The sequence below is a fragment of the Hippoglossus hippoglossus genome, chromosome 17, assembly GCF_009819705.1.
Source record: "Hippoglossus hippoglossus isolate fHipHip1 chromosome 17, fHipHip1.pri, whole genome shotgun sequence".
Taxonomy (NCBI): Eukaryota; Metazoa; Chordata; class Actinopteri; order Pleuronectiformes; family Pleuronectidae; genus Hippoglossus; species Hippoglossus hippoglossus.
The window spans coordinates 6,768,648-6,836,367 of NC_047167.1; the positions used below are offsets into that span (position 1 = coordinate 6,768,648).

The window sequence follows — 67,720 nt, forward strand, 5'->3', positions numbered from 1 at the left end:
CAATTAGATCACTGATATTTTCAAATACAGCAACAACTATTATGTTACATTGTCAATTATAATTACTATCAGTATTTACACACTAGATGTGGATCTTTCACAGGAGTTGACAGATATATTCATTCAAACAAAAATATCAAAATATTCTATCTGTTTATATTTATTTATCATGTATCTATTAATGTGCCACTTTATATCAACTGCTCAGTGTTTTTTCTATATTGGTAAAGCCATTTGTACTGTGATGTATTAATGGTCCTGGTGATTGTAGCCATTATGATCAGTATATAACTGTGGTGCATTGCTCATTTCCCCCCCTGATTACAGCAATCCCTAGTGGTCATTCAAAGTCACTACACCACATGTGAAGTGATGCTTGTGTCTCAGACAGTGTGTCATGAGAAATGAGACTGACACACATTTGGGATTGCAGGTTTCTTTGGATCCAGGACAAACTCCTACTGAGAATATAGAATTGGTGAGTGTTCAAGTCTTGAATCTGTTTGGCAGAATAGTCCATTTCTGTGCTGATCATCTTTATAGTCAGTGTCTTCCACACATAATACACACTGTTTTAAGCTCCACACAAAAGGCCTCAGCATATTTACAGAAAATGTAGTGTACTGAGCCATATAAGAAGTTATCTATGGACGTTTAGATTAACATCCACTATGATAGTATTACAGGAGGAGGATGTGTGACAGCCCAGCCTAGTAACTGCACTGACCTGATCCCTCACTGGCCTCCCAATGACTCTGGAATAATGTTGTGTTGTTTGTCCCTGAACCACATTGGTGTCTAAATGAATGTATTATTATCTTAACTGAGTTATTATCTTGATGAATGTGATCAAGCTAATATTCTCGATGATTGTATTCCGGACATAAAATGCTGGATGAATCAAAACTTCATATAGCTCCCCCTCTTTGGACCAATCTCCCAGAGGAGATCAGCCTAGCCAACTCCTCATTTTTATAGGTGTGCTTTCTAAAGACTTGGGATCTGAATTCACCTTCAACTTTGTAGCTTTATTTGCTTATTCATTTATTCACTTTTAACCTAGCTCTGATCTTATTGACTGTTTTAATCGTTTTATAATGTTTTACTTTATTTAATTTTTACTCTTTTCTCATCTGTAACATTGTTATTCTCATATTTGTGCTCTAATTTGTGCTATTGTCATTATTATTATTATTATTATTATTATTATTATTATTGGTAGTAGTAGTAGTATTAGTAGTATTGTATTGTTAGTTGTAGTAGTATCTTAACTCCACTGGGCGATGGTTTAGCAGTTGAACTTAATGCATTGTATCGTGGGTGTTAACTGCCCTCTAGTGGCCACAGTGAGAAACTACATAAACTACCTACGGTCATTTATTAATATTTATACGTTCAACTCATTGTTATTATATATATGATTACAGACATTAAAAATATCAACACCGGTAACATGAGTCACTTTCTCTTCATGTTTGAGCATCAGCTGGTTCTGGTGAAGACAGACGTGATGATCTCACTGATTTTTTTCACTAAACTTTATTGAACCTTGAAGCAGGAAGTGTGTCGCGGGAAAAGAGGAGAAAGACTTTACGTCATTCTACATCTGCACCCTTTGATTGGCTGCGAGCCCCAGAATGTTTACATAGCGACACCGATTGGTCGGCAGCGGCGCGCCAAACGTCACGTGGTCTCCTTTTCGCGCGAAAGTGTCCGCTCTGTTGTCAGGACGTGATCGTGTGTCTGAGTTTCCGGAGAGAAGCTGAGCGCCTCTGAGACTTATCGTCACTTTCTGAAACCTTTCTCGCACTTTCACGGGATCTCAACATGGACGTTGCCACAGCGACCGCGGAGAATGCCAGGGAGATGGTGAAAGACGAGTTGGCAGAGAAATGTCAGAAGTTATTCCAGGCTTTCTTAGAGGAGTAAGTTCACCTCTGTACTGCTGCACAGTCGCGGCACGCGAGCTGATCGCACAGACCCACGTTCTTTGTCTGTTCTGTGTCAGTAGCGGTGAGGATCAGGCGCTGTGTGTGTGTGTAGGTTCTCACTGGTTCTCCTGTGCAGGTTTCAGAGCGGGGACGGGGAGGTGAAGTACGTGCGTGAGGCCGAGGAGCTGATCAGGCCCGAGAGGAACACGCTGCTGGTCAGCTTCACAGACCTGGAGGGCTTCAACCAGGAGCTGGCCACCACCGTCCAGGAGGAGTACTACAGGTCAGACCCCCGAGTGTGGAGACAACGTGCTCCCCTGCAGCTTTGTGTGTTGGATCACTGTCTTAGATTTGATATGAACCGAGGCCATTGTGGGCAGAGAGTCCCCCTGCTCACCAAACGTCAGCTCTGCCATTCCTCGCACTTTTGATCAGTCTTCCTCTGAGAGCCTCTTCTGTTTCCTTCCGTCTGCTGCTTTCACAGCCTCCCAGTAAACGCTAGAAACAGCCTGAAAGTGTCAAAATCAGTTTTAAGATCATGAGTGTGAAACAAAGAGATCTGAGTCCTGAGGATATATTCTTCTGAACATGTTCCTACTAGTGAGTTTTTCTCGTTGGGATGTTATGTTTTACCTGCTTGTAAAACTAACTTCCATCCCCTCTGCAGTCTGTCATAGATCGTAGAAAGGTTTTTAAGCTCTTGTTCTTTGTAGCTGATCTTTTTATACACTTTTTAATTTTTTTATTGCCATATTGCTCTATAAGCTCCCTTGTATCTTGCTCCTAAATGGAGGAAGTTGTTTAAATCAAATTGAACAGGTGCTCTAGGTATTTCTGGATAAGAGCCACACTGACTTCACCTGTGCACTAACCTGGGTCTTTCTCTGCCTCCAGAGTTTATCCCTTCCTGTGTCGGGCAGTGCGCAACTTTGCTCGGGATCATGGGAATGTTCCCCTCAACAAAGAGTTCTACGTTGCCATCGAGGATCTTCCCACCAGACACAAGTAAGACACTGAACAAGCTGCTGCTGGGTTTCAGTTCATCTCACTATTCTTAGTTGGCATGTGTACTCTGAATTCACACACAGTTATATAGTAGAGAAATATGTACACACACTCTTATTCTAGTTAATCTAAAGGCTATCTGTCAAATGTGTGATCTAGAATCCGTGAGCTGTCGTCCATGCGTATCGGCACCCTGGTCAGGATCAGTGGTCAGGTGGTGAGGACACACCCAGTACACCCTGAACTGGTAAGACACATTGCACTACACTCACTAGACTCCCAACAGTCCCCTGAAATTGAATCAAGCTGATTAACACTACTTGAATCAAGTTGCCTACATGTTTTGGCTTTTTTTTTTTCATCAAGATCGGTGAATTATTCACTGGAAAAATGTTGAAAATCAAAGAAAGTTCCATCTCAAAATGTTAAAGAAAGTGTTGGGGGGGGGAGAATCCTGGCTCCGCCCACTAATCCACACCAAAAGTTAGTTGTTTCTTCCCTGACCCATTCCACAAGCTTCCACCAGGTTTGGTCAAGTAGTTTTTGTGTAGTCTTGCTTAAAAATCAAGCAAACAACGCAACAAACATGGTCTGGGGTGAAAACATATCCTCCTTGATGGAGGTAATTGCAATCAACAGAACTAACGCTGTAATGCATAAAATACACTGATGATGAGCTTGTGTGGCGTCTCTGTGGTTTCAGGTGAGCGGCACCTTCCTGTGTATGGACTGCCAGGCGGTCATCAAAGACGTCCCTCAGCAGTTCAAATACTCTCCGCCAACCATCTGCAGAAACCCCGTCTGCAACAACCGCGCCCGCTTCCACCTGGACACACACAAATCCAAGTTCATCGACTTCCAGAAGGTGTGTGTGTGTGTGTGTGTGTGTGTGTGTGTGTGTGTGTGTGTGTGTGTGTGTGTGTGTGTGTGTGTGTGTGTGTGTGTGTGTGTGTGTGTGTGTGTGTGTGTGTGTGTGTGTGTGTGTGTAAGAAGAACATGTAGAGACCACAACATAGGCCTGGACGCTGGAGACTGAGTTTAACTGTGTTTTCAGGTGCGTATCCAGGAGACGCAGGCGGAGCTGCCACGTGGTTCCATCCCACGCTCCCTTGAGATCGTGCTGAGGGGGCCGAGGCTGTGGAGACCGCTCAGGCCGGAGACCGCTGTGACTTACAGGGACCCTCATCGTCGTGCCGGACGTGTCTCAGCTCAGCACTCCTGGGTATTGGTTATGACTACACTCTGAACCCACTGATGGACAACAGCACTTAGGAGAAATTGTGTTAATTGTTTTTTTGACACCCTCCCTGATTTGTATGGTTTTCTCCTTCAGGTGTGCGATCAGAGTCCAGCAACCGAGTAGCTGGAGGACCCCAGAACTCAGAGTCTGAGGGTCTGAAGGGGCTGAAAGCTTCTGGGAGGTCAGAGAGCTGTCGTACAGACTGGCCCTTCCTGGCCTGCAACGTGGCTCCAACTAACCCACGGGTAAGAGACACACACACAGTCATGTATTTCCACAAAAGAATGCAAACCCTTTCACAGGAGTCAGTCGCACGTCATCGTTCCACCTGTCTAGATAATAAAGAAACAAGTTATCCCTAAACATGCCAGTACTTTAACTAGAAATTGTGTTGTCTTTTGTTGTAGTTTGGTGAAAGGAGCTGCGGGAGGAGGAGCAGACTGGCAGAGAGCATCAAGAGCCAGATGACTGAGAGGGAGTGGGAGAAAGTGTTTGAGATGAGCCAGGACAAAAACCTGTACCACAACCTGTGCACCAGCCTCTTCCCCACCATCCACGGTCAGTGCTCGAGCACTGAACCTTCAGAGATGCATACAAACTGTGAATTGTCATCTAACTGCTGACGTTGTGATTGACAGGCAATGACGAGGTGAAGCGCGGCATCCTGCTGATGCTGTTCGGAGGCGTTCCTAAGACGACCATGGAGGGAACCTCGCTGAGGGGAGACATCAATGTCTGCATCGTCGGAGACCCGAGTACGGCCAAGAGCCAGTTCCTCAAGTATGTAGCACAAGCTCACAGGTTACTCACGAGTTGCCAGGGCAACCATTATATGAAAGGGTATATCCAGTGTGATTAATACAAATGAACGTGTAGTCTTCTGTCACAACTTGCACTAACAAAGAGAAAATATCAAACTGAATGTATTTATTTGATTAAGCACAGATTCAAATCTTTATCAAATTCAAATACATAGAAACATGTAAAAATAATAATATACAGTGCAGGGGAAGGCAGAAAACCCAGTGAGCTTATTTTAAAGCCTCTACCCAAATATTGTTTAAATTTCACAAAATTAGCAAATACAAAATTGATTTACAGAAAATAATGACTACCTATGACAGTTAGCAAATCAACATTGGTATGTGTAACAAATAAAAATACTAACATCAATAAGTGAGTGTCTGTTGTGTATTTACTCTTGTTTAGAGCTGTTGTAATAGTGAAATTAAATCGTGTGTGTGTGTGTGTTCAGGCATGTGGAGGAATTCAGTCCCCGAGCAGTGTACACCAGCGGCAAAGCCAGCAGTGCCGCGGGTCTGACAGCCGCCGTGGTCCGAGACGAGGAGTCCCATGAGTTTGTCATCGAGGCCGGAGCTCTGATGCTGGCTGACAACGTGAGTGATGGGAGCTATAGAGGGTGAGGAAGGACTTCATTACGTGTCTCATTTATTGGTACTAATGGCTTTATTTTTGTTTTCAGGGTGTGTGTTGCATTGATGAGTTTGACAAGATGGACCTGAAGGACCAGGTGGCCATTCACGAAGCCATGGAGCAGCAGACCATCAGCATCACAAAGGCTGGAGTCAAGGTAACAGAGTCAAATCAACCCGACACTTAATCAAGCCACCACACAGCTCAATTATATTGAAATGTAATTACACACACTTAGAAATTAAAGGCTTTTATATTTACTACTTATTGTAAGTCGCTTTGGATAAAAGCGTCAGCTAAATGTAACGTAATTATATGTTCGAGATCTAGGTTGGTAGGAACCTTCGTGTTAAGACATGCCAGGCGTAAAATACACAACTGAATTCATTAGATTTTTTTTTTACCCATACGGCCTTTCAACCATCTCCAAAGTACAACCTCGTCTCTGTCTCTTCCAGGCCACGCTCAACGCTCGTACATCCATCCTGGCCGCTGCCAACCCCGTCGGTGGTCGCTACGACCGCAGCAAGAGTCTGAAACAGAACGTCAACCTGTCGGCCCCCATCATGAGCCGCTTTGACCTCTTCTTCATCCTGGTGGACGACTGCAACGAGGTGCGAGAGTCTGCATTTGTCCTCTGTTCAGCTGTTTGGTCATTATGTTTATTTCATATCTGATATGTCTTTGATTTCTTCCATCCTGTTTGTAATGCTGACCTGGTTCAATACTGTATGTCCATCTGTATCCTAGGTGACCGACTATGCCATCGCCCGCCGCATCGTGGACCTGCACTCCCGTGTGGCGGAGTCAGTGGACAGACTCTACTCTCTGGACGAGGTCCGCAGATATCTTCTCTTTGCCAGGCAGTTCAAACCTAAGGTGAGTGTGTGTTAAGTTTCTACCTGCGCTCACATTGTTGTTGCAGGTTTTATTATTCTTTGTTATTATTATTATTATTATTATTATTATTACAACTATACCGTACATCCGCAGATCTCAAGCGAATCGGAAGAGTTCATCGTGGAGCAGTACAAGCGTCTCCGTCAGCGTGACGGCTCAGGCGGCGTGACCAAGTCTGCCTGGAGGATCACGGTGCGACAGCTGGAGAGCATGATCCGCCTGTCGGAGTCCATGGCGCGTATGCACTGCTGTGATGAGGTGCGTACAAAAATTCTCTCCTGTTCAGCCAGCAAGGGACTGTGGCACAGATTGTTTGACAGTGAACGTTTAACACACTGACCACAAGTCAAAATTAAGCGCACAAAGTAACACAATACTTCATAAAGCAGCTATAAAACTGCTGCAGTGACAGCAATCTGAAAGTCAGCTAATAAAATCAAAGTATATGTCAAACATTCATAATAGCTTTGCGATTTAAATAAAAAAAAAAAAAAGTTTTCTCCATTCATCAAAGTGAACGCCCAGGCACATAAGGGGTTAAGTCCTGGATGTAGTCAGGAACGTGGCCATTTATTGTGTTAATATTGACTAATGTAACTACTCTAAGTCATATCGCGTGATACATAATTGTGACCATTGTCCTTTATCCTTATTTCTCCAGGTGCAGCCCAAACATGTGAAGGAAGCGTTCCGTCTCCTGAACAAGTCCATCATCCGAGTGGAGACGCCCGACATCAACCTGGAGCAGGACGAGGAGCTGGAGGAAGAGGAGCAGCAGGAGGAAGGTACGGCCCCACAGTAAACACACTTTCCTGGAGACGAACACACACACATGCATGAACTCTGGCAAATGTCCGCAATGTGGCCCCTCTGGATAATTACAGGAGACTATCCAGAGTTCAGTGTATGTCTGAAAGCAGCTTAAGGTTTTGTATCTAGTGAAAACAAATCATCTAATACAAATTTGTCTCTGCAGGAAACATCCCCAACGGAGTGAACGGTCACGGGGATGGTATTAACGGCCATGCTGATGGTGTCAATGGCCACGCCAAGGGTGTGAACGGCCACGCTGAGACGGGCAGCCAGGCCAAACCGTCCCTCCGCCTGTCTTTCCCCGAGTACAGACGCATCTCCAACCTGCTCGTCCTGCATTTGCGCAGAGCAGAGGAGGGTAAGGAGTCTTCCCTTTCCTTACTGTCTCCATCTGTTTCAATAGAATATATTTTTTTTAAATCTCACATTTTCCCTGTTCTCTGCAGCTGAGGAAGAGGAGGAGCTGAAGAAGAGTGCTGTGGTGAACTGGTATCTGAAGGAGATCGAGTCAGAGATCGACTCTGAGGAGGAGCTGGTCAATCGGAAGGGGTTGATCGAGAAGGTCATTCACAGGCTGGTGCACTATGTGAGTTCAACCAACAGTTCAACAACACAATCACTTTCTAAAGCAGCACGCAAAACATGATATTTTTAGCGCGTGTGTGGACATAACTGACGATGTGCACGTGTCTCCCCAGGATCACATCCTGATCGAGCTGTCTCAGGCCGGGCTGAAGGGCTCAGAGTCTGAGAGCTCAGAGGAAGAAGGTGTTCTGGTCGTCAACCCCAACTACAACCTGGAGGATTAAACTGTTTTGCTTCCATGACTTCTGTTATTAAATCTTAACAATAACAAAGTGATGTTCGAGGTGTTGAATATGAACGCTCATATGTAACACGTACATAATAGTAGCACTGGAGATGCTATTAGACTTGTTTTTGAGTTTATCATCTCTACTGTAAAAAGATACGTTTCTGGGGCTCTTAAAGAAAAAGTGTGACTTGTGTAAATATGCTGCTGGTTCCTCCCGTCGCTCTCTGGCTCCTGTTGGTCTGACTCCAAGTTGAAGGACCTTCCCTGAATTGTGTTATTGCTGTTTGTTATGGTAACTGTATATTAAGGGCGTACGCTGCCCTCTGTGGTTTCATGTTATGTGTTTTTGTAAAATGATGATATGGATTGAAATGTTGGTTAAATAAATAAAATGTTGACTTAAACTGGTCTTTTTTTTTTTTTTTTCTCAACCATTTCTTAATTGAAAATAGAACAACAGAACATGAGGGCTCATATAGGTAAACGGGTAGACTGTACAATAATGAATAGTATGTACAGTTGTAATAGTAGTTATACCCTAAATTACCATATCATAGCAATTATTCTCTCAAACAAGTATTGATAGTTATTATACTACAGACCTCATCGTTGCACTTAAATTAAAATACATAATTAGCAATTTCCCTCACCAAACTATACATAGTATGTTTCATTCATTTATCTCTGCATCTGTTTGTTCTTGTTTGTCTGACGGAGTCATTTCTTTATTTGTTTTTTATGTTGTCACTTTCAGTCCTGATGCTTCTCGACTTTCCTTCATTTCCTGCAGCGCACAGAGTGCAGCACTAATAACGTCCAGTAGGTGGCAGCAGTCTGGGGTTTAAAGAGAACCGCACTGCGCATGTCCGAAACTTCCATCAAACAAACATGGCGGCCGGTTACGTGAGAGCTCTCAGGTCAACAGTGAAAGGTAAAAGATAAACTCGTTAATGTCGGACTTTAATTTAGGTTTCACTAAAGTAACGATGTGGACACAGGCTTGTGGAAATAACGTCATGCTCGTAACATGTTTAAAAGGTACAGGTTCTTGTCACGTGAAGTAAACTCCTCACATGAGCCTGAAGTCTCTGACAGATAAAATGTCTCCTCCTCTCAGGTTTACACCTGGATCCCGGCCGGCGGCTCCTCACACACAGCCGCCAGACCCCGGTGTTGTTGTGTCCGTGTGCCCGGCCGCCTGCTGCTCCGTGTCGGCTTCTCCACGTCTCCCCTGCCGCCTCCCTGAGCTCCAGTTCCAGGACGGAGCCGCAGAGGAGCAGCCCCACAGAGGGCAGGAGAGCCGGGGAGGAGGAAGAGGAGGAGGGTCCTGAGGACATCCCGCACAGAAGGGCGAAGAACCCCATGGTGAACATTGGATACGCCTGGTGAGCCTCTTTAACAGCCCCAGAGCTCACATGAGAACTGTGTAACTGATCAACAGAGACAACACCACTAAACAACACAAGAGGAAATTGTGTTGAAGTTGTAATTATTGCACTAGTTGTTGTTGTTGTAGCACAAACAGGTGTAATTGTGTCAGCATCAGCAATGAACCGTATACGTTATGTTTATTAATATTATTGATTGTGTCATGTATAAAACAAAACTCTAAATATCTAAATATCTCTCCCCTCTGCCCAGGATGATCGGCCTCCCTACAGGCATCATCAGCTTCATCCTCGCCAAGAGACAGGTGGACAAGAACCGCCTGAAGCAGCTGAAGGTTCGACAGAGGATGAGAACGTCCAATGATGGAGAATATGAAGGCAGTCGCTACCACCGTCACTCAGAGAGGGTTAACGTGGACCAGTAACGTTTACGGGTGGCTGTGAGGATTTGCACCATGGCCTGAATGTTGCTACTCCAGATGGTGATTCCTGCACCGCTCTCTAAGACTGATCACAGAGGAGATGTGGACTGTATGAGCTTAACTTCAAAACACCTAAAAGCTCGGAGACATTCAGGACTGAATATTTCTTCTGGTGTTGATGCAGGAAGTCTGTGAAGGGACATGTCCGTGTCAAAGCCTGAAATCTGAACATTTTCTTCCTTATTCAAGTACAGAGATGGCGCATGATGTTAAGTGTGGACCACTTTATTGAATTTGAAAAAATCACCATGTATTTATTTGTCATCTCACTGATGTTCTGTAAGAAAAAGTGGAAAATAAATGAAAATGTATATTTGTGAATGACTTCTTCTATAAATGTGAGTTTTAACTGCTATAGCTGCAAATGAACCACATCATAACTCAAATAAAACAGTTTTATTTAATACGAAAAAGCAAACAGATTTTCTTTAGCACTGATGTGACATATTTACAAACCCAGCCACACACTCAAAATGTTTCCCTTGTTAATTTAGAGTCGAGGGTTATATTTAACATTAGCTAGTGGTGTGTGGGTGTGTGTGGAGGACCAGCTGGTTGGAGCGGATCATGTCAGAGATAGTGGACATGGTGCCAATTTAGCTGGAACGCCCAAAACATCATTAGTGTTCCGGTAATTCAACACTATGGCAATGATTGATCTTTCCAGTGGAAAGACCCGCCCTGCTGACTCAGCGTCTGACCAAAATCTGACTAATACATGAAGAGGCACATACAGTAGGGAACAATACTATTAAAGCTTATTGAATATAACCCTGCACTTCTTAAAGTAAAACAAAAGTAATACCCTGAAACGTTGTCGTGGTGAAGGCACTAGTGATGTTGTATGTAAATGTAACATTAGAACAAGTGTGTCATTACTGAGCTGTACTTCAGGGGTGGGCATGTTAAGCTCCAAAGTATTGATACAACCAATAGGAAGTGTTTGCTTATCATTTGGAGTCAGTAGGATCAATACCAAACATAACATTGGTTCTGTTTGAGTTGTCAAAGAGTTCACATTTAACATTGATTTATCACCCAATTTTGCCTTTTAACATGTATATAATTAACACTTTTTGAGAAACATGCTAATTTTGTGAAGATGACACAACTTGCAGTTAGCTTAGTATAGAATGATGGTTGGAAGAGAGGGAGACCATGAGCCTGGCTCTCTCCCAAGGAAAAGAAATCCACCTACCAGCCTCTGACACTAATATACACATCATGAATTACACAAACAAACTTCAGAGACGCTGGTGGAAAGACCTTGTATATGTTGGTGTAAAAATATACATTTGTATTTTCAGGAGGTCATATGCCGAACTCCTGAAACCTGTTATAGTCAGACATAACCCCCCCCACACACACACAGTTTATATACAGATTTAACTAAAGATGTGTCACATTAGTTCTTGAGCATTAGAGCTGCAGGTAGATTGATTTTTTTCTAATCATCGGACTGAGCCAGGCTAACTGTTTCCCTCTATTTACGTTTTTTATGCTAAGCCAAGCTAAATGTCTACTGGCTGCAGAAGGTTTCCTCCCAACATGCTGAACTATCCCTTTAAATTACAGAGAGTCAGTATAAACTATTAACATTTGGCACATTATCCCATGGTTAGTGAAACATATGCAGCCTATTAATTATAAATTCATGTCACAAATCAGGGCACATGTCTACATTTGTTACTTTTAATAATTAATATGAATAATTCAAAGTCTGTATGGATATAACAATCCTGGCCCTGTTACTTGGTTTAGAAAAGAAGCAGTTTTTTGGATAATGCCCCTCCCCTGCTGTACATCCGCCTGTAAGACAGAGACAGCCTCGAAGTTGGCAAATCTGACTGAAAATTAGAACAAACCTCTCAACATTTTATACAGAATAGATAACAGCTTATAAGGAGTAGTACGTGTTCATGGAGAGAAAAATGTCACCGATCGAATTAACTGAAGTCCAGCAAGGATAAATAAACGTTGCAGCTTCCAATGTCAACAGGTAATTATACTGTAGTATTAATATTATTGGCTAACCACTAGTAAGTTGTTTATGCAGATTCAGACAAATACCGATTTCAGAAAAAAAAGTGCATTTTTTTGTGCATATGATGAACCTACACTATGACAAACTCTAAAATTCAACCTTTCCTGTTCCCTGAAGTGCACCATGACTTCATACATGTGTTCTGATTCTGAGTGAAAACAAGCAGAGGTTTGAAAAAGCATGGAATGGTTTTGCAGCTGGATGCTTGTTTACACGGTGACGCCCTCGTGGACTTATTTGGTCGAAGCGCCAATAATCTGCAGCAGAAAGAGGAAGATCTGGACAATGTCGACGTAGAGAGAGAGAGCAGCGAACACGTATTCCTCTGGACTGATGGAGTGTTTTCTGTTGCCGATCAGCAGCTGTGTGTGGTAAGCTAGGAACTACAAGCACAAAAAAATAAATCATAAAAACATGCTTTGTAAAATAATAGTAGAAGATAGTAATAGATCAACTTCAAATGGAGGTGTGACAAATAGTAGAAACTGCTTACACAGCTTCTAAGTAAAATACTCACCATAGTGAGGGCTAATGCTAATACTAGGATTATTACTGGATCAGTAAAACGTAACCACGTAACACTGATTCTAGCCTCGCTGCATTGGCTTCCTGTGTTTTCGCAGAGATTTTAAGATTTTATTGATGACTCCATATGAGCCTGCATGCATCTTAGATCAGCTGATCGTCTTCTGCAAGTTCCCAGATCCTGATTTGTGATTAAAGGCCATTGGGCTTTTGCAGTACAGGCCCCCAAACTCTGGAAAGACTTGGCAGCTGAGATCAGAAATGCTTCATCTGTAGCTGATTTTCTTTTCTCTTCAAACTAAATAATAAATAAATACATTTATGTTGGTTTACTTTTATTCAATTTGAATTCTATATAATGTATCCTCTTTTGAAGCTCTTTGTAACTTTGTTAAGAAAAGTGTTATACAAATAAAGGTTATTACTTATTACGTTCAATACTCACCAAAGTGAAGGCTATGGCTCCGAAAGCTGCATAAAGCATGTGAAGCCATGGAATCTGCAACAACAAACAGTTATTACAATAATGACATCTTGAATATGTTTTGTAAAGAACAGTGTTGTGTTGTACACATTAGCTTTATCTCACGTATTTGAAGGACAGCACGATGGTTGTGATGATGCCGGTGACAAATACTACGATCCCCAGGACACAGAAGAGACCCTGACACTTGGTGAAGTCGACCTTTGAGAAAGAGAAACAACCAACAGCCATGTTGATACTTACAAAAGATGCTGCCATTTAAAGATGAAAAGTGCTCTCTCTTTCACACACACACTCATACACTCTCTCTTACACTGTCACACACATCCTCACACGCACAGACACTCACTCACACCTTACCTTTGTCTGGAAGCAGAATATGGTCACGGCAATGCAGACAACAGCGGTGATCCCCATTGCGAGAAACACTACTTTTGTGTTATAGTAACTAAAAAGAAAAAGAGCACCATGCAGTTAATACAGAAGGAAACTGTCTGGACGTTTTCATACTATCTGAACTGTTCAAGTTAATTTTTACCTGGATATGGTTCCAGTCAAGTAGGACAAAGCTAGCGTCTGTTAAAAAATAAGCACAGGTGAAGGTTTAATAGCAACAAACCTACTAATCCAACCAAAATACAGTTCATTTACGAAAAGGAAAAAACTCTGTAACTGACTTCGATATCTATGATCAAAAGATCCAAATAAAAGTGCCCACAAATAAATACTCTTAACTAGATCATGCAAATATAGAATAATGTGGTAAAACAAAATCCCTCAGACTAAAATAAAACATAGACTGAAATAGTTTAAGTCTAGTTTCACTCTCAAGATTTGGCTGGTGTCTCTCCCTGGAATAAAAAAAGTGCTGGGGGGTGGGGCTGAGACACGCCTCCCTGCCCCCCTACCTGTGTGTCTATGTGGGTGTCAGATCCCAAACACTACGTATGCATTGGCCATGAAAGGTCCAAGATGGTTTAAAACAGTACTTAGCTCATAAATGTAGATTAAAAAAAAAAATTGGTCAGACATATTAAATAGATATTAAATCCAGCACTAATGTGTTTCATTAAAGTTGTATAATTTAGTTTACAGCTCAAAAAACACATTTAAGAGTCCAAACAATTGCAATGGATCCAGCATAGTGGAACATGTAGAAGTGAGTCAGCAGTATGTGTAATAACAAAGCTGAATAACATCAGTCCACCTCTACTGACTAAACTGAGCCATGAAGTAACACACGGAGCCATTTTGCTCTTAGAGCTGATAAAATGGAAACAACATATGAAAAGCATTATGCAAACAGGCTGAGTCAAGTGTGGTGATATCAAAGTCAAACTTCTATCTCCAGGACAACACTAACAGAGACTAATGGAAATTTTCTTTCAGGGAAAGGTTACATATTTCAGTCTGAGAATAGACTTGATCCAAGTCCAGAAAAGCGTGAGTAATTGTGTGAGTATAACTCCTGGTTCATAAATCTGATGATCACTTACAAAGATGAGCAGCAGGATGACGTTCCATGGGAACTTCCTCCTACAAAGAGAGTGGGATTAGAAAATTCACAGCAGGGGTTTTCTATAAATATTATTTCTATTTCTAATGTATACAATTATTCTTTGTAAAACTGAGCAATCACTCACCTGGGGCCTTTACAGCAGACCAGTACAAGGTGGACGACGATATATATACCGCTGCAAGAAATAATATCAACATTCAAAAACGTTCATTTGCATACATCACTGAAAAGAAACCGGTGTTACCACTGAGAAGGACTCACTATGCTGTCCAGTAGAGAGCTTGGTTTTGCTGTATGAACAATTTGACAGAGTCACTGTGGGAAACACAACAAGGTTAAAGCATGATACACCCAGACACAAACACAAACAGCCACTGAGACACACACTCTACTCACACAAAGGTGAATATAGCCACGATGGCTGTGGTGACGAGGAGCTGAGCCGCCAAAACCAAATACACCTAAAAAACACAAATAAGCGGGACATTACACACTGGAGTTTTTTTGACTGAGCAGTTTGTCTGTGAAATTATTAATTGAATTTGTCAGAATGGTGTAGATACCGTGCACCTATATCAAGACTAGTCAGAATTAAAGTGTAGATATCGGAGCCTGGAATAATAGATAGTAATAATCCAACTGAATTGTAGATATCTATGAGAAACCTTTATTACAATAAATGGTTTAAAAGTAGTTTGAATCAAATCAATCAAATCAATCAAAATAGTCAAAATATGCCTCTGTGTGACAGAGAGCTATGTGTGTGATTGGATGTGTCTCTGTCACTCACAGCAGACAAGCTGACTGGGGCTAAAGTCATGTCTTTATGTACACGAAAACTTTAGAACATAACCGCTGTGAAACAATCAGTAAAAGGTTAAAACCCTTTTTTATATCGACAAAATCAGGCGTTTAGAAGAGTCTGTGGAATGAATGAATTTATCGTTCAGTACATCACACGCTTTGCTCTGACTCAACCAGTAAAGGTTTGCATAGCCACAATACTTTACCTTTCTGATGAAGGCATGCCGAATAGTCAGACTGTCCCAGTCGCTGTCGCGCGCTGCAAAACCATCACCTGTGACATCACCAGAACAGACAGAGTATGAGCACTGACCAAATAGAGCACTTTTGTTACTACATTTACCAATTTTACAGACCCCCTAAGCGACTTTCTGCAAAAACAACTTAGCAAAAATAAACTTTTCAGGGAAGTCTTGGTTACTTTATGTAGCATATCTTAATGCTATGGCAGGGTAACACAGCACAGTACGAGGTACCCAGGCCGCCATTGCTAAATAAACGTTGCAAAAACCCGACAGTTTGTGAATGCAACACACATTGGGGAAAGTATTAACCGAATTCCCCGACATGAGCAAGATTAAGTTAGTTTTTCTGTCCACTTGTCAGTAGGTCACTAGTCCTACACCCATGCAGCAAGAAATCTGCTTCCAAAGCTGAAATGCTAAAAACTGACAGTAAAATGACATATGTGTTCCTTCACTTTTGCTCAGTTAAAGTTGGCGTGGTCTAATACAAAAGGTGCAATGTCCCAAGTTGTTACACTCAGACCTGGTATTCAAATGCGTTTCGTAACCACATTGTATCTAAATATGATTTTGACCTGATTACATTTAAACTTGGTATCAATATGTGTCCACAGTGAGATTTGATTGAGCATTGTGGTTATAATTTCTGCACAGTGCACACATGTGGTATGTGGACTGACAACACAGTTGTATTTACTTTTGTGTTAAATGTAGTCACATGCATCACTGACCACCTCCTGCAGGGTTTTGTCCAATCAGATCCCATTTTCTTCTCAATGTGTCATAGGTACATTTAAACATGCGGTCGAGCTCTATTTGATTGCAATCCTATTACCCAAAATGCATTTTAATGACAGGTGTAAATGGGGTAATAGATGCTGTTTTTGTCTGATTGATTAAATAATGCATTGTAATTATTTTAATATGCCAGGATACAGTACAAATATGCATAATCTTTTGAAATGTTGTCAAAAAGAAGAGAGTACTGTCAACGTATTTCACTTTTGCTTTAAAAAAAGGGATAGCTCCATTATAAAACACACTGGCATGCTTGGTACCCTGCTCTTACCAGAGCTCAGGACATCTGATGGCATGGTAGGTGGCATAATAGGGGGCATGGGAGGTGGCCTGGGGTAGCCTGCCCCTGGAGGCCCAGCGTGGTGAGGTTGTCCCGGGTATGGGCCAGGAGGGTAGCCTGCTGGCTGGCCTGGGTACATAGGAGCGTTTGGTCCAGCGGGGTAGGGAGCAGACGGCTGGCCTGGCTGGAAACCACCATAAGCTGGAAAGCCATAGGCAGGGGGAGGTGGGTAAGGCCCGTCCTGAGGTGTGTACAGCGGGCCACGAGAGTCATCATACCCTGGAGGGTAGTCTGACCTGGACATGATGTCTGTAAGGAGGGAAGCATGAGAAAATGCAGGTCATATCTGTTTCACACTTTTATGTACAAAAAGCGACGATGGTGTGTGTGATAAGCAGAGAACAAACAACGAGAACCATTCATAGCCACGGCCAATATTATCCGCAGACCTTAATCGAAACACATCCATTTGTAGACAGGCTTTTAACGTGTATCTAATTAATATTTATGCATTGCAAAATGGAGGAAATGACTAAATGTATGTATAAAAAAAAGGGTAGTAGTGACAAAGTGTGTTTTTCAGCAGCTTTCAGTGAAATAGAAACAACACTGTTAGCTGGCATGTTAGTCCCATGTGTCTGAGCCTGTGGCCATGTGAGAAAAACACAAGAAATTAAAGCTGGCTTAATTAACAACAAATCGTGGTTCAGAAATGAGAAAGCAAATCTGAGCTGATGTAGAAACAGTGTCCCATTACATAGAGAACTGGGAGATGGAAATATGAATTTAGTGTTCCATGGGTGTGGGTAACTTTCAATCCTCACGTTGACTGACAACCAAAGATATATGAGATAAAGACGTTTTATCCAACACTTGGATTTAACTGCCTGGGTGACAATCATACTTGAACTAAACTAATTAGATACATGTGGGGTTGTATCAAGGATTCACATGGATCTCTGAGGGAAATATCTAATAATAAACCACAGACACACAACATGCACACACTCACAATGTGAAGTTACATATAGCCAGATAATTCCATGTTCCTGTATGAGGATAAAAACATCTGTGGTACTTTTACAGGATCATTTAAGTGTTTCAACAGAAAAACTAAAAATCAAACCACATTTACAATGCGACTCATTGAGAATAATCCAGAATGGATTTACACTCATAACATTATGCAGATTATTGTGTCATTGTTCTCCTCATTATAATACAATATAAACTAAGCCATTGCGTTATTATTTGTCTCACTGGCATACTCAGTTTGTTCATTTACTTAGTTCCCATTTCACTGGGAATATACACACAGTAAAGGAATTCAAGAGCTGGCTCCACCTTGTGCTGCCGTTACATCACCCGAGCGCCAAGCAACAAGAAAGAAAACACTTAATGGAAAAAAGTGCCTCAGAGTATCTGCAGTATAACAGAAACATGCACAGAGGAGCCGGACCAAATTCATTTTGGGTCGCAGCTAGAAAATGACAGGATTTAAGTAGTTTCGCCGGGTGTAACTCTGCTCTAGACAAGTTATGTCAGACAGGCCTAGTTGTAGTAGGTATACACCCTGTCAACATCGGAATAGTTACCCTCCACAACATCGTATAACGCAAACTATGATTCCTCAAATAGAGAATCTGTTTACAGGTCACTTAGATGTACTTATGAAGTCTAGTGTCTGGGTGGACAAAATAACAAAGACTTTACAAGACACTCAGTAACAACAGGTTTGGCAAAGATAATGTTTCCGTTTTCGTTGAGACTGTTGTTGAGTAAATACAAGTCTTTTATTAAATGTCAGGGACTTCCCTCACCACTTCTCTCACCACTGAAGTCTTCCTGTGTTTGTACTTAGTCATCATGACTTTTTTCTGTCATTCTCAAGTGTTCACAACCTGACAATGACCATTATGCTTAAAAACTGTGAAAAAATACACATTTTTTAAATCGAATTAACCGTATTTTATAATTACAGTACTATTGCAGAACATTGCTGCGTTCATCCCCAGAAGAGTTAGACAGTGGGTGAAATTTAAATTATTAGCAGAGAAGGGGAATCAGAAAATGTTGAGGGCATTATATTTCTTTTCATATTTGTGTATTTGATTTCATTTATGATATATTATATATATTTGATTTCATATAGGTAATATCTAAGAGCTACAACAGTAGTCAGTAATTTGGTTGACAGAACATTTCTGATTTAACAACTGATCGATCAACTCTGGAAAAAGCGCCAAAAAACGTAAAGGTACCAGTTTCTAAAATTTTAAACTATGATTAACTGAATATCTCTGGGCTGTGGATGGTTGATCGAACAAAACAAGACATTTGAAGGAGAAATGATTTGCTCATCCCTGACAACAGAGTAGTTCACATGTGGGGAGACAGATGCACCAATTATTACATTAATGATTCTATAATGTGATCATGGACCATATGACGGTGGATTGCGAATCAGAGATCGTGGATAAAAACGTTTTTCTCGAATCAATGTTGTAAATACTGGTATTTTGTTGATGTTCTCAGTTACCCGCAGCACCTGTTCTTTTCTGTCCGTCCTGGGAGAGGGATCCCTCACACGTGTCTCTCTCTGAGGTGTCTGTTTGTCCCCTGTTAATAGTTTTTTGGGGTATTTCCCCCCCCCCCTCACTCTTGTTTAGAATTAAAGACAGAGGATGAAGCCGCTTGTTAAGCCCTATGAGACCAATTGTGACTTGTGAATATGTGCTACAAAAATAAAATTCGATTGGTTTTTAACTCCCTTTAGGTTCCAGGATAACGACCGGATGGATGCGAACTCTCACCATGTTGTTATTGACTTCACGCGACAGCTGTCAAAATGTCTACTCTGGGTTGAAGGGTGTTGAGAACAAGATAATAAGTCAAAGTTTCACCCAGAGGGGTCACTTCGCAGGGTTGCGCCCAGCAGAGCAACACAAGGCCGGGCACTGAGGCTCCAGCCGCCCGCTCCACCCTGTCCACCAGCAGCGGAGCTCAGCTAACAAGCAGCCCATTCAGGTGACTCACGATAAACAGCCATGAATAACACCCAGTCACAAATATCCCAGTCTCCATGGTGGGGGAGTTGGCGCCACGGCACCACGAGCACATCACATTAACAGCAGTCTGGTTTTAAACGTGTTTCCGCGTCTTTACATCGTTACAAACATGTTGAAAAGTAGCTCCACTTACCGAGAGTGAGGTGTGAACGCAACAAGCACTTTCGTCGCTCTGTTTCGCAAAATGTCAGAGCTTCCTGTCGTCAGCCACAGCCACGCCCTTCGGCTTCCAAAAACTACAAACTCCACCAAACACGGAGAGACGCGGACAACACTGTCAGCGTGTCCAGCAGCTGTCCTCTGTCCTCACGCCTGTCCCCGTGTGTGTGGGTGTGTGTGAAGCTGCAGCTAGAGATAACCAGAACATTTCCTGGAAGAGTGAGAACCAGGGTGGAGTCCAGCTGAAGTGTGTGTGTGTGTGTGTGTTTACAGGGCATGTCAGTCTCAGCTGACTCACGTTGTACGGGCACGTCTCACGTTACTGAATAAAAAGGAGCATAGCAACCAGAAGTGGGAAGTAACGAAGTTACATTTATTTCGTTACCTTACTTCAGTACATTTTTCATGTATCTGTCCTTTTCCCTTTTACTATGTATCAGCAAATAGTTATTTTCTTATTCTCCATTACGAGTTTCCAATGCAATGCTTTACATTTGTTTTATCTTTATATTTTTTAAAGTAATCAATAACTAGAGTGGAATTGATCCACTGATCCAATCAGAGCAGACAGGTAACATTAAACCCCGCCTCCTGCAGCAGCCACACTGGTAAAGAAGGAAAAGCTGAAATGAATCCAGAGGAGACTCACCCATTATGATGTAATTGGATACACTCTGCAAATACTTTAAGTATATTTATTAGCAAGTACTTACTTTAACTCAAGTAGAAAAGTTCACAGGGTACTTCTCGATCATATTTTTGTGTTTTTATTTGAACTTTTTAAGTAAAATGTTTCAGTACTTCCTCCACCGATTCAAAGTATAACACAAGTAAATTATGACAGCAGCGGCTGTAATGTGAAATACACAAATGGTGAAAAAAAATAAAAGGTGAGTTCATTACTATAATTACACACAACTCTGCAACAGTGGCTTTGTAAACTGTTGCTGTGCTCTATAATCAATCAAATCAATAAAACTTCATTTGTAGAACTCATATTCCCAATTTTGCCTCATAGGGCTTAACAATCTATACAAGGCAGACAAACACAGAAACGTTAGGAAGAGTCACAAGTGAGGGATCCCTCTCCCGGGATGGACAGAAGTGCAATACAGTATGTGTTGCTTGTACATCAACAAAAAAAGGATTTTTAAAACATTCAATGTACATTTACTAATGTAGTTTTGGCAAAAGTTGACAATAAAACCTCTTCCCACATTGTGACTTTATGTTACAAAAATTACTTTTCTACAGAAAGACTTCAGTAAGCATTTTAATTTGCCACAGTGATTTATTCTCTCTAGATATCAGCTTCTTAGGATAACAAAAAAGATTTAAATTCATCTACCATCTGTATAGTACAGAGACCATTAACATACAAACACCCCCAAAAAAGAGACACACATACACGGATGAGGGAATCTGGCACATCCGCAGAATTGCACTTGGTTGCGGTCAGCTCACACAAATTTGAGGACAAGCTTCCTGGTCAGAGTGTATTTGGGCTCCGGCATCTGTTTGTGGTTCATATAGTCTTTTTTGCTGACGTCCCTGTTCACACGTGTCAGAACAGTGAGTATGTCATCGTCCGCTCGGCTGCACAGAAACACAAAGACAAACACATGACAAATTATAGGTCTTACAATTTATTACTGGTACCCAAACATTTTATTATTAAAAGTGCATGGCAAAAAGCTACAGCGCAACAATGCTTTGACGACTCTATAACTACTCTAGACATAAAAAGTAATTTCAAAGAGTCTAAGATAAAGTCTTACTAAAAATGCCTTATAACGCTCGAAAGTCATCTGTCGCATGTGCTTATATAGCTCATGCATCTGCCCATGCTCGTCTAGTGGGAGGGAATCAGGACAGAGCGCCTCCATCCCCACAATGTAAATGTTTAACCTCCACGGGTTGAGACTCAACGACAAACTATCTTTCTAGTGATCCCACCTAATAAAGCTTTAAAGACAGACTGACTAAATCCACATCCACATAAAGATGTTTCAGTTTTAAAAAAGCATTTGATGGGAGTGTCTTCTGCATTCGCTTCCTGATTGGCTCTTAGCAGTCATGACACTTATTGCCAGTTACATTTTCTGCTCCTACTTTAAATCACTGTCGTTTCTGGTTTGTAATATTTTCCGCAACTGAGCAACCGACTGCAGAGAGGACAATCTGCTTCCTGTTAACTACGGTATGCACATGCCCATGATTGCTCTCATGAAATGCATTTTCATGTGTTTTATTATGGATTGGCATTAAAACTGATACAGAGCTAAAAATGTTCATATATTACATATATAAATACTGTTTTAAAATAAACATGTATTAGTATGGAAGTCAAAGCTCAACCAAAACCCTTCATCCTTTACTTTGTGTGGAGGACTCTCTCACCTTTCTGCTGATCGGATCAGCTGCCTGCACAGCTCCTGGATGTAGATGGAGCCTTTGCTAGTGTGTCGAAACGATTTGCACTCAGGCACGGTGGCCATGCCTAGCAGGAAGTCAGCGCCCCAAGGCACCGTCTCGCCACGGATGGGGCCTGCGTCTTCCTCCAGGCGACTCTCTTTGACCTCCTCTTCCTGTGTCGGTGTCGGGGGACACGGCAGGGATCCTCCCTGATAGCCACCTCCCTGGCACGCCTGTATAAAGAACAGTTTGGGCTTCCCTACCAGGGTATGGGCTCTCCTGCTCGTGAAGGGCTCTGTCAGTTCATGCAGTGACACCTTCTGCTCATCAACCCCAAAGACACATCCCTTTTCTCCGTGGGAGAGCACACAAACCACCTGAGAGCACAGGTAAACATGTCTTTAAAGTTTGCAGTATGGCAGTATGGCTCCATTGAACTTTGGATTTTAGAGATGTTTCAGGATGATACATAAGAAAACTTAGCTGGGGTTCAAATATGAGATCATTTTATATGCAAGGAATTACAATAAATACAGAAACATGCTTTAAAGAAAAATGTCTTTTCGACTATCTTTATTCAAGATTTCAGGGTGAGAGCAGGAGTTTTTGATTTCATGTTCTACTTTTATTAATGCTCTCACCCCTGTGTTCTACCCCTCTTATGCTCGACCTCCTGGCTTTCCAGTAATTGGGGAATTTTGACAAACTTGTGGCACAAACAAATCCAAGCGCAGGAAAAAAAAAAATCTAAGAGCAGACATTTCACATGTGCAGCAGTAGCGTGAGTTTTAGACAAAAGGAGAAAACTGTTCGTCTGTCTGTTTACAGAGATGCAGCAATTTTTAAGTTCACTAGTTAAGATTTTATAGTTGCAGTGACACAGGAGGTTAAGTGCCAGACCATTTCAGCCTACTGGCTGGATATAACTTCATATTTACTGCAAAGATATGAAAGTGTTATTGATGTCACCTGTCTCTCTCCAATAAAGCAAAAAGGGCCTTTCTACACCATGGCCTTACAGTATGAATAATTAAGTATTAACAGTAGGCTTTCTTGAAGAAAATTGTACTTTCTTGATTCTTGTTGTTCTGGGTTTTGTACCCTCATGGTTGAATGCACTTATTGTAAGTCGCTTTGGATAAAAGCATCAGCTAAATGAAATGTAATGTAAAGTAGGCACTGATGATAATGAGTGTGTGCTATTACTCACCAAGGCATCATGATCAGTAAAGTTTGTTTTGCCCAGCTCCTTTAGCTCCTGTCGCATGGCGCCGGCAGTCATGTCATTCAGAATCACAAACGTGAAGCCAAGGCGGACGAACACTGAACGCAGAGCCTCTGAATCACAAAGAAATGAGACAAACTGAAGAATACCAGCAGGTTTGTGTTTTCATTGTATCACACATGATAAGTATTAGGTATCAAGAACTAAACAACAGTACATACATAATTCCTGTTCAAATACAAAAATACGTACTTTCATCCTCCTGAGTTCCAGTTCTATTTCCCAGCTGTTGTCCCGGGAAGTTCTCATTGTTGATGACCACACACAAACCACGAGGGTTATGTGTCAGAGCGTAGTAATCAGCCTACAGGGCACAAGCACGACCACACAGACGAATCATAATCGCTAATGTTTCACTAAATAAGAGGACTGAATGATGAGAGGGATTTGTGCTCGTGTGTATGGTTACCTCGTCAGGAAGAGAGGACGGCTGTTCATTTGATTCTGCATCAGAGTGAATTCTGTCTCCATCATCTGAAGAATAAAAACAGTTAAAAAATGACACCTCTTGAGTGTGTCTGATAAAAATAATAGAGGTGGTGGACAGTTCTGAAGCTGGAGCAATTAGAGGTCATTGTTCAGTGGCTGTGTATGAATGAATGGGAAGTTTGTGAGTAATTCATTCTTACAACTGGCCTGAGACTCAGATATGGACAGTTGTGGTTGTAAAGACCTGTTGTTGACCCTCTGTGGACAAAAAGAGTCACAGCGTTCAGTAAACTGACTCACTGGAGGATTGACTGTTAAATAAACCCCACATTTACACACACACACACACACACACACCTCGTAATCCATACTGACATGAGGCTGTACTCTCGTCTGATTCTGTTGGTTTATCTCTGCAAAAAGAATAATCGTTTGATGAATTACAACATGAACATTAAAATGCACATATGCTTGTGTGTGTGTGAGTGGGTGGGTCTCATACGGTCTATGTATTGCTGTACAGTCGAGGCCAGTTGTTGATCCAACTTCTGCAGTGGTCCGAGCAGCTCGTGAAGATTTGTATTTGACAGTATACCGGTATTTTCCATTTTAATGAATAAATCCAGGGCTGTCTGCGAATTAGGAAAAGAAAACTCTTGTATCTGTGTGTATAGAGGCTGGTGCAGTGATAGAAGGCGGTAGAGGAGGTAAAGATGTCTGCATAAGAACAATCGATCAATTTTTTAAAAAAATAATGACATAAGAAACAACGTGGCAAAGAAATTGAGGCAAAATGGCTGCAGGTCACAACGGTAATAAATTATGTACAGCTTTGAAATCATCCTAGCAAATCAAATGATGTTCATATTCGATTAACATCCATAAAATAACATCTAATTAGAATTTGATATGTAACTGTTACACTATATGTTAAGACATACGATGGCTCCATACAACATATGAATATAATAATTCTCTTTGGCATATTGGAAACTACCCTTGGCAGCTCATGACTAAATATGTTGTATGCAAAGATACGTTTAACAGTATTTACTATGATGAAACGTACAAAACTGTATAAAATGCACAAGATTGGCAAAAACCTTTTAGTTTTAACTTTACTGAGCAGAGTTAAAAAAGTTTACACGGATAATATGTTGTTGACTGATAAAAACAAAAAGACGAAACGAGATTTCACTTAAATTGCAGTTTACAATGCACTTTGGAATAATGACGTCATACATTATGTACTTTATGTATGTTCATGTGAGGTGCAATCATGATGACATGCATATTACCGTCGAGAGAATTTAACTATAAGTTTAGTTCCTAATCTTGTGGAGAGGATTTTTCATTCCGAAGCACAAAGTGAAATCAGCATGTAATCATTTCTTATGCAACAGTGGGTGCGGCAGTGGTGGTGGGTGTGTTCTCACATCGCTGGCCTCTGTTTGTCTTCTGCATAGCTTGTCTCTCAACAGAAACTTCATCTTCTCAAGATTCTCCTTAGTCATGTCGTCATATATGTTGTACAGCATCACCCTGACAGAAAGAAACGATGAATGAAAAAGAGGGAAGAGACAGACAACAAAACACTCAAGATCTTGGGACTAATACCGACTGAAGTGTAATGGAGCCATATCCTCACCTCTTCCAGTGGTTGTAAAATTCGTACTGCTTTTACCTGTAAGCCGACAGGGTGGGACTTGCATCCGTTTCCTCTGGTCGCCTGCTGTCTGTCTCCAGGTAGCTGAGGAGATCTGTTCGACGGATAGTTCGGAGCAGCTGAGAAAGGAAAAAACTGTTTTCCAGCACACCCCTTTCTTCTAGTCTCGAGAACAGGTCTCTTGCATCCTTGATCTGTATAAGATCAAACCGAGAATCAGACAAAACAACAGTTAACAACATTTTGAGAGGATCAACATTGAAGTGGGACAGGGTGCAAAACCAATCAATGTTAACAAATGAGAGAAAGTCTGTCTACTAAAAGAGTCACCAAAAAAAAAATAGATTATTAAGACAGATAGATGTTAAAAGAAAATGGGAAAAATAAAACAATATTTTGGAGGATGTAAGTAAAATGTCTCTATGGTAACAATCTGACTTTTTAGAAAAAGCACTGTAGCAGTCAGTGGAGGTGGGGGTCTCACCTCCTGGTTGGCAAGTTGTCTTCAAAGTAAAAGCACAAGATTAATTTTGTTGCTGCAATGCTTCAGATCGAGCTGAATTACAGAGCTTTTATTGTGAACATTTAACTAACTAACCTCTGAAATAGCTGACATGCAATGTATGAAAAAACAACAGCAGTTCAGTAAATCCATCAAACTTGTATATAAACTGCACACGTGTAACACAAAGTTCACTCTGCACCATAGACTGTTTATAAAAAGCTCTCCAAACAACATCCAGCACACAAACAATAAAAAAAACCACATAAAAGAACTGTTTGAGGGCGGCTAACTCATGACAAGGAATAATAATAGAGTAGGCTCCGGAGCATTACCACAGGCCATTTTTATAAATAAAAATACTAATAGTAAATACATTAAATAAAAGAAAACACAAATATGTACAACTTCAATTAAGAAAATAAACATAATTTTGGATTTTCCAATATAAACATGTATGTACATCTATTCTGCACTGTTTATTCTGTACAATGATAGTTTTTCCTATCGCATAGTGGCAAACATGAACACTGACGCTTATTCGTCTGTGAAAGGCTCATATTGCCTGATTTCTAGGTAGGTCGGCCATCCAATCATGTCATCCAAGACAAATGTGACTTTTATGACTTTTTCTTTTTCATTGTGTTGTTAGAGCTTTATATTTAATCATTACTATCAGGATGTAAAGAGGATTAAAACAAAAACTGGTTCTGATATAGATTCCCTACCCTGTCCTTCAGACAAGTGCAAAGGCAACAGTATGAGATGTGTGGTGCTCACCCCCTCCAGGCGTTTCTTGTTGACAACATCAAGACACAGGAAGCAGAGTGCTGCCACCTCAGAGGAGTCCAGGTCCTCGTCTATGCGGAACAGCTTCAGTCTATCCATCACAGGCCCACTCCCACCCACACAGGACCGGTGCTCTGCTCAAAGGTCAGTGCTGTCGGGAAGACAGAAGAAAATAAGCAAGAGGTTGGTTGGTTGGCTGACAGGTTGGTTAATGACAGACGGGTACGTTGACCAACCATTTCATTCTTGGTCGTGTTTATTACAGTCCTGTGGTGCCACAGGCTCTGGCTTTTTTTCTGTTTATTTTCTCAGACGATTTTATTGATTGATGGCTATTGGGACGTGAAGACGATTTCAACAAATAAGATAAAAAGATAAAAACACCACCTTTAAGATGTGACAGTCAGTCAATTACACAATTCTTACAGGCGATCGTACCCGCTCACCAAAAATACATGGTGCAGCAACAGGTGTTCAGGGTGAGGAGGAGGAATGAAAAAGGCTCCATTCTCCCTAATCCAAGTCAGTGTAACATCAAACTAATTTAGAAGCTTCTATTTTAAGGTTTAAAAGTTGCATAGTGTCGCTTTAATAAAGTAAATATACCAACGGATATAAGAATAACATTCAAATAACACTAAATAGCACCTCTACAGTGGACTAGTCAGGCAGAAAACTGTTGGATGTTGTCATAGCATGACACAATAGTTGACTGAGCGTTTTAATTTATATGATACTGTAGTGCATAGGGCACAAATAGGCGGTCCGGACCCAGACCCATTATTAGATTTTGACGGAGAGTTTCTATTTTACTTTATTTTAAGATGCCTTTTTCAAAAGCTCTTTATACTGTTTTTAAATGCAAACCTTATTTTACTTGAAACGAAAAATAACATTTGTTTTATTATCAGAGTACCCTCCAGTTCAATGTGAAAATTTATAATAAAGATTGTTGACATACTATTGAATTGTACTTTCTTTATTTTAGTTTTAGTTTTTGACTTCATACAGACATTGATACAACTACCAGGCTACTTCAAAATATATGGCACTGAATCATGACGCATGTTAGACATTATGATGTTTCAGACCTTTGCTTGAGGAAATTCTCTCTCACTGGACCTCTTTGGATTTTAATTGAATACCCCTGAGTAGGGATACATTTGCATCTTTTAAATATCAGGTATTATTTTAATTATGGCATTATTATTTATGTACATCCGTCTGTATTTCCAACATTTGTTTCTTAATGTGAAGCACTTTGTACTGCTATATAAATGAAATTATTATAATTCTCCATTTTCACATTTTTCTTCTCACATTTTGATCTCAACAGTTTTTATATATATTCTTATGAATATTACGAAACTAACCTGCACTAGTTTTATATAACAACTCTTCAGGATCATGGTGGTCTTCTTCTGATCACCAGTGACGTCACGTAAAGCTGAATCAACGTGTCACACGGGTGTGACGTCCGATCTCACGACATGGAAACTTTTTAAAAGTCTAAAGTTGTTTTGTTTGTCTGTCTCGAGCCTGGGCGGCGGAATAGTGAGGGTGTTGTTGCATTAAACCAGTTGAGCTTCCTCAGCGCTGCACAGGCAACAGTGTAACTTTGAATTAACTTCTCAAACTACAGGCAAAGTCAACAAACAGTTCGGGGACTTACGAAGTTGAAACGTATTCGCTGAGGCCTCGTCTGTCTCCGTCACTTCACCTTCACAGAGAGAAACACTTCGTCTTCTGCAGTTCGACAAAAGTCAACTTTTCACTAAAGTTTTACTTGGAGTTTCCCGGCGCGTTCCTTCTAGATGTTTTCTGGGGTTTCACTTTCAGCGGAAGTAGAATTCTCCTGTTACTGTCAGTCGTTTCCCGCTTTCCTTCAAAATAAACGCCTTGTTTACGGGAAATGAATATTCAGAGGCATTTCAAATACAAAACTCAAATTGTATCAACAAGCGTTTATCTCCCAGTCACAGTTGGAATTAGCACAGTGGAAATGACTGGCCTACAACTCCAGTTTGACACATGTGGAGAAGGTTATAGCACAACTGTCTTATGTAACAAACATTCACATTTTGTGCGTTTATTTTCTAAGCAGACTGACTTTGCCCTGACTTTACAAGTAATGTAACTTTACTTGAACAGACAGTTTGAGGGGACTTTGCTCTAGCCTGAAAAAAAGGTAACACCCCCCCACCCTCGTTGCCAGTGTAAGTTAACACATAAGTGCAGATAGGCTATATATAGTATATATATAGTTTGCTGTAAACTAGTTTAAGCAGTAAGATGATTTGGCACCTTGAGCTTAGCACTGTCATCTATCCGATTGCGAACCACAATATTCAAATTTGAAAATAAACCTCTTAAAATGAAAATATAGAGTCTAAGTCAGAACACGTGCGTCAGTTTGGACAGTGTCACATGATTAGGGGCAGGGGGCATCAATCTGCATCATTATCTTGAATCTTTTATGACTGGATGATATTGCTATCTAATTTGGTCGAACTAGCAACTATTTGGCTATTCATATTCATGCAGCTACAATAATGATAAAACATTTCTTCAATGTGGCAACTAAAGTCTAACTTTATCCCTCTGCAATGCACGTCCATGAGAAAAACCAAACTACAGACACTTTGAAACAAACCCACTTTATTCATAATTAATTTTAATTCAATTTTCTTTCTTTTTTTGAAGTCTCATGTTTAAAAGGTAATTGTTCATTTCAACCATATTTCCTTTATAACCACCTAGACGTCGATCACTCTGAAGAAAAGAAAAAGCAAAAGTGATAAATTAACAGCAAGTTATGAAATACAGTTTTGATCTTGTGAGCCCTTGAGTGTGCCTTCAGGACGATGAGGCTTTCAGGTTTGAGTCTGGAGGTTGCTGGGAAGCGAACGGGAGGAAGTAGTCTTTGGCAAATCGGAAGACGTCATCTGGTTTCCTCAGCAACAAAAGCTGCAGGAAGTCAGATATGATAGCACGGATCTCTGGGTGCTTTCTAAGGTACGAGCCGTGGTCCGCCTTCAGTTCCTCCTGCCACAGGGAGACATTCACACACATTCACATTCTGTTTTATTGAATAGGAGGAGATGTGTGAGAGACCTGATTATTCAGCTACTGTCTAAGTACATTTAAATCCACTCTCACCTTTCTGTCCAGGAACTTAGACCACATCTCCATGTCTTCTTCCCAAACAAGGGGGATTTTCTCAAAACCTAAAAATAAAAAAAAAAACACACACACACACGATCAGTCACTGAGTGGGGGTCCGAGGAACAGTTAGTCATTATCAGTGTGAGGAAGAGAACAGACGGAGACATCAGACACTTTCTCTGGATAAGCAATTAAGATAAAAAGGAGAAAAAAGAAAAAGTCGACAAGGAGGCCATTTCCTTCTCCCTTTTTTCGCTTCCTCGGTCCCTTCAAATGTGTGTGTGCGTATGTGTGGATAATGGACGTATGTGTTAGTCACCACTAGTTTCTTCAGCACAGCATCACAGACTCATTTCATCCACTTACGCAACAATATCAGTGTTTTTTATATAAACCATTACCAAGGGTTGCAATCCTTCCCAGCAACACTAACAGCTCACACTGTTCCCTTTGATGAATACAAAATGATAACCCTAACCTAAACCTGAAACTAAATCATCACTGACTTTCATTAGAGAATCAGTAATTACCTTTTTCTGGCTGTGATGGCAGATGCAGAAGCCTTACAGTGACGGGTGATCCCACGTGCACTCTACTGGCCAAGTGCCTGATCAGAAAAAAATGAATTCATCAAGTAGCATTTACAGTTTCTTTTTTTTTTTTAATGCATGCATCGTCATTTAAAAAATCAGGTAACAAAATGTTTCCATTAGTTATCATGTGGGCCTAATCAGCGGTTGACTTGCAAACACTAAAAGAATTGAAATAGTGTCAAATCAACAGTCGTAGCCTACTTGATCCACTGTGTTGAGCAGTGAGACAGTGGGTGGGCACTGTGGTGGGCCGTGTCTACGAAGTTTAAGAACCTTAAGAGGCTGTCATTGAACCTACCCGTCCTCCAGGAAGTAGCACTGCCAGGTGGCGGGGCTTTCCTCCACAGAGTGAATAGTCCTCTCCATCCCAAACACCTCCACTGTCTCACCCCCGATGTCCAGCTGCTTCACACCCAGCTCACTCTAAACACAGACACACGTATAATCAGAGTTCACTTTTCGTAGGAGTCATTGACAAGAACAAGAAAATCTTATAAACACTTACAAGGGTGATGTGGAACATGTGTAAATCTTGGTTCAAGGAGATGAAGGTCATGTTCTGGGGCACCGTCTTCCTCAGAGCGATCAGGCGCATCAGCAGCAGGGTGGAGCCCTCAGTTACCAGCCCTCTTAGGACAGATGTGGGATAAGAGACACTCTCCCTCGTCACCTCCTGTACGCACGTTCACACACAAAAAGGATGGATGGTAGAGTAGTATTGAGAGAAACAAGAGTCAAATCGCAACAATATCGGAGTTATTGTTGTTTTAAACAGTCATTCGATCGCAGTTTTGCTAAATGGAAGCCGCTTTGTTGTCTAAGGTTTTACGACAAAAGCCATAATACAGTAAAGCACCTTTTCAAAATACTAATGTTTACTATAGGTCTTGGGCTGATAGAATGTATTTGTTATTTTTGTCAGGATTTTAAGGCTGTTAACGCTCACTCTAGACATTCCTCTCTCACCTCTCCTACAGTGGTAACTTTATTAATCATCATCTGCCCATCATGCTGCACCATGTGACACCTCTTCTCCAAAGTGTGGCCTTCAAGCTGAAAAATGAAACCAGAGAGATGTGGCACAACAATGTTAGACAGACAAGGGCACAACGTTTTCAGCTGATGAAGGTGTGTAGCTGAAAGCCCGCAATGACTTACCTTGACATACTCGTGGTAATCTTCCTCCAGCACCTCCAGGTTTGTATTCAGGTAGGCTTAAAAATTGTCAATAATAAAACGTTATTTATGTAGCCCCTTTCAAAACACAGTTACAAGGCTCGTTATAATAAAAAAAAAATTGTTGGCAAACAATAGGAAACAGTTAAAAGCCATTTGAAGATCGCACAACATTACAGCTGAAATACAACAACAAAAATGCTTTAGATGAGAAAAGAGTAAAAACAAGATCAAATAAAACATTGTTAAATGATTCAAATAATTGGCAAGGTCAGATGAATTTAAAAACAGGTGAATTCAGAATTCAATCCTGGGAAAGCACACCTCTAAATACGTGTCTTTAAGAGAGATTTAAAAGAGGATGAGGAGTTTGCCGGACTGATCTCCTCTGGGAGGTTGTTCCAAAGAGTGGGAGCCCTGACAGAAAAGGCCCAGTCACCTTTGGTCCTCAGTGATGGTGAATAGGGCCTTCAGCGAGGACCTCAGGCTACCGTCTGCACATATGGTATTAAAAGATCTGAAATGTACTAAGGAGCAAGTCCAGAACTGGCCTTAAAAGTCAGAAATAAAATCTTAAAATCAACTCCAAAATTTACTGGAAGCCAATGAAGAGAAGCTAAAATCGGAATAGTGTGCTCCCTTTTACTAGATTTCGTGAGAAGTCTGGTTGCTGCGTTTTGGATGAATTGTAATTTATTTTATTATAAAATTAAAGCATGAATGACAATTGCGCTTCTTCTGGATAAAAACATGCTGACGTTAGAGAGTTTCCTGAGCTGCAAAAAACACGACTGGACAACTGTGTTGGTTTTTACATTTGTACCCAATGTTTTGGAATAGAAAACACAGGTGTTGCGATGTGTAAGTAGTGACAATGTCAGGGCCAATCATTTCCTCACTCTTGCCAATATTTAACTGTGAGAAATTTTGAGCCTTCCATCATTTTATATCCCGGACACAGTCATTGAGAATATCAACTGGATCAGAGTCAATGGGGTTAAAAGTGCAGCTACGTGTCCTCTAGATGGAAGTTTACTCTGTCAATGAAGACAGAGCAAAGGATATGAATGTACCGACAGTGTAGTTGGCCGAGAGACCTCAACACACTACAAATTAGGAAAACACGGGCAAATTAAGAAAACAACGTCATCCATGTGATGACACATGCGCTGCAAAAAGTCACAACACAGGCAAATACAGAAACGCGCTGCAAATTGCGAAAGCGACAATGTAAATGTTTCCAGGGGACCCACAAAAAGTGATGAACCTGGTTGTAGTTCAAGGCTTTGTGAAGTTCCACCACCACTGAAAAGTAGCAGACTTCAACAACTTTACAAATGTGTTGTCAAATGGATGAGGTGGTTTTCTTAATTTGCACCAGTTTTTTTTCTAATTGCATGTGTTTTCTTAAATTTCAGTGCGTTGAGCTCTCTGGGCCACCATACATGTGTAGAAAACGACAAAACAACGGAGATCAGGAGTGGCCCCTGCCTTCCCCCGTCACCTGTCACTGTTGTTCCGCAGGGGGAGTCGTCGATGGCTCCCTGGCTCTGAGCATGCAGCAGCACACAGGGCTGCTGGATCCTGCGGGCAAACTCCAAAGTCACACTGAAGCTCCCCACCTGCCTGCCGCCCTCTGACACAGTCACCAGAGAGTCTGCAAACACACACCTCAGCAGCTCCACCGGCTCTGCAGGGGACAGAGGGATCATTAGGTTGGAGAATAAAGCCACAGTGGGCAGCTTTTACAATAGGAAATGGCAAAGACGACAAATCTCATTTCTGATCTTTGCTCGCATGACATGTACAAACTCTATGTGGCTGATGTGTCAAAACCAGGTGGTGCTGACTCTCAGACATAGACAGGTTCTGTTTACTGTTGAGGCTCCAGACTCATCACAGGAAATAAACTGAAAACCCTCTCACCAATGCTGGACATGAACGTGATGGCTTCATCAGAGGCTTTCAGCTCTTCTCCATGACTTGGTCCTTGCCTCACAGTTAAAGCTCCTGCAGGAGTCTTATCCTCCAGCGAGGCTTCCATTGTTTGTGCCTTCACCTCAGGCAGATAATCCAGGACGTCAAACAAGTCCCAGTGTGTCTGGATCAGCCCTAAGAGAAGGACAGTTGAGACACTGAGCTTGTTTTGATCATCTTTAGTTGTTTTTATCGTCGGGACTTGTTTCTACAGCCTCGTCGGGTACGAAATAGAAGACGAGCGGGTTCCAGTAGTCATGACAACGACGCTGCAGTACCATAGAGACGGTTGTACGTGCGCGGTCGAATCTGGAAGTAAATTACCGTAATACCTGTTCACATCATGCCACGAAACTCCTCTCCCATCGACAGAGAGTGGAAGTCTATTTACATCACAGGAACAAAGTTAGTCGTGACAAAAACAATAATTGAACTAGAGCTGCGATCAGCACTGTGCGGGCCCGAGCATATGGGGGGGGCGAACAGGGACCCGGCGAAACGGCTCCATGTTGCGTGCGTTTTGTGCATCGCGGGAAGGAAAAACACTTCCTGCGTCCGTCACGCGGCGCTGGACCCACGCCCACTAATCACGCATTTCGGTCAACTCCATCAAGTTTAGACAACACGGTGAATATTTGATGTAAATCGAGTTAAAGTTGTAAAACGAGGCTTACCTCCTTTTGGCAGTAGGTGGTGCTATCACTATCACTACATACAGACTTAATAGATCTGTTCAGGCCAAAAACCCTGTCTAAGAAATCAAAGGAATATATGACCACTGACACTGACATTAAAGCAAACTGACAACAAGGAATTCTTTGCTTAATGAATCCCTTTAAGTGTTAAATAGTAAGTCGCAAAACATTATTATTCTTTCAGCTTAACATATTCAGACTAATCACCTGAACAACTAAACTCAACAGTGCAGTAAATCGAGGAAAAGATCATAATGGCACACAAGATGAATGACCAAACAGCTGATGCATTTTCCGCTGTACCTTGCAGGACTGAGGGCAAAGGAGAATGAAGTATGAAATGTTCATCTTGTACGACGCCGAGTAAAATTGTGCAAGATAAAACAACTGAGGGTGAATGAGTGCTGTGTAGAACTGGAGACGGTGAAAGGAAAGTTAAAACTGACAGAAGAGTTGTGCGAGTATTTAAATAGCACAGAAACTGGAGAAAACTTCAGGAGAGATACAATGAGGTCAAAGCAAAGCTGAACCCCAGTTGTAGTTGTCACCAAGAACAACACGACTTAGATGCTGCAAAATTATATGGAATAAGAATAATAATCCCTTAAACAGAAAGTACTGACGCTTATCAAATGTTTCCTCTATGTCAAAATGGATTAATATTCTATAATGAATATGTAGTTTACATCCTCCATATAAATATGTTAAAGCTTAATTGGTCTTGTTTCATGCATTAATTACTCATCTATTCTTGCTCTCATGAAAAAGGTGCTGCAAAATAAAGAGACAGTATAAAGCCTTATTAAAACCACCTCCAGTGAACTTTATTCTATGACAAAAGTTTGGAAAAGTATAAATGGCAATTACTGTTACATGTGATTGAGAGATAATTCAGAAAGATAAACAATTATTGAGTACATTTAAGAAAACTCTCATAAAATACATCATACATTCAGACATAAAGTAAGCAGTTTGCATGATTTCTGGAGATTAAGCTTCAGGTGGTGACAACACAAGTGTTTTCCTCAGGGTGAACCTGACTTCAGGCATCTGCTTTGCTGCTCCACATTGTCTAGGGCCCTCTTTCTGGCTTACTTCATCATTCACACGGTGGAGGATGGTGGTGATATCATCATGCCTTGAATAAATATAATGTACAAAAACATTACCATAACCACCATGGCACAGATTATGATCAAATAGTGCACAGTACACACGGTGCATATTAATGGTTATGGTTATGGTCAAACTACATATTTAATTTAGAGTTATATATTTACCTGAGACAGCCCTCCTTTAGCTGCTGACACACTGATTGGATGAACCAGCTCCCGTCGGTTTTGTGTCTAAATGATACATGGTCCTCAACAGTAGCGAAAGCAACCAGAACATCGGCCTCTTCAGGAATGAATAGTGAGGGTGAAGCATCAGCCTCCAGGTCTTCAAGCAACACTCCATGCTGTGTGTGCGGTCCCTGGCAGGCCTGGATCAGGAACACTTTGGGTTTGCCGGTGAGGGCCGACTGGTCGCTCGTCTTGAAAGTTTGAGTTATTTGTTTAATGGAGAGGGGCTTCCTATCCGTCCCGATGACTACGCCCTTTAATCCGTGGCTCAGAATGCAGCAGATGAAGGCATCTCCATGCTTCAGAGGAGTCTGCTGAGGTTCAGCGAACCCGCTGCCAATCCACTCCTTAACATTGAACTCCTGCAGCCTAGAGGGGTCGCTCAGAGAGGCAAAGTGCCCCAGCGCTCGCTCCATCTGGTCCCGGGTTTGGTCTTTACACATCAGCACTCTGAAGCGTAGCCAAGTGAACACCTCTGCCAAACATTCTGCAGGACAGGGATACAAAAAAAAAAAAAACTCAGTTAAGCTTCAAACACTAACAAACGAGAGAATGGTGTGAAACAGTGCAGCTGTCTGATAGGTAACATACGAGCATCTTTATTGGTTCCACTTCTCATTGTGCCATCCATGAAGTTGTCATTGTTTATGATGACACAGAGGCCAACGGGCTGGCTCTTCAACTGGTACCGCTCCTCCTTAAAACAATGAAAACAATGGAACACAAACATAAAAAGACTTATAATTAAGAGTTGAGTTTTCACTGGATTACATTTTGTGTGGTATTATACTACTATATTACAAAGCAAATATTCTGTGGTAAGTTTTACTTTCTTTAGTCTTTCAGTTTCAGAGCAAGACCTATTGATTTCACATTCAGATTTTGTATTGTACTTTCACTGTCATCACTACACCAGGCATTCCATTGACTTGTCACACAAAAACCACGGGCAGAAGAAAAAATCCAATAGCGGCGGAGAAATCCAAGAGCCGAGGTCTCATTTGTTCACAGAAGCAGCGAGAGCACAAGGAGAGCAGATGAAGCTGGAGCGCAGGTGTATTTGAGTGCAAGCGCAGGGTTTTGAGTGAGAGCATTACAAAATCAACAAGTCCTGCTTTTAAAACTGAAACATCACGTTCTTGAATCAAGACAGCAAAAAATATGTTACTACAAAGTACTACGCATCTGTCTGGAGACATTAGGAACAAAATATGACCTGGGATTATCTGAGGAAAAAGTATGCAATCCCCTTCTTGAGTCTTTTTATCAAAATCTACTTCGAAAGTAATACTCATGCATGGTCGCATATCATGTGCTATTTGAATATCAGGCAGAGATCTCACCCTCTTGAGCCTCTTGCTCTGTGGTGACGTAGCATCTGAGGAAACCAGAGTGAAACAGAATTACATCTCCAAACATAAACATGTTTTGGTGTAAGCTCCATGTGAGACACACTATAGGCTCATATCAATCTGTGTATGTCAACATACCTGCTGACTCTTGGACAGGCTGACAGGTGACCAGATGGCAGGTGTCATTCAGCTGCATGCTCTTCAGCTTAGGGTAAGTATTTATTATGTCCTTGTCGGTTTGCAGGAGGTCCATGAAACGTTGGCAGGAGTCCTCTCCTTTGTTCATGATCTTATCCATGAGCTCAACGGCGTGTCCCTCCACATCTTCCTTGTTGATGCTTTTCAGGTTGTTGTACTCACGTTGGGTTATCAGGTTTTTCTCGTGAACTTTGTTGAGGATCAGCCTGTAGTCTGCACACAAAGCCGTCAAAATGTCTGTTTTATTGCACCGCAGAGTGTCTTTGGCTGACATGTTGAATCTGAGATAACAACACAGAGTAAAACAATATTATACAAGAGAACAGCTACACAAAAGTATCTTTATTTTGGTTCATATTGAAGTAGGGCTGAAAATGTATCGAAAAAGTGACTGATACAGTCCATATTCATGAGGTGACATCTAAACTACATACCCCTTACCCCTTACCCTTATCTTAACCATCAAAACGAAACTGAAACCCGAATGGGGGGAGCCACCCTATACTTACAAGTACATGGGTTTTTAGTTTATGGAGTAAAACTGTGAACATATTGTTCTGCAACATATGCAGTACATATACATATACAGTCTATGGTAGTACCATTGTAGTATCACTATATGACACATGTTAATTACCGACTACTTCAAACATGAGCAAGAACAACTTCTTCTGCCAACTTTGATTTAAAATCAATACTTTGTGATCAAAACGACATGATGTGGTTTTTAATGTATGTAAATGGTTAATAGCAAGTAGGAATTTGAACCATTTTAACTTTCTCCACTGTAAACATTCGTGCACCACGCAGTTATACAGTCAGAATTCACCTGAGTTGACTTAAACCCGTTTCTACGATCATCCAAAATATCTTAAATGAAGAACTGTAGTGTAAACTAGTCGTAGCACAGGGTGATCAGACAAAGGCTTTGTTAACCTACCATCAGGAAGTGTTCCAAGTCTTCCCTCCACAAACACACACTCCCTCCAGTCCAAAGGAGCTCTCCGGCCATGTGACCACCACCTAGCGGTCGAGGAGGGGTAGCCACGTAGACAGCACAGAGCGAAAGCTAAAGGGGAGGTCACTTCTGTGTGTTCCCACCACATGCGCTCGAGAGTGAAGCGAAGAAGAATGCAACTTTCTTCTGTGAAAGAATAAGCTCAACCACATCACTGAGTAGCGCAACTGTCCCTGGTGGTCTAGTGGTTAGGATTCGGCGCTCTCACCGCCGCGGCCCGGGTTCGATTCCCGGTCAGGGAACTCACTTTTGGTTAACAATTCAACTAATCCTGATATGATCCTGTGTTTTACTCGCTTCTATCGAGGGGTATTTCCCATGAGCACCTTACAACAACGTACAGAATAAGAGACAGAGGGAGGCGGATGGTCTCCTGACGATCTGTACAGTAAGTGACGTCATACTTCTTCTTTCTACAGAAATGTGTCACTGTCTTCTGTCTGTTGGTGAAAGCGACAGGGTGGAAGGACAACAGACGGTAACAGCCTCTTTTAAATCATATAAACAATAGTACTGTGATTCTATTAAAATATGTACTGTATAGGATTTGGTGTAACTTACCCTTGAGAGAGACAATAGTTCACGAGTATGTTTATTTATCCTTTTTGAGAGAGTGGTGTAGCTGAGTGTGTAAACAAAACACTGATAACTTCATTTTTTATTATTTTTGGAGGGGAAATGTAAACGTTTCTGTATGTGGTGGTAATGTGTGCGTTGTTAACACTCACAATCAGATGTAACTTAGAGGAGAATGATATGAAGATTGTATTTGATGGGTCAATCCACCTCTACATGTGAGCTCTTGAAAAAGGGGAAGTCTAAAAAGCCAGGAAACCATTCAATGTGGAGGAGCTTGCCTGTTCTTTCCGTGACTCATTGCAGCTGATTGTTCATGCATCTCTCTCACTGTGTGTGTGTGTGTGTGTGTGTGTGTGTGTGTGTGTGTGTGTGTGTGTGTGTGTGTGTGTGTGTGTGTGTGTGTGTGTGTGTGTGTGTGTGTGTGTGTGTGTGTGTGTGTGTGTAAAATCTGTAGATCAGCTGTGATGCTGCTCCTTGTTCTCTGGTCCAGTTTCCTGGTTTTGTGGCCATCACAAGGCGGTGGGTGACTTTTTGACACTGCAGACCACAACGTCAACTGCTAATACAACTTCAGTGTCCGCACCACAACACAGGCGCTCACACTCACATCCTGATGGATCATGATACACAGCTATGACAATTAAAACCAGCTCATGTCCAGTGCACCATGCTTTGTACGTCAGATGTTGCTTTTTCATCAAGGTGGTGTTGCACTGTCTCTTGTGTTTAAGGAAACAGGTTTCAATTACCACCTCGATGATAACAAATTACCCAGATGAATTCAGCATGGAGCACTGCAGAAGAGAATTTGAAAGCAGACATTTTTCCCCCAAAATTAGGTTTCACTTTCTCATACTGTCCATTGCTGCAGCTCCTCTTTTCAGCCTCTGTCAGAAACGCTTGATTTGAGCTCCTGTCGCTTTAAGACCTGCCTCAGTCTGAAGCCCAGTCTGCTCTGATTGGCCAGCTTGACCCCTCTGTTGTGATTGGCCAACTGCTTCTCGCACATGTAGGAAGTGTTGGCCTCTGCCCTTGCATTAAGTTGGGCATACACTGTGTGATTTTGACGTGATTTTTCAGTTGTGTGTCTCATTGTAGAGTCGGGACGATTTCTTTCTTCATTGTGTGTAGTTTGTCGTGCAGCGTCTAAACAATGTGTCCATATGCCGACACCTAGCATTGTTAGCAAACAAACTTCAACTTCTTCTTTGACAAAAATACGGAGCTTGTGCGGAGGAGGCGGCCAGTTTGAGAGATCAGGTCGTGTCAGACAATCCAACCACACAGTGTGAGCACATCATTTGTGAGTTTAGGCATCGCATCTCAGACGATTTACTCACACAGGGTGAGGTGGAATTTAGCAACAACATTTCTAATGTGGCATAGTGTATGCCCAGCTCTTTGTTAGGTGTGCATTATGCAAAAGTTGGGCATCATGATGACATCATGGAGTATCAGCTGGATGACAGAGGAGGCGTTTTTGGACGTTGAGGCACAGTGTTTTCTGTGGGGGAGAGGAGCTCAGCTTTGCAGATGTTTTACATAAACAAAAAACCTACAGAACACTAGAGGAAATAAAAACTTGAAATGCACAATATGCAAAAATGCCCCCAGGAGACATTGGTTAGTAATCAAAATATTTGGATGCAAAGAGTGTTCCGTCAAGATGCATCCTCTCAAATGTGGAAGCTGCACAAGTAAGAAAGTCATAGCAGTGTTTAAATTTGATGGCGTAGACAGATTAGAGAGAGTAGCTGCCCACTAGAGGAAATAAAAGCTTGAAACGCACAATATGTCTCCTTTATTTTTGATGGACTTTACCTGCACGCTATCGAGTGCAAGTTAGAACATGGCAATCTACGGCTAAAATCAGTTCTACTTCTGGTTCCCCTCATGCTTTAAGTCTAGATGAACTGTGTGTTTTCTTAACAGCGATGGAGGGCATCAATCAGGACATCTGTCAGGGGGAAGAGCCCAATGAGGTGGTAAGAATCAAAATCAAACACCACACATGCACGATAGAAGTTTGCTGCAAGTATAAAGATTTATTTTTTGTTTGTTTGAAAAACTATTTCAGCTCTACGTGGCTCACTTCATGAATTCTTCGCTCCAGGAGGAGGAGGAGTTAGATCTGACTGAAGTAGATGAAACCTTCATCTGCCTCCTTTACCCAACAAATCTACTCAACTGCTCCTGGTCATTCCTCACATTAGAGAAGGATATGCAGCTCTCTGTCTCTATCAGGTACTCATATGGTTTTTATATTCTAGATGAAACAATAACACAATCATGTTCCACAAACCATAAAATGTGCCATGTTTATAGTGGAAAACTGTTCAAGTTTAAGAGATGAAATATGAATACACTTACAACAAAGGCAAGTTCATCTGTATCAGTTGCTTTAAACGTTTCTCTGTGTGTTCATCCAGTGTCTGCCATGATAACACAACAGTTCAGTCTCGGAGCCAATCGCCTGTGGAACGGGTCGGATCAAGGTCTTTAGTTCTGCAGCAGCATGAGAAGATAAAAGTAGTACTTCAATTTAACATGTCCCAGCACGACAAGTGGAGAGTCTACACCTACACATACGACACGGACACACTGGGTGAGACTCCAGTAAACTGTTGAGTTGTTTTGGGGTATTTGAAAATGTCAATTTGACAGATGGTCTTAATTAATAAATAATGCACAAGGTATCACTTAACTTCGATTCCACTTGACTCAGCAGTGGACTAATAGATATTAAATATAATTTGTGAACAGTGCAAATGGGAAGCATATTACCAATAAATGATCTTAACGATGCAAAAAATGCCCCCAGGAGATCACGTGGTATTAAACAAATGTGCTGTCTTTTAGTTTAGACATTGGTTAACAGCAATCAGATTAGTATTCAGATTAGTAATCAGAATATTTGGATGCAAAGAGTGTTCCGTCAAGATGCATCCTCTCAAATGTGGAAGCTGCACAAGTAAGAAAGTCATAGCAGTCTTTAAATTTGATGGCGTAGACAGATTAGAGAGAGTAGCTGCTGTTTAGGCATTTTACTCATAACTACAAATGTCAACATCCCTGTGGTGCTAGAGGAAATATCAGGGGATCACCAGGTCACCAGTCATGAATATCTATCCTCTGGGGAGCATGAACGTCTGTAGAATATTTCATGGAAATATGTCCAGTAAATGTTGAGGGATAAAGTCATCATTCTAGTAAACTGAAGGTTTGTGTTAAAATAATCCACAGCAGAACTTTACAATGAATGATTTTGTGCCACAGAGGTCCTGTCCCCACCCTCAATCTCTGCAGCATTCAAAGATGGAGAACTATTGGTGAAGTGGGCTCAATCAAGCCCCATGTGCTTTGAATACCAGCTAGACCTGGGTAACCAGGTACAGTACATGTCTGTCTGTGTGTGAGGATGACTGTGGAGGTTACATTACACTACATTACAAGTCATTTCGCTGATGCTTTTATCCAAAGCGACTAACAATTACAATTAGTGCATTCAGCATCTATGTTAATTATTACCAACGAGGGTATGTTTTCATCTGCGTTATTTATTTAGTTTTAGGATTACACAAAACTACTCAATGGGTTGCCCTGAAACATGAAAAGCATGCAGCTTGGGTCAAAGAAGAACCCATTAATCAATTTTGGTGTACGTCCGGGTCAGGGGGCAGATCCAGGATTTTTTTTAACTTTCTTTAAAATTGTGAGATAAGACGTTTTTCCAAATTTTCCTTAATTTCTCAGAGAATAATTCATGGCTCTTGAAAAAAATAAATAATATGGTGCGTTTTTTCAGATTTTTGTGATTTTCTCAAGAATTAAACAGAGATCTCAAGCATGTGTATAAAGCTAATATCTATGACCAGGTGAAATTTGGTGTGGATATGGATAACGGCTTGGATTTTGTGAATCCAATTTTAGTAGCGACCTTTTTCAGATACTGAACGGTGACGAATAATCATTTCAGCTTTATCAGAGAATGGATATTTTACCTGTGTTTAGTGTGAGCAGGTTGAAGATTATTCGTGTGTACATGGTATATGTATCTGGTCTCAATATGCTGATTAAGTGGCCAATTAGCTTTGGTGGAGGTATGTGCTCACAGAGTGCCCTTATTTCTGCTAAGGAATATTTTCATCTTGTTTGTTTGTCCGTTTTATAGTTAGCAGGATAATGCAACAACTTGCACTTTCTTCAACATTGTGAGATAGGACATTTTACAACATTTCCGTAGATTTCTTAGATAATAAAAACCATAGATCTTGATTAAAATTAATTAGGCATGTTTAGGGTACTGATATTTATGAGTGTGTGCAATTTGGTGCAGATCTCCCAAAAGGTCTGGATTCAGTGTTTGAAATGTGGTTTCATAAGGGGACTGTTGGGCCTTTGTGTAGTTATGCGCTCTACTCTCTACTTGTTTCTGCTGAGGGAGGTTATGTTTTCATCTGTGTCTGTTTCTTGAACTGAGGAATATTTTCCTAACAGGAGCCTCCTAAACAGCTGACATCCCAGCAGTCTTACACAGAGCTGAGTACGGATCCTACCTTCACCTACAGAGTGAGGATGAGGACAAGGAAGCTGGCCATTTGCATCCTAACTCAGTGGAGTGAATGGAGTCCCACTGTCAGTGAGTGATATCATCTCAAGTAGATGTTTAACTAAAAACTAGTGTTGACTTATTGTTGACATCTTTATTAATTTGTTGATTAGTTGATAACTGGACACATGATTATGCGACAGGTTCCAGTTACTGACACAGGGATCTTAATACTCATGTGTGCATCTGTTTGTAGCGGTGGAACCGTCAGGGGAGCCAGACAAACTCAACACCCTGTCGATCATCTCGATTTCATTTGGAATACCCATGATCCTCCTGGCTTTGCTGCTGTTGGTGCGCCATCAGAGGTACACAAACACACAAACACACTGATTCAGACATCAATACAGCTTCTCACAGACTCCTCACAGCCTGATACATAAAGTGTGTCTCCCATTTTGAATGTGAAACTGAACTGCGTGAGAAAGAAGTCAAAGCTGACACTTATGTCAGCAGACACAGTCAAGTTAGGTGAGAAAACAAAGTGCAGGAAGGAGAAGTCCAAGGGGCTGTATGGGTGGTGGTAGTGTTGTTATTCTATGATAAGCCACCGCAAAACACAACACTCTAAACCTACTTTGCAGTATGTTTGTGTTTGTGTGTGTGTGTGTGTTTTAGGGTGTCTAAACTTCTGTTTCCTCCGATTCCTCAACCACCGCCAAAGTACATATATTTCCTGGAGGAAAATGACACGTTCAATGTAAGTACACACCCATAATGTACACCACATACTCATATCATGTCAGTCACTCACCAAGCCACATTCATGAACGAAGGGTGCCATTGTTTTGCTTCTTGTGTTGTGTTTCCAGTTCTTCCATCCTGTGCTGCCATCTAAGGCTGAAGAGGAGATCACTAAGGTGGAGGAAGAAGAGGAAAACCCTTTAAAGACATTTTAAAAGTAATATGGGGAGGACACTTTCAAATTTACAGTATTTACACCGACCTAACACCAACAACATTTTCCCTCAGCTCAAAAATGTGTTGAATGTATGCATATGAATGTGGGAGGTGTGTTTTTTGGGTGGGGTCTTGTGTTTTACAGCCTTATATTCAATGGTCTCAAGATCAAGAGTGTTAGCTCAGGTTTACACTTTAATATGGTTCAATATCTGTTGGCCGCTTCGCTTGTCACACCTTAGCTTAGGGTAAACAAAACTTTGTGGATATGGTCAAATCTTTGCACGCATTTGCAGATGTGTCTACACATGTATAAATCTCAATACACTTTCATTTCATAAACTTCAGAACGCATTTGCAGATTCTTTTATAGATTTTTGAGAAACACACACACACACGCACGCATGCACGCACACACACACACACACACACACACACACACACACACACACACACACACACACACACACACACACACGTTTGTACAGCTTCTTAGTGAGGACATTCATTGGCATAATGCATTCCCTAGCCCCCCACCCTAACCCTAACCCTCAACCTAACCTAAACCTAATTCTAAGCCTAACCCTTAAACCAAGTCTTAACCCCCAAACAGTCCATTAAAGGGTGGTCACAAAGTGAGGACCGGCCAAAACCGGTCCTCACTTTCACAAAATGTCCTCACTCAGTAGGTTGTAGACTCAAACCGGTCCTCACAAAGAGAGCTGTACAAGAGCACACACACACACACACACACACACACACACACACACACACACACACACACACACGCACACACACACGCGCACACACGCGCACACACACGCACGCACACATGCACGCACACGCACGCACACACACACACACACGCACACACGCACACACACACATTTCTCTACCTGAGAGCAGCAGTTCACTGGTCCTGAAATGTGGATCTAGAGCTTTGACAAAATGTGTGTACCTTTTTGTGTGTGTGTCAATAAAGTTTGGTAATGCATCATCTGCTCTTTTTAAAATCCAGTCATTTATTTATTAATTTATTCAACCTTTATTTGTACAGAATGGTCTAGTTTGCAGTCGTTATTATAGCAGCTCATTGTTTACAGGATGGTATCAGCAAAAGCAAAAATCCAGCATTTAGACAAACGTTGACACTTACACATCTGACAATAAAACATAATTAAAAAAAAACCACACAGCATTTAAAAAAATATGAAAACAATAAAATGGGATGAAGAATGAATCAACACAAAAGCAAAAGTTTGACATTTTATGAAATTTGCTAATTTGCTTTCTGGCAGAGCGTTAGATGAGAAGATGATGAGAACACCACTGTTACAACATCTTTCCATTAAACATGAAACTACAGTTAGCTTAGCTTAGCATTGCTACAAACTATGTTGACTGCTTTCATATAAGGACTTTTGAAGTGCTTCTCACCCACCTCAAGGACAACCTACACTCTTCTAGAGGATCTAAAGAAACTTCTTGATATTAATCTCAGAAAGCTATTTGTTGTCTAACTAAGAGAAACGTGTGTCTAAAAAGTTGTAGAAAGTTTTACTTTTTTTGGTTGGGACTTCCTCTATATATAATTACAAAGATAAAAGGGTCATCTGCCAACAGACCAAAGTATCGATAGGATAACCTCCATGGTTCAAAAGTGTAATAAGCTGGACTTGTATGAGCCAACATATATTATCAATGAGAATAAAGTATTACAGCAACAATGAACAGAATCACTGAAATGAACAAAGCAAAAGAGAACAATTACAATGAGCTGATGCTAAAGTGACACAAATAAAGATACAAAATTAAACACAAAAAATATGGCAGATCCTTGATTTGCCACATTCTGCATGTTTCTCTCATCTTCAGTTTGTCCGCCTGATTAACAGCATTGGTCCACTCGTCTGAAGGCACAGCCTTAACTGACGGACCTGCGGCTGCCGCCGCCGCCACCGCTGCTGCTTCCGCCGCTGCCCCCGCCGCCCCTGCTCATTTCCATGTAGACAAACTCTGTAGAGGAAAAAGCTGGAACTGTAAGAGAACTGAGTGAGTAGGTCATGAGGGACAACAAACATTTCACTGCCGCAAAAGGAAACTTTGATTTACCACAAACACAAAAACACAGAAACAACCACTCGTGTGTCTGCGTTTGTATCTGTTTGAGTTTTTATATACTTTTTGAATACTTTATATTGTAACATACTGAAGAAAGTATGTGTGTGTGTGTGTGTGTGTGTGTGTGTGTGTGTGTGTGTGTGTGTGTGTGTGTGTGTGTGTGTGTGTGTGTGTGTGTGTGTGTGTGTGTGTGTGTGTGTGTGTGTTTGTGTGTCATACCTTGTCCATTACTGATGTACTGTAGCTGTGTTCTGTCCAGTGGGTGTGTGAGGGGGACTGTTGTGACACCAGAGGCTGAACCTCCTCTGTAGTTCTCTATCAGTGTTTCCAGTGTCCCAAAGCTCTGCCGTCTGATGCCTGAACTCTGACAAACACAAACACACAAACCATAAATAAAATGTATATGTCTGTGAAGTGTGTGACGTGTGCGATCTGGATGCAGATGTTTGCTCACCTGAGGACACCAGCCGTCGATGGAGTGTATGAGCCTGAAGGTGTGCACAAACGGGGCTTTCCTGCAAAACACATATTTCCGAGATTTAAATGGTTTACTGTGAAATGCGTACAATTTGAATATATGTTCACACATGTTTGAATGGAGTGATTCAATCTGAAAGAGATTGTTAATGAACCTGGAGCAGAGGATGTAAGTGATTTCAGTTTCATGTTCAACACACTGAAGGTGAAACAAACTTTCATATACTCCTCACAAATCTTTCTAGAGCAGTGGCGGATTGAGGATTTTGTTTAAAGGCCACAAATTACACAGAGGGACCAATTATATGTTCAACATCCATGCACAACTCCGGATTCAGTAAGGTGCACATTTAAATCATTCCTTGTTTACTGTTAACTCTGTAGCTTTGAGAAAAGTCACATATCATTGATCTTATTTTGAAAATTGTTCCTTGTTCAAGCACATTTGTGAACTTCAAAAAAGCTTTGAAAGTAAAAATTCTTAACAAAATATTTATAGTTACTATTGTTAGTAAGTGACTAGTTTATCTAAATAAAAAAAGGACTACTGACAGAATAGGGGCACTTCAGAATTAGCTGGGGCCAGAACCCTTTGGCAGTCAAAGGAGCAGGGGAGATGAGATAAATGAACCTGATGTATGAACAATCGATGTCACAACATGAAGTTGAACTCTATTCCACCACGTGACGCTATACATGACCGGTATAAATCGAGCAAAACCATAATAACAATAAACATGGAGATGGTTCACTATTTACTATAAGTCAATGTCACAGCATGGGATTTTAGCCTAATGCTAATGTGTGGGAAGTACATTGAAATCACATATACTGTACATGCATAGCTTATACAATTCAAATGGTAAATGGCCTGTATATATAAAGCGCCTTCCCAGTCTCATTAACCAATCAACAGTACCACTCACATTCTTTCCATTTTCCTACGCAGACTGGAGGAGCCGGGGTTGTCCACAAAATATTTTTTAATCCAGTCACAGATTGTTTCAACAAATATTTACTCACATTCTTCAGAAATTCATTGATGTAAAATAAAAAATGCAACAGCATTGATATCAGCAACTTAACACACACACGCCCTCACAATGTATTATATATATTATGCTAATCAGCTTTTACTATATCAGTTTACACTGGCATGATCAATGTAGTGTTGTTCTTATAGATTGCTGTCAATTCATAAAAATCACCTGTGGTTAAAAGTTAAAACATTTGATACTTAAACATTTGAACATTGTAGCACATAATAAATATGAAACAACACGGCACTGCACATTTCTCAGAGAGTGCAAACAAAGTCTGGCAGCTGGCAGGAAATAGTCATATAGTGTTTATGATATACTTTCTTATTTAGTACACAGATTGAAACGTAACTCGTGTTTAAAAGGTATATTATTGAGAAGAATTATATTGATATTTATTAAAATGAGCAACATTTTGTGACGTTTTTGCTGACAGTACAGTATTAAGGTGCAGAGGAACAAGAAATTAAACACCAGTATCCATTAGAATAGGAGATTATAACAACAAATATAATCCCAAAGAAGTTTAAAGCTTTAAGACATTATATCAATGTCTATGCCAAATGTACAGGGCTGAAAAGTTTTACTAATGACTTATATAATTTTTTTTAACAGACTGGCTTTCTCAGCTGGACTGTACATCATCTATAAACATCTGTTTATAGATGATCATCTGTAAATAAAGGAGGAATGAACTATTTAAATGAAGAATTATCCAACAAACCCTTAACTATCACAACCCTCAGATCTCACCTCACACACAGACAGTAGGCCCCCTGCATGGTGTCGCTGTCTCTCAGCAGAAAGCTGCCATCACGTCCAAACCTCTCCAGCAGCCTCTCTGTGGCCTCACTCCCAATTCTCCCGAAGTAAATGGACCGAACCAGCTCCCCTTCCTGCTCCATGTCGCCTCTGAGGCCAGCACTCATGCGAGTGTAGAAAGGTGCAGGTGCAGCAGATAGTTGTGGCAACAGAGTGTGTGGAAATATAAGAAGAGCGTCTCTGGTTTTCACACTTCTCTGTCATGCAGCTTGCAACTCATGCTGTGCACTTTGTCTGAGCTAAAACAAAAAAAGGTGATCTGATAAAAAGATTGTGCTCAATGTGCTCATCACTTGAGCACATTGATTTTCACGTTACAAAAAAGAAAAATCGACCTTAATCCTCCCTTCTGATCCTCATCACTGGTTTGCTTTCTGAAAACCTGTGTGTAAACATTTGTTTGTCACACTCTTTTATGGCAATACATATGTATTTCAACAGTGTAACACATCAGACATTTGGACAGTGTCAGTTTCAGTTTCACACTGACAGCAGTGTAAACCCCATCAGGATGTGGTGTGCTGCAGACAAACCCCGTTGAGCTATACGATTTAAATAAAAATGTGAGATGAAAACAGAGAACAGAGGGCTCATTTGTGTGGAACATGGAGTAAAGTGTCTGTGTGCACCAGCGTTGGGCTTATTGCTCAAAGATAAATGTATTGTTCATGGGTTATTTTAAGGTTAATATACAGTGTAAGAAAGGTAGAGAAGTGTAATAAAATCAGGGCTGTCAAACGATTACAATTTTTAATCAGATTAATCACAGGGTAGCTGTGGTAACAACCAAACCTTTACACAATTAAATGTGAATGTGAAATCTGAATCTGAGCCCATCTGTAGAAGCAGTGTTGAGCCAGTTCACACTTAAAAAGAATGAGTTCCAAGTTCAGTTCACGCAGATAAAAATGGACTAGTTCACGTTCATAGTTCATTTTTTTATTGGGATGATTTAGGTGACAAACGTACGGTCATGTGTTTGGTGATGAATCGATGGTGTCGGATCATGTCTGCGTGTCGCTCTGCTGTTGATGAGTCATTTTCATGATGTTTAAATGCAGCCTCATAAACACAGGAGCGAATCAAACAAGCACTAAGTGACTTCCTGAGCTGATCAGGTCCTGATAACTAGTGGTGAGTGTTTATTAGTTGAAGTGAGAGCAGAGTGGAGGAGGACACAGAAACTCCAGCTCGGTACAAACCAGCTGCAGTTTCTGCTCTGATCATGACGCAGCTGATCACTGAGCAGCTGAGACCAGAGAAACTCTGTGTTTCACTGTCTTCTACAAAGTCACTGACCGGCTGCTTCACGTGAACGAGCTCTGATCTCACTGCGTGTGTCGCTCTGAGCGAGTGAGTGGAGGCGGGTATAAAAGGGTTTGAGAACATATCGGTTTCAGTTTTTATCACTTCTTTTTTGAGTAAACACTAGTCATTAACATTTTTTATAAAATATTATATACATGTTCATATACTGTGACAAATCTTCAACTTAAATTCAAATTAAATAAAAAAAAAAAAAGGGTTCAATTTGCTCCTCGTTCATCTTTTCTGGTCCTTCTTATTTTCTGGCCTGTAGTGAGTCGATGGCCTGAAGCTCTGCAGAAAACCTTTCCCCCAAATCTCTGTTGGCCTGCAGGAAACCACCAAGCATCTTCAGCTGCTCAGTATCCTAATGAAGAGACAGTTCAAATTACATGCCATATTTATTTGAATGTGTTAATGTCTTAGTTCATATTAATTTTTTGTTCAAGTGTAAGTGTACACGTTTGTTTTTTGCACCCGTGTCTCAGCATCTTCATTGTCAGTATGCAGTAACTCCTGCAGCTTCTCCTGGAGCAACTCAGCTTCCCATTGGCTGATTAAGTCGACGGTGGCCTCCGAATCACACACTAGACCGTCCGAGTCAACAGAGTCCAGTTGGTCCAAACCAGAGACAGATAGGGACAAATCGACAGTCAGCATCTGTTCAAAACATGCAAACAAGCTGTGAGGCAAAATAACAGTAATGTGACGGAGTGGTTCTCAAACTGGACATATTTTAACAACAACAACAACAACAACAACAAACACACACACAGACCTCATCTATTTCTTGTCCAACTTTTGCCATCTGTGGTACGTGGCTGAACTGCCGCACAAAGTGTTTCAGAGTCTTCTGGTAGCGTCTTATCCATTCATCCTTGATACGCAACTCACAAGAATGCATTAACTCGTTCCTGTATTGGATCACCTGGAACCACACACACACGCGCGTTGGCACACACATCAGAACATTTGTATCAGAACAAAATGGTCATAAATTCACTCCCATTGATTTGACAAGTTAATGTTAGAGTTGAAGGAAAAACAAAAAAGTCAATTGCCAGCAATACTCTGTGCCATTTCAAGATATGTACAATCTAACTTGTACATATCCCGCCCCTCCATCACTAAATCTCTCCATTCTGTAACCTTTGTCAAATCCTTGATGTTGCCAGGAAAAACTCCAAGAAATGTCTGCAATCATCCAGTCTGGAACATAAAGTTCTGTTAAATCACAACGTGACACTTTCTTTTCTTTCTTCTCATCTACAGAGTAAACAAACGAGATACAACATGTATATTAGTGAGGTTTAGCTGTTGGAGTGAAAATAATGCATTTGCATATTAGAGAAAAAGGCATTTACAATTTTATATTTCTATATTACTGCTGCCAAAATCTTAACCAAAACCAGCTCCCGATATAAAAGACTTGGTTGCAGCTGGTCTACAGCTATAAAAAAAGTTTAATTTAAGACTTTTATAGACCTTTTTAATAACACTTTAATTTGAATTTATGACCAAACTTGCAATTGAAATACACACCAAAGTGAAAACACATTTATGTCATTTCATGGATCCTAATGGCGGCAGTGGACAATAACTGTGGACTATAGTGGCATCCGATCTTGATGGTGGATCATGATCTTGCTGGCTGCTGACAATGGACTATGATTGCAGCAGGACTGCTCGATACATAGTATTTCTCCTCAGACACTTGACCATTAATGACATTAATCCACCAATTCACTGACCTTCAGTTATACTTCAAAATGTTTACCCTAATCAATGCTGCTAAAACCTTTATCTTGATGTTCTCCTTTACACTTGACATCCATTGCACTTCTGTCCGTCCTGGGAGAGGGATCCCTCACATGTGGCTCTCTCTGAGGTTTCTACGTTCTTTTTTCCCTGTTAAAAGGGTTTTTAAGTAGTTTTTCCTTACTCTTGTTGAGGGTTAAGGGCAGAGGATGTCACACCATGTTAAAGCCCTATGAGACAAATTGTGATTTGTGAATATGGGCTATACAAATAAAATTTGATTGATTGATTGATTTCGATTCCACAGTTCACTTCCACGCAGTGGCTCTAAACAACACAAGTTCTCTTCATTCTTAAGCCACTTATCTGTTAACTTGCATGTTCATAGTGTTGAGGTATTTTTGAATATCCTCCCACATTACTTTATATGCCACTATATATATTATGTATATTATATATTACATTATATCTATACAGGACAATAGTGCCTGTCTAAATTCCACAGATACTCCATTCTCTCACTAAGCAGTACCAAGGTCAGGTTATAGATAAAGGACCAACCAACAGTACATTGTAGCATCTATGCTTAGGGACTTTCATATCTAACTCAGATGCTCCAGACAGGGAGACACCAACTTCAACTCTCCCCGACTTCAACACTTTTGCATATTTCTCCAGGGACAAGTCGTAAGGACACAATGTGATTTAGGAATGCATACTATAGGCTTAACTATCCAGTAGGATGCAAACACCTACATGTAACATCGAAAGTGACAGCAACTCTAGCCATTCATGAATGTGCTGTTAGAATGGGTGACACAAGTAGAGGGAGATACTGTATATGCGGATGCTGTGGGTAACATCTTCAGACTTGTTGGTGACAGTTGCTCATGTTACTCTGTTGGCGTTTGTATATTGTTTCACCTCCTGGTCTCCTTGATGCATCAAGTCTACATTAGAACCTTCTGCATAAGACATCAGCTGCTGCCTGAGTTCTCCTTTCACCAGCTTCCAGAAAACCTCCATAATACATAGCAAGCTGTCTAGAAGAGCATTAGGCTAAAACATCAAACTTAACCAGAAACCGAACAACTAATAACACAAACTAATAATTCCTCTTCCTCAATTTGGTGGGGAAGAGAACATTTTCTTGGTGACCTTTGGCAGTGATGTGCCTGAATCTAATCTGAATTTTTAAAAACACAAATATTTATCAAGGCCTTTCATTTGTTACATTGAATTTAACACATTTTATGACTTTGACCCCCAGGTGGTAGGTCACATAACAATTTTCTGACTTAACAGCTTATCAATGAGTGACCAACAGTAGAACAGTGTGTCCATTTTAGACTATACATTTACCTCTCTCACAAATTTTGGATCCACAGTCTGGAAACAGTCACAGGAGTTGATGAGGTTGAGCAGAGCCGAGGCATCGCACTGATCCGCCCCCTTCACTTTCCCCTGACCTCCTGGCATGTAGGCCTACAGAGAGAGAGAGAGAGAGAGAGAGAGAGAGAGAGAGAGAAAGAAAGAAAGTTAGATAGATAGTTAGTTAGATAGATAGATAGATAGATAGATAGATAGTGTATATAAATATATACTATTCAGGCATTTTCAAAACAGTGTTATTGGCTGATATGCTGTGATATATTTGACTTGACCATGTGATGAATCACGGAGCTTCTCAAGTTTCAGAAAACTCAGCTCTGCAGTCTAATGTGTGTGTGTGTGTATATGTGTGGAGGTTGCAGCCCTAAGGAAATATAGTAATATGCTGGTTTGGAATAACTGCTCTAAATGTTGGTACCTTGGCCACTTCCCAGAAGTCTGTTCTCCAGGAGGGAGGGGAACAGTTCTCCCAGTGCACGGTCCTGTTCGGCTGTCTCTGGTGTGCCAGGATCGCCGTCTTCCACTTGCTACACGCCCTACATGCCCAGGAGAGCTACACACACACACATGCAGTGAGAATACTTTGGTAATGTCACATTTCAACCAAAATCCTTTAGTCCCAGGAACCTTTCCAAATAACTAAATGCATCTCCAGTCCTGCAAGCTCCACCCTGAAGGTTCCTGTACTTTCTTAAAGGTTTTAGCTTAAAATACAAATTCAACAATGAACTCATTCAATCTAAATATACACAAACATCACAAGTGAGAATGCAAAAATAAACTTAAAAAGTAAATAAATAAAATAAAAATGTCAATTAAATATTATATATTTGTATTATATATAATATATATATATATAAATAGTGGGGCTTTTCCAATTTTTTTTTTAATGTGCGGAAAATGTACAGATTTTTAAATTTTACATTTGTGTACGAAAAATGGTAAGTGGACAAATTATTTTCCTCCATAAGAGACGAAATGAAATGTTACTAAAGGTTAAAGCTGACAAAAACAGGTTGTTATTTCATACTTTCTTAAAGTGCTACACCCCTGAGTAAGGATTTTATTTTGAAGGGTAAAAAGAACTCTGGAACATTGTTCCGACCCTGGTTCCTGTACAGATTCTCAGATCCTGGGGAAAGTTCACGCTGTGGAAACGTAACTTGAGTCCGAAGTGAGAAACAGTTGTAAAGCCATAGAATCATCCAGTGACACTTTAAAGCAGCAGTTGATGGGACATGACAGGCTGGTCCCACCTTGTTCCCCCTGCAGGCATTGGTCTCACACGGCCTCCCGAGCAGCGGGCTGTGGGTGAGCAGATCCTTGTGGAAACCTCTCATGTGCTGGCTGGTGAAGGGATGGAGGCCACTCTTCAGTATGAGCAGACACCGTCCTGCCTTCAGCCAGTTCTTATACTCACTGTCGTTGAGACGAAGCAGCAGCTCCTCACTCACCATCTTGGCCCTCCTCACTTCCTGAGAAACAAGTCCAATCACAATCCCAATCCTTTTACTTAGCTCCACCCACTCAGGTTAGGTAACACAGTGACCACTAGATGGCGCCATCGGCTTGGTAAACTGCAGGATGTGCCCTTTGGGGCTGATCCTCACAATTGTAAATGTAACTTCTGTTGTTTTCCTGCAGAGATCCAGAGGAAGCCTGAGATCTTCAGCACCTCTCAGGCTGAATGTTGCTGCCCGACACCTGCTTGTCCAGGGTGGTGTCACAGTCAAAGATCAGGGCTTGTTTGCCCCACAGAGCAGAGTCACAGATCCGTAAAGCAACATGCTGTATGACTACCAGTGTTTTGGCCTATACCTGCTTTATTTCCCTCAGTAAACTGATATTCATTTTTCCGGGGCTTCTCTGAACCCTGTAGAGCTGAGACTGGGGAAGCTGTTGAAGAAACCTTTCTACTGCACACAGGTAAACGATAGAGCTCTACAGACTCATGAACGCTTCAGCTGAAACCTCATGACTCAGTCAATATTACTCACTTCACTAATAGCACATGCAGGTATAGAGTCAGTAACAAAGGTCTCACAAACAATAACATTAAAAGCTGTGCAGGGTGCATTTACCAAACTAGCCTGAACTCAAATCAGACTATAATGGTTCTCAGTCGAGCACCCAACAGTCCCCTTAAATTCACTCAAGCTGCTACAAATTTCACACACTTATTAATATCAGTTCCCTTCATGTGCCTGATCTTTTTAATCAAGATCCATGAGTTATTCCTGCGGTGAAAATGTTGAAAAATGCCCTGTCTCACAATATTGAAAAAGGTGAAAAATAAGTCCTCAGGAGGTAGAGCAGGTTGTCCAGAAGGTCGTTGGTCCGATCAGAGTCTTTGTGCTGAAGTGTCCTTTGATGGTTGTGAAAGAGAACATGCTACGCTCTAGATACGCTGTATTAGTATGTGTGTGAATGGGTAAATGGCAAAACTGTACTGTAAAGCCCTGTGAGTGGTCATCAGAGACTAGCAAAGTGCGATATACAGTATATACAGGCCATTTACCTGAAAAAAACCATTTGACAAGGGTGAAGACATCACCTGCTTGGCAATAAGGTGTGCAGCTTCATCAAGCAATGCAAGCATTTCATTTATGAATCTCCAAGCTTTAGAAAAATAAATAAAAGGGTCACAGAGCCATTCCCAGGTGACACTGGGCAAGAGATTGGGACACTCGACAGGTCGCCAGTGTATCGCAGGCCCAACAAACAGAGACAAACAACCATTCCAACTCAGATTCACACCTACGTTTGATTTGGATTCTCCAGTTAACCTAACCCTGGATTTGTCTTTGGACTGTCAGAGTATTCGTGCCCTGCATGCTGGGATTCAAACTGGGAACCTTCTTGCTGTGAGGCGACAGTGCTACTGTCCCCGTAAAAAGTGTTCAGAGATCTGTTGATGAATAACATATTATCACAGGTTGATATTGATATTTGTTAACACATTAACTGCTAGTTATCTGTTAACATGACCAGCAGACATGCATGAGTTACATCACTTTTCAATTGAAGTTGTTTTGCTGGCCAGATAATGACATCCAAGACTCTTCTTGCTCTGTTTTGGCCTCCAGATATTCAGGGCTGTCAAACGTTGAAATCCTCTGCTATAGGTGCTAGCTGGTTTTTTGAGGTGTCTCACTGAAATGCCAGGTCAGATAATCTACACCTTTGTTGAACACATCAGAGTCCATAACCGGCTGGAGTGCCTGGTGCCACCCTGCAGCAGCCTGTTATGAAAGGTGGCATCACCCAGCTGCTACATCTGCTGTTTGATGCGAGGAGGAGGGTCGGAAAACCTAGAAGTGCCTGGTCGGCAGCTGCATGCGCTGACTTCCCTGAGGCTGTTGAAGGTGTTCATCAGGGAGGAACTGGAGTTTCTGACAGATACCATGTATCAACTGACACTGTAGGTGCTGGCAGGAGGAGAGCATTTACTAAACCCCTTTCTATTTCAAGCCTGAGCAGTATGGACGGACATGTTGAGAGAAAACACACCGTAAAACATTTGAACTCAGACAACAGCCATTGACATTCTACCAACCATTCCTGGGTCTGTTGAGTTGCTCGGTGACGTATTTTGTCCTCATTGCTGCAGATATCTGTCCAAACTTATACAACAACAAGATATTTTTAGCATACACAGCAAAATCATCAGCTTCTTTCCAGAGCTGACAATTTACACTGAGCTACGATCATAAAAGGATTAATTATAAGAAGAGTGGGATGTCAGTTTATCACCCAATTGAATGTATACGTACAAAGATATAGGAGCTGGGGTTTATCCAAAGATCGACCGATGTAAGGAATCTGTTACAGAAAGAGGCATTGACTGGGAAGAGCCACCATACTGTCAAAATGTGTGCAACAACCTATCATGCTATCATCGACAGCAGTGTCTGTCGAGACGAAGAAGAAATATCTCAATCACTATGAAGATTACGATTTCATCTTCTTATTTTTGAATGTGCCCCTAATCTTTCATTTAATTATAAAAAGCTGCCTGCTAACTAAAACCGCTTCACTCCCAGTGCTGGAACATCCAAACCGGGACAAACAATAGCCACATAACAACAGCCTTGGTACTGCAAAAAGAAGGTAAAGTGAATCAGTTTTTCAGTTTATAGCTACAGTAGTAGTAGCACAACCTTAGAGATGGTCAGTTTATCATATTCAGTTAGCTGACAATGTTAAGTTATCTACTACCTGCAAAAGTAATGCATTTTCTCTGCGTCCTGTGACCTCGCAAATGTTAGCATGCTAACATGCGAAACTAAGATGTTGAATGTGGTAAATATTATAACTAAACACGTGTGAATTGTCATTGAGCATGTTAGCATTCTAGGGAACCGTATTGCATTTTCGGGGATTAACAAGATTATTATGTCAAAATACAGAGAAGATTTAGTCTGCTTTGAGAGTGTTGAAGCAAACATGTCCCTCCTGTGCGATCAAGTTTTATTTGGTCTGGGTTTGAGACATTGGGAGATACAGAATTTATGTGGTGTGGCACCTCAGGACATCAGGATTGTTCAGGATCGTTCCGAAGTAAAAAGGATTTTGAGCTATGATATTAATTTTCTTCACAGAGCTGCTTCCTTCACGACTTGCAGTGGAGGGTAGTATTGTTCACTAAATATTGTTATTTAACATTTTTATATGTGCAAATATATATTGGCAGGAAATGAATCAGAGCTGTAAACTGGATTAAGTTCTTTTTCATTGAGTTCCTATTGTTCGCCTTCTTCTATCTCCTAATCTTACAGTCTGATATTTATAGAGTAATACTTCCATCTTTTTCAGCGTATGGATGCAAGACAAATAACTCAATAACTCAATAACTCAAATAACAATTTGTTTGCTTGTGTTTTTTCTTCGCCCTGTGATTGATTATCTTCTGCCCAGGTATACACTGGGACACAGTCTGGCTCCCATGGCCCCAACTTGGAATACCGACAGAATGATAGGATTGAACGTCACTGTTCTGTGTGTTTTGAAATGACTGATTTTCCTCTTGTACAGGCCTGGAGGTGCAGCTGAAATAGACAGTAACAGTCATAGGATTCCCGGTTAAAACATATTAAATTACAATTATGAAAATCAAAAGACATTTGTGTTGTATCAAATAATTTCATCTTTACATGAAAATTTAATTAGTCTTTTAGGATGCACAGAGAAAAACAAATATGCCTCTATCTTTGTAATTGGATCTCTATGGACGATAGTTAAAGTAGATTAGACGCCCTGGAGTGAGTGTGTGAGTGTGCGTGTGTGTGTGTGTGTGCGTGTGTGTGTGCATGCTGATAGGTATGTGCGGGAGTGTGTGGATAAATACATATATGCATTTTTGTGTGTTAGCGTGTGCGTGTGTGTACCCGCAATCCCAGCAGGGTGTTTTTTTTTTAAGCAGAGCAGATCAAAGAGACATTAGTATTCTGAAATAAATCACATGCTCGGGCCTCACTGTGTGGGTCCCCAAACACATACACAGGAGACACACACTCTCAGTCTCATTCGCTCCGTCTTCTCCTTTCTCTTTCCCCCAACCATCTCTCTCTTCAAAAGACACCACCAGCCCACACCACCTCCTCCTCCTCCTCCTCCGCCGCCACCCCTTCCCTCCACCTTTCCCCCCCCTCCTCTACCCAGCCCCAAGCGGCCTTCAGAGCTATCTGCTTACTAGCTCCGAATCCTTTGTTGCATCCTTTCAGTTTCTCACGTTCCAACTTGAGCCTCGTCTCCTCCCTCCGTCTGCAAATAAGCAGGAAAATGCTTTGTCAGAGAAAACTGTTGTTCATTGCCGCAAAAGTCAGAAACGCAAAGTAGGGGGTTTTGACAAGTGTATCCTTAGGGAGAGACCTCTTATTCTCTCTGCCTCTCTCCATCTTTCTCCTTTTTTTCTCCTTTTCCCCCCTCCCTCTATCACACCTCTCTTTCACTCTGCCTCTCTTTCTGTAGAATGTTTCTGGGCGATCTTAATTTTTATTTTATTTTATTTCTTTAGTTTTTAGTGTGTGAGAAGCATGAACAATGATTGGACTTTCGACAAAAGCTGTTCTGCTTGGCGGCCGACATCAGCAGGACTCTGAAAGGTGGTCACTGCTTCTCCCGGCGGGAGAGGGAGGCTAACAGAGGAAGAGAAGTGAATGGAATTGAAGAAAAATGATTGACATGGTGTCGCTGGGAGAGGAAGAAGCTCATTTTTGGCCAAAGAATGAGAATGAGTAGAACATAAATTCCCCCTGTAGCCTTCTGACAGTAACAGTATCGATGAAGTCAGGGTTTTCTTTGAGCTTCCTTGTCGCTGTGTGTGTGTGTGTATGTGTGTGTGTGTGTGTGTGTATGTTTGCATGCATGTTAGCATGTGGTAATGTGTGTGGGATGGATAAGTTTAGGTCAATGTCTACATGCATATACTTACTTATGTGCCTGCATGTATCTGCGCATGATTACTTGTGTGTGTGTGTGTGTGTGTGTGTGTGTGTGTGTCATTTGGATAGCCACCCACATGAATATGCAGATCAGTTTTAGAGAGCGTATGTGCTCAGCATTAAAGCCCACTCTCCACCGCTGACCCAATTTCACACTGCAGTGTGTGTGTGTGTGTGTGTGTGTGTGTGTGTGTATGCTTGCTTATCAATGCATTTCACCAAGCTTGGAAAAATCGTGTGGTTAAAGCAGAGGTTTGTGTGTGTGTGTGTGTGTGTGTGTGTGTGTGTGTGTGTGTGTGTGTGTGTGTGTGTGTGTGTGTGTGTGTGTGTGTGTGTGTGTGTGTGTGTGTGTGTGTGTGTGTGTGTGTGTGTGTGTGTGTGTGTGTGTGCTTTTATAGTATTTATGAGGCAAAAAACAGAAGCGATAAGTCTCATCCAACACACATACATTCACAGTTGGCTGCGAATAACACACATTCACACTAATACATGCTGACCAAAGCACATGCCTCTACACACAGAACCACATTGTCGCTCAGTCTCAATCTCTTATTTCTCACACTGGTTTACAAAGAGCAAGCGCATTCCTCACTTTGATCCATGTCCTTTAAATGTTGTTTTAGAAATAAGTGAAAAGATTATTGGAATAGTTTGACATTTTAGGACTCCCCCCCCCCCCCAAGAGTACAATGAGACACCATGTGTGTGTGATGAATATGAAGCCACAGCCTGCAGCAGGTCATCTTAGCGTAAATTATGGAATCCTTGCTTTGTGGCTTCTACCTGCTTCACCTGTGCATGCTAAGCTAAGTTAGCAAACCTGGCTCGATTCATTGAAATTTGGACCATTTGGGAAAATCCTTCAAAATAGATGACTTGCGATTTTTTATTCAAGGAACAGTTCAACGTTACGGAAAATATTTTACAACCAGGAGGAGGTTAGCTTAGCTTAGCATAAAGATGAAACACTTGGCTATATTTTTGCTCCGGTCAGACTCAACATCACATAACTTATAAATTCTGCTACTGAGACCATGTGCTTTTGTTTACAGCACATCTACACCGGCCAGTATCATGAGAAGCTCTCTTGACGTCTTTGGTAGTGTCTTCTACGTGTGAGGCACCGCTCATTCATCCAGAGATATTTGTATTCCTTTTTGTTGTTTTCATTTTTTTGTCTGTTAGAAATGTCATCATCACATCTACTCACTCCAGAGCTTTTACCAGATGGCCGACTGGGGAAACTCCGCACAGGGTTTAGAGCCTCTCACTCAGACATTTGCTTTCTCACTTACAGCCCCTCCGGAGAATGTCAGGAGAAAAACCACAATTCATCGATTTTACTTTGATATTTGAAAAGAGTAAGCAAACGAAATATAATGTGATGTGGAAGGCAGACTTTTGTTTGACCTTCGGACAGAGCAAGGCTACGTGCTTGTCTCTGTTGGGTTTCTCCAAATAAGGACTCAGGACTTACATTTCTTCTGTTATCAGTGGATTTGGTGACTATCAAACCTACAAACAGGTCAAACAACAAACTTGCCACAACTGCTCATCTTGTCCCTCGAAATGTGTTTACAGAGACTAAATCTTTGAAGTCTCAAAATGCAGTGCGGCATACTGAACTTTTTTCCTTAGAAATTTGGGTTTAGACATTATAATAACAGACGTCCATGTTGTCAACTCAGCAGTGCCAGTCAGCAGAACAGTGCGGGGCGGGCCGGCAGTTCATCGAGCCTCCAGTAGATGGAGACGTTGAGTGGAGGGAGGCCTCGTGGCAGAGCTGAGGTAATGGCTCTCTGGTCTATTGTTCCCTGTATTCATCCTCACCATCCACCCTCTGCTTTTGCCTTCCAGTCTAACCACCCCCCTATGGACTTCAAAGGATAGGAAGGAACTAGAAAAATAAGGTGAATTAATTTGCCTCCCCCACCCCCCCCATTCCATGCCTACATGTTGCAGCGGATATGCTTTTTAATTGCTTGTGCTAAATACATAACCTATTTTTGTATTCATAATAAAAGCCTAAATGATGATCTGGGTAGAATCTATGCAAATGCTAGAAGCCCTCATAAAACATTAAACATTACCTCATAAGCGAAGCACCTTGAAAACAAGTTGCCTCAATAAAAAAAGGACACTGCAAAGTACAGCTCGTCCAGCTTATGGCTTAATAAAATCTGGCACCCGGCGCTGCAAACTCTGACAGACATTCCTCGGCATCTTTAACCCTCAACCCAGAAGCCTCGGCACTGACTGAACTCTGTGAAGTAGATCAATGGGAGGATTATCGCAAGACCAAGATGCCAGTTATAGAGCAGCTCTGTGCTGCCTCAGTGAGGGGAGAAGATTGAGAGGCTTTCCTTTGATCTTGTGCTGGTGCATCTGAGAGGGCCCGCTGCTGATGATAATGATGCTGAGGCCCAGTGCAGAGACCCAGGCCGGGGCTCTCACTCCCATTCCTATACTGGCGATATAAAAGGCTGGTCTGTCGAGGGTTGAATGGGACAAACAGATTTAGTTGGCCCGGCCGGATTGTGGATTCATGTGAATTTATTCCAACAAATGTTTTTTTGTTTTCCTGGAAAGGAATGTTATTGATGCAACAGTAGTGTGTTTGCCTATGTGTGTGTGTGTGTGTGTGTGTGTGTCTGTGTATCTGTGTGCTCCAGTTGTTTCCTCTGTCATATTAGATCCAGCTGAACACCTCTGTCCTCTTTCAAGGACACCCCTCCCTCCTGCATGTCTCCGTCCCTCAGCTTCCTTCCCTGTCTCTCTCTTTCTTGCTCACACGCGCACACACACACACACACACACACACACACACACACACACACACACACACACACACACACACACACACACACACACCCACTCACAGGCACACACAAGTACTTCAGACGTACACACCGACTTCACACACTCTCGCTCTTCCTCTCCCTCACTTTGTGTGACAGCCCATGGTGCTGGTGATGCCTGCTGACATTCTGGACAGTAAAAGGCTCAAGGTGGGGAGTGTGTGTGTGTGTGCGTGTGCGTGTGCGTGTGCGTGTGTGTGTGTGTGTGTGTGTGTGTGTGTGCGTGTGTGTGTGTGTCAAAGGCAGATGGAGAGATTGAGGGACCTCACAATTCTTCCTGCGGTGTATCTCTGCTTCTTATCTGACTGAGCTCTGTTGTCACACACAGAGACCTCAACATCACACCAAAGTCTGATTCTTAACTCTTTCATCATTTGATTGACTGCTTTGTGTTTGTCTGATTGATGGTTTACCAAAGCTTGATGATTATGATAATAGGATCTGAGGTCAATAATCTCTTAATTAGTGCTAAATGGGAATTAGATTAGGTTTTTGTTCATTTCAGAAACGGCTCTAGTTAACCAGATTAGCGCAGTGTGGATTAAGGCCCGTGGATGAGGACAGAGCGGCGGAGGTTGGAGAGGGAAAGGCTCATGTGTTGGACTCAGATCACATCCAGGATGACCAGGAGGGCATTATCCAATTGGCGTTCAGGTCTGGGAGAAGTTAGTTGGATAGCCTATTGATTTACTGAACTTGGACAACAGCGTGCTATTGGCTGGAGGTGAGACGGTTCGATGATACACGGTGATACAATACGAAATAGTTCTGTGAGGTTAGGTTTTTACTGCTCCCCAGGGACAGAGTCTACTGTATCTAACACCTCTCTCACACATAGTCATGCTCCCTTCACTCCTCTGGTGTTCTGTTATTTCTTTACTCCTTCCTCTCTCATCCTTTTGCTCCTAAAGAGCTTTTCTGTTCAAACCGACCTCCTCTCCACTTCATTTGATGGGCCCCTGCTAAGAGGACTCCATCCCTTTCTCTTTCTCCCATCTCCCTCATCTTCCTCCCTCTCCCTCCCTCTTTTCCCACCATCTTTGCTCTCTCTCTCTCTCTCTCTCTCTCTCTCTCTCTCTCTCTCTCTCTCTCATCATCACCCTACCCGCCTTCCATCCCTCGCTACCCCCCGTCTATTCCATGGCCCAGCGTGGGTGGCTGAGTTTAATGAATTCTCTTTTCTCTCTGCAGCCAGGCACTGATTTCTGATTGTGAAGAGGTGTGTGTGCTTCGGGGTGTGTGCGTGCACACACACACACACACACACACTTTTTACTTACTCACTTTCACCGCCATGGCTGTGATCATTTCCTAAGTCTAAATAAATCTCAACCTTTGTCCTGATCAAGGCTTCATGTTGCACTTCCGTTTTTCTTAAAGGAGAATGTTGCCGACTGTCATCTTTAAAATAGATTTGCCCCAGGATTTGTCTGTAGTTGTGTACACCACCTGCTGTCTCCTGCAGCCAGAAACATGAGTCAAGAGTCTGCTTGTCCTTTGCCTGTGACATCTCACTAATGCACAGTAAAGTAGGAAAACAATAAATAATTGTAGGAAGTGTCTGACAGGACCCCAGTTGCTTTGTAGTTGACCAGATTATGTCTTGTTTTTTAGTAGGAACACAAGTTCGTTTGAGAGACGGAATTTCATACAGTACAAGTGTGTGCAAAACAAGTATATGACTCTAACACACTCTCACAGTATTAGGCTCTTACTTTAGCAGTAATAACTTGGATGAAGCATCAAAATGTGCTATGTAAGTGAAACAGTCTTTAAAGGTAGGGTTGGTCAAATCTTCATGAAACACTTGCTATCTTATTTGTTGAAATAAAAATCGTTTTTATTGATTTATTGATCATCAATAAATAAAATCGACCGGATGAAAAGAAAAAGGCTGGCGTCTGTGGCCCTCAGGGGATTGTAATAAACACGAAAGGTGTACCTGTCTGTCACTAACCGACCTGCCATCCAGCCGTCACCCTGCCCAGGCTCCCACTGCTCAGCAGTGACGAAAACCAGAAGTTTGTGAGCGAGTCGCTGGTTTGCATTAATGTGTTTTGGGGGCGTGGCTTCGATCAGAGGGCAGATATATCCAAAGTGTATCTTCTCCAGGATTACCAACCCTAGATCTAAATTTGCATGACTGAAGTTGTGTGGGATGACGAAGAACCGGACGGGATGAGCTGCTTGTTGATTGTTGCTTCTAAATGTACGGCTCCACTTTTTCATCCTGAGATGTTTGTATTCCCTTTGTTTTTTTTTCAGTTTTGCATCAATCACATGTTTGATGGTCATTAACATGCCCACTCGCTCACTGTGAATTCTGCAAACATTATCCTGCAGAATTCTCACATGGGCTCACTGGGACATTCTCCAGACATTTTACAAGAGAGCTGGCATGAAAAACTCAGTAGAATGTCAGGAGACACTGACGGCCCCTCCGGATAATTTCAGGAGAATTACTGGAGTTCAGTGTATGTCTTAAAGCAGCACTGGAGTCAACATGATTAGGTAAATGTTGATACAGCACCAGGAGCGAGAGTCTCACCTGATACGTGAGGTGCATCATCTCATTCCTGCTTACTGTATTATTTCTGGTCAAGTTGGCTGTCAGCAGGTCAAAACGACCCTCAGGCCATCGGGAAGTGTCCCAGCAGGAGATCTGCCACTGTCACGAGGCAGCGATGATTTGCTGTTGTTTCAGTGGCGAGTTAGCCCATTCACCTTTGGCCGTGTACTGTTGCTGTGTCACTTTTCAATGAAAACAAAGATGCAGAAATTCGTAATTTTAAATCAAATTAAATAGTCCATCACACTCGGCCGATCTGCAGAAGATCATGGAGGCTGTAACTGAGTTTCACTGCACAAAAGGTGCTTTTAAAAAAAACATTTAGTCCGTGAGGGGCTAGCCTGCATTTTGATCACTGTGACTAAATCAGTAATGTTATTTTAAATATTCTACAACACAAACTTATTTTGACTTTTGGTTTTGACTCAATTTAATGATGAAAACAGTTCAGATCAGAGGTTGAATCCCTTTGTTGATTGTGATAAACTAGTGCATTGGCAGTTCTAAACATGCTTGTTTTAAATGGGCTGTTTGCTTGGCCTGTGGTCATGCAGGTTGCAACTTTCTTTCTGAAACTGTAAAAGTGACCTGCAGTAATTGAGCCGTGGCAAGAGAAGATGTGCTGCTGGACTCAGTCCACAGAACTCTGAAGCTGCACCCCCGCCGCTGCACAAAGATGTGTTCACCAGTTTAATCCAAGCACAATCCTGACCTGGAGAATCGGTTGTCGTAGCTGTTGTCATGAATGAATCCGTTGTGAACGCACTGTTGTCATGATCGACAACCTCACTTCTGAATGTATTGTGTGTCCAAATCATACTAAATTCGACACTGCACTTTATTGGGCCCTTCCCAATACACATGTGAAATGGGAAGCCGAAAATTTGAACGGTTCTAAAGATATGCAAGTCACATGCAGACAGGCAGAGTTTTCTGGACTTATTATATAGATTTGTTCACGTCAGTTCAAAGATTTGTCTTCACTAATAATGTAGTTTACTCATTTATTTTGGTTGCATTACATATCAAAGGAACCCCAGTATGAACAAGTGGAGGCATCATGATTCATACATAGTGGCTGTGACTGTCTTCAGTTCAGTATGGTACACTGCACACAGGGCTGTTAGCTCAGCAGCCTGTTATCTGACAGAGTCGTCAGACTATGATTGTTTCTGTGGCTGTCACTGTCTTTTAATTAGCTTTTAACAAGAAAGTAACTCACTCTGAATCCCAGACAACAGTGAGCAGCTCCACTGCTGATGGTTTTGTCAGAGGCAACGTTGATTCCGTGTCAGTTCAAAGATTCATTGTTAGAGGTTTGTTGGTACATGTGCAGAACACCTCACTGAGATTCTCCAGTTTACAGATCGCTCGTCGTCTTTCACACAGTATCTGGTTAGATTAACTCTTAGGAGTCCTGGAGGACTCCTTTTTTCTTCCATTTATAAACCACGTGATTTTCTTTTACCATGCCATTGTTTTGCCTCGTTTTTCAGCACAACATTTGGGAAAAACAGCAAAAAGACAACACTTTTGATTGAAGTAGATTTTTTTTTAAAATTCAGTCCACCCTTTCTAAACCTGTTCAAAATCGTAAATAATTAACAGGAAATAATTCACACAGAAAATCACTGGTTTCCAATGAGCCGCTAAGCCTTTAATCACTTAATCTGATTCAGACTGTGCTGGGTTTAACTAACCAAGGCTGACTGAAGTGAGTGATAGCCGATTTTTTTTAACCTCACTAAAACCACAATGCAATTGTTAAAAAGCTTAAGCCGAATGCAAAGCTCGGTACATCAAAACGAGTGCATCAGCGTTGTTTATGGATGTTATCACCTCCGTCGAAGGGCTGATATAAACAAGATCACTGGAAAGTTGAAAAGATGCTGTATAGGTCAGAGAAGAATCCATTACATTTTGGTTGGGATCCGGATCAGGGGGCAGATACAGGGATTTAAAAAAATCACTTTCTTTAAAGTGGCGAGGCGTTTTCTGACATTTTAATGATTCGTCAGGGAAGCATTCCTGGATCTTGATTAAAAAATAAGTTAGATTTAGGGAACTGATATTTATGTGTGTGTAAAATTTGGTACAGCTCGATTGAATGTAGAGGACTTGTGCATATGCACTTTACTGAGTACCATTTTTCCATGGAAGAGAGCTAATAGGTCTGTGTATGTTAACATTTACCACTCATATAACATAAACTGTTAGACACGTAACTTCTGTTTAACATTATTTACAATCCATTTGGGCCAAATTGTTTAGTTTTATGATGAGACTTTGTTGTTGTTGCTTGTTGTGAACA

General features: G+C 41.4%; 9 protein-coding genes, 1 long non-coding RNA gene and 1 other non-coding gene across 14 annotated transcripts; 5 read left to right on the top strand and 6 right to left on the bottom strand.

Annotated features, from left to right (window-relative positions):
- Positions 1-1,665: 1,665 nt before the first annotated feature.
- On the top strand, positions 1,666-8,541 carry mcm6 (minichromosome maintenance complex component 6). Its single transcript, XM_034614365.1, is given in 20 exon segments — positions 1,666-1,925; positions 2,068-2,214; positions 2,826-2,936; positions 3,096-3,183; positions 3,640-3,801; positions 3,991-4,062; positions 4,065-4,107; positions 4,110-4,154; positions 4,267-4,421; positions 4,584-4,734; positions 4,815-4,956; positions 5,432-5,573; positions 5,660-5,767; positions 6,069-6,224; positions 6,361-6,489; positions 6,604-6,768; positions 7,172-7,295; positions 7,487-7,681; positions 7,770-7,909; positions 8,022-8,541. Coding segments are annotated over 20 exon segments (2,484 nt in total). The 5' UTR covers positions 1,666-1,827; the 3' UTR covers positions 8,133-8,541.
- Positions 8,542-8,975: 434 nt separating this feature from the next.
- Positions 8,976-10,328, top strand: si:ch73-71c20.5 (DUF4748 domain-containing protein). Its single transcript, XM_034613333.1, has 3 exons — positions 8,976-9,068; positions 9,255-9,522; positions 9,779-10,328. Exons 1-3 carry the CDS (start codon positions 9,026-9,028, stop codon positions 9,948-9,950), a joined length of 483 nt encoding a protein of 160 aa, XP_034469224.1. The 5' UTR covers positions 8,976-9,025; the 3' UTR covers positions 9,951-10,328.
- A 1,349-nt stretch (positions 10,329-11,677) lies between these two features.
- tmbim1a (transmembrane BAX inhibitor motif containing 1a) lies at positions 11,678-20,231 on the bottom strand. Its single transcript, XM_034613332.1, has 12 exons — positions 19,908-20,231; positions 16,698-17,015; positions 15,590-15,657; positions 14,976-15,040; positions 14,841-14,894; positions 14,704-14,754; positions 14,557-14,596; positions 13,599-13,636; positions 13,421-13,508; positions 13,166-13,261; positions 13,022-13,075; positions 11,678-12,434 (listed from the first exon to the last, which is right to left on the bottom strand). The coding sequence occupies exons 2-12, from the start codon at positions 17,008-17,010 to the stop codon at positions 12,285-12,287; spliced, it is 1,017 nt and encodes a 338-aa protein (XP_034469223.1). The 5' UTR covers positions 17,011-17,015; positions 19,908-20,231; the 3' UTR covers positions 11,678-12,284.
- Positions 20,232-20,682: 451 nt separating this feature from the next.
- Positions 20,683-28,880, bottom strand: casp8 (caspase 8, apoptosis-related cysteine peptidase). 2 transcript variants are annotated; one of them, XM_034613329.1, is made up of 12 exons: positions 28,692-28,880; positions 27,011-27,170; positions 25,747-25,922; positions 25,499-25,604; positions 24,565-24,694; positions 24,420-24,475; positions 24,263-24,320; positions 24,043-24,107; positions 23,826-23,937; positions 23,559-23,686; positions 22,334-22,725; positions 20,683-21,529 (listed from the first exon to the last, which is right to left on the bottom strand). In XM_034613329.1, the coding sequence occupies exons 2-12, from the start codon at positions 27,116-27,118 to the stop codon at positions 21,394-21,396; spliced, it is 1,467 nt and encodes a 488-aa protein (XP_034469220.1). In that variant the 5' UTR covers positions 27,119-27,170; positions 28,692-28,880; the 3' UTR covers positions 20,683-21,393. The 2 variants fall into 2 exon arrangements, with proteins under 2 accessions (XP_034469220.1, XP_034469221.1); XM_034613330.1 differs by having other exon boundaries at positions 28,707-28,875.
- Positions 28,881-29,660: 780 nt separating this feature from the next.
- On the bottom strand, positions 29,661-34,350 carry catip (ciliogenesis associated TTC17 interacting protein). Its single transcript, XM_034613331.1, has 10 exons — positions 34,263-34,350; positions 33,880-34,065; positions 33,458-33,643; positions 31,936-31,991; positions 31,744-31,830; positions 31,283-31,450; positions 31,076-31,200; positions 30,715-30,791; positions 30,179-30,246; positions 29,661-30,064 (listed from the first exon to the last, which is right to left on the bottom strand). Exons 2-10 carry the CDS (start codon positions 33,995-33,997, stop codon positions 29,876-29,878), a joined length of 1,074 nt encoding a protein of 357 aa, XP_034469222.1. The 5' UTR covers positions 33,998-34,065; positions 34,263-34,350; the 3' UTR covers positions 29,661-29,875.
- Positions 34,351-35,427: 1,077 nt separating this feature from the next.
- On the bottom strand, positions 35,428-38,605 carry LOC117778299 (caspase-8-like). The gene is made up of 6 exons (XM_034613785.1): positions 38,459-38,605; positions 37,459-37,799; positions 37,312-37,346; positions 36,560-36,665; positions 35,906-36,455; positions 35,428-35,763 (listed from the first exon to the last, which is right to left on the bottom strand). Exons 2-6 carry the CDS (start codon positions 37,790-37,792, stop codon positions 35,616-35,618), a joined length of 1,173 nt encoding a protein of 390 aa, XP_034469676.1. The 5' UTR covers positions 37,793-37,799; positions 38,459-38,605; the 3' UTR covers positions 35,428-35,615.
- Positions 38,606-38,656: 51 nt separating this feature from the next.
- On the top strand, positions 38,657-60,566 carry LOC117778303. Its single transcript, XR_004616769.1, has 3 exons — positions 38,657-38,873; positions 55,311-55,314; positions 60,557-60,566. It is a non-coding gene; the product is annotated as an uncharacterized LOC117778303 (long non-coding RNA).
- On the top strand, positions 38,707-38,778 carry trnae-cuc. Its single transcript has one exon. It is a non-coding gene; the product is annotated as a tRNA-Glu (tRNA).
- LOC117778300 lies at positions 38,714-45,101 on the top strand. 2 transcript variants are annotated; one of them, XM_034613787.1, is made up of 11 exons: positions 38,714-38,769; positions 38,956-39,014; positions 39,570-39,634; positions 41,048-41,100; positions 41,193-41,359; positions 41,545-41,720; positions 42,392-42,504; positions 43,613-43,754; positions 43,921-44,032; positions 44,343-44,424; positions 44,537-45,101. In XM_034613787.1, exons 3-11 carry the CDS (start codon positions 39,580-39,582, stop codon positions 44,621-44,623), a joined length of 987 nt encoding a protein of 328 aa, XP_034469678.1. In that variant the 5' UTR covers positions 38,714-38,769; positions 38,956-39,014; positions 39,570-39,579; the 3' UTR covers positions 44,624-45,101. The 2 variants fall into 2 exon arrangements, with proteins under 2 accessions (XP_034469678.1, XP_034469677.1); XM_034613786.1 differs by lacking the exon at positions 38,714-38,769 and having other exon boundaries at positions 38,825-39,014; positions 44,537-45,005.
- On the bottom strand, positions 46,319-49,792 carry LOC117778302 (SH2 domain-containing protein 1A-like). Of its 2 annotated transcripts, none has more exons than XM_034613790.1 (4): positions 49,016-49,792; positions 47,200-47,260; positions 46,965-47,109; positions 46,319-46,661 (listed from the first exon to the last, which is right to left on the bottom strand). In XM_034613790.1, exons 1-4 carry the CDS (start codon positions 49,189-49,191, stop codon positions 46,549-46,551), a joined length of 495 nt encoding a protein of 164 aa, XP_034469681.1. In that variant the 5' UTR covers positions 49,192-49,792; the 3' UTR covers positions 46,319-46,548. The 2 variants fall into 2 exon arrangements, with proteins under 2 accessions (XP_034469681.1, XP_034469682.1); XM_034613791.1 differs by having other exon boundaries at positions 46,319-46,640; positions 49,016-49,635.
- Positions 50,454-55,031, bottom strand: LOC117778301 (uncharacterized protein CXorf38-like). Its single transcript, XM_034613789.1, has 6 exons — positions 54,796-55,031; positions 53,958-54,092; positions 53,510-53,632; positions 51,168-51,317; positions 50,867-51,049; positions 50,454-50,756 (listed from the first exon to the last, which is right to left on the bottom strand). Exons 1-6 carry the CDS (start codon positions 54,994-54,996, stop codon positions 50,646-50,648), a joined length of 903 nt encoding a protein of 300 aa, XP_034469680.1. The 5' UTR covers positions 54,997-55,031; the 3' UTR covers positions 50,454-50,645.
- Positions 60,567-67,720: the final 7,154 nt, after the last annotated feature.

Excerpts from the sequence above, each read along its gene's own strand:
- si:ch73-71c20.5 (XM_034613333.1), top strand. The coding sequence starts at position 9,026 with ATGGCGGCCGGTTACGTGAGAGCTCTCAGGTCAACAGTGAAAG. Across the intron at positions 9,069-9,254 it reads TCTCAGGTCAACAGTGAAAG|GTTTACACCTGGATCCCGGC; the intron begins GTAAAAGATAAA and ends TCCTCCTCTCAG. Across the intron at positions 9,523-9,778 it reads GTGAACATTGGATACGCCTG|GATGATCGGCCTCCCTACAG; the intron begins GTGAGCCTCTTT and ends CCCTCTGCCCAG.
- tmbim1a (XM_034613332.1), bottom strand. The coding sequence starts at position 17,010 with ATGTCCAGGTCAGACTACCCTCCAGGGTATGATGACTCTCGTGGCCCG. Across the intron at positions 15,041-15,589 it reads GGCATGCCTTCATCAGAAAG|GTGTATTTGGTTTTGGCGGC; the intron begins GTAAAGTATTGT and ends TGTGTTTTTTAG. Across the intron at positions 14,597-14,703 it reads GTCTGCTGTAAAGGCCCCAG|GAGGAAGTTCCCATGGAACG; the intron begins GTGAGTGATTGC and ends CTCTCTTTGTAG.
- casp8 (XM_034613329.1), bottom strand. The coding sequence starts at position 27,118 with ATGGATAGACTGAAGCTGTTCCGCATAGACGAGGACCTGGACTCCTCT. Across the intron at positions 24,108-24,262 it reads ATCTGAGTCTCAGGCCAGTT|ATGATGGAGACAGAATTCAC; the intron begins GTAAGAATGAAT and ends TTTATTCTTCAG. Across the intron at positions 21,530-22,333 it reads CTGATCCGATCAGCAGAAAG|CCGAGCGGACGATGACATAC; the intron begins GTGAGAGAGTCC and ends GTTTCTGTGCAG.
- catip (XM_034613331.1), bottom strand. The coding sequence starts at position 33,997 with ATGGAAGCCTCGCTGGAGGATAAGACTCCTGCAGGAGCTTTAACTGTG. Across the intron at positions 33,644-33,879 it reads CACGTTCATGTCCAGCATTG|AGCCGGTGGAGCTGCTGAGG; the intron begins GTGAGAGGGTTT and ends TGTCCCCTGCAG. Across the intron at positions 31,992-33,457 it reads CTGCGGAACAACAGTGACAG|CCTACCTGAATACAAACCTG; the intron begins GTGACGGGGGAA and ends ACAATTTTTAAG.
- LOC117778299 (XM_034613785.1), bottom strand. The coding sequence starts at position 37,792 with ATGTCAGCCAAAGACACTCTGCGGTGCAATAAAACAGACATTTTGACG. Across the intron at positions 37,347-37,458 it reads GCCTGTCCAAGAGTCAGCAG|ATGCTACGTCACCACAGAGC; the intron begins GTATGTTGACAT and ends TGGTTTCCTCAG. Across the intron at positions 36,666-37,311 it reads AGAGCAAGAGGCTCAAGAGG|GAGGAGCGGTACCAGTTGAA; the intron begins GTGAGATCTCTG and ends CATTGTTTTAAG.
- LOC117778300 (XM_034613787.1), top strand. The coding sequence starts at position 39,580 with ATGCTGCTCCTTGTTCTCTGGTCCAGTTTCCTGGTTTTGTGGCCATCA. Across the intron at positions 41,101-41,192 it reads GGGAAGAGCCCAATGAGGTG|CTCTACGTGGCTCACTTCAT; the intron begins GTAAGAATCAAA and ends AAACTATTTCAG. Across the intron at positions 44,033-44,342 it reads CTGTTGGTGCGCCATCAGAG|GGTGTCTAAACTTCTGTTTC; the intron begins GTACACAAACAC and ends TGTGTGTTTTAG.
- LOC117778302 (XM_034613790.1), bottom strand. The coding sequence starts at position 49,191 with ATGAGTGCTGGCCTCAGAGGCGACATGGAGCAGGAAGGGGAGCTGGTT. Across the intron at positions 47,261-49,015 it reads GCCTACTGTCTGTGTGTGAG|GAAAGCCCCGTTTGTGCACA; the intron begins GTGAGATCTGAG and ends TGTGTTTTGCAG. Across the intron at positions 47,110-47,199 it reads TCGACGGCTGGTGTCCTCAG|AGTTCAGGCATCAGACGGCA; the intron begins GTGAGCAAACAT and ends TGTGTTTGTCAG.
- LOC117778301 (XM_034613789.1), bottom strand. The coding sequence starts at position 54,996 with ATGGTGAGTGAGGAGCTGCTGCTTCGTCTCAACGACAGTGAGTATAAG. Across the intron at positions 53,633-53,957 it reads ACTTCTGGGAAGTGGCCAAG|GCCTACATGCCAGGAGGTCA; the intron begins GTACCAACATTT and ends CTCTCTCTGTAG. Across the intron at positions 50,757-50,866 it reads ATGAAGATGCTGAGACACGG|GATACTGAGCAGCTGAAGAT; the intron begins GTGCAAAAAACA and ends TCTCTTCATTAG.